Raw genomic sequence first — 72,089 nt, forward strand, 5'->3', positions numbered from 1 at the left:
AAACTGCATACAAGGTGATCACAGTTATATAATCAAAAATCTGAATAGATAGATGAAACATCTGTTGTTTTTGAGTGTTTATATTGTTAAATCAAGAAAGCAGAATTATCACAAATGGCAGGAAGCCACAAATAACATCGCCAACACAAATGCCAGGAATGACGGAATGTAAATTGTGCCATTATGTGCTATGCTATTATGTTAAAGTAAAGTTTTCAGTGGTTGAAGCTGAAAGAAAATAGAGCTATTTACATCAAGAATCTATTCTTCTATATTGTGATGTTCATCCAAGTATTCAAATTAACAACAGACTGTGTACACATTTCAAAAGAGGTTTCTTGTCTAAATAGGCTAATTGCATTGAGTTCTGTCCTTCTCATTTTTTTTTTGTGCATTTACATTGCAGTACTAGACTGCGCTCGGCAAACAGAATGACCCTTTAATGAGTGGTTGAAAAAATATTAAATACTTCATTATCCAGAATGAGCTTTTGAAATCTCCTTAAGTACCTAAATGTAGACTCTTATATATTTTAATTTTGTCATTCATTTGTACCCAAAATGTGACTGCTTGCTCTTGAAACACAAGAACATCATCTATCCTTTAACTCCTTATTGACGCATGAAAACTCATTGGAGATTATAGACAGTCATAATGATGGCTCATCTTTAACTCAAGGGATCTATTTAAACAGCCATTATTCTTTTCAAATTATCAACCTGTTAAATGCCTTTAAATATCCTCTCCATTTACAAAGAAACTCTATATGGGGGGGGGGGGGTGATCTTTTGCCTATGAAGAACAACATCAAATAACGTTTTCTTGTCTATCTGTTCTAGGCTGCAAGTTTAAAAATAAAAACTATGTATACAGATTGGTGTCATCTGGCTGTATTCACTGCTCTGGGATGGGGAAGATATGGACCAGAATTGATATTTTGAGGAACTGAAAATAGGCAAATATTAAAATTACAGGATTAGAATGCAAAAGAATATTATTGTGTAGGCTACATAAATATAAAATTGCCTTCATGTCAAGTGGATAGTCATCGGATGTATCAGAATTGTTTGCAAAATTTTGTCAAAATACCTTTAATATGACCACACCTTTATTGAGCATATTTGATTTCCCAAGTTTTTATCGCAAATAATGTTTTGATTGCATTCTTTCCAAATTTCCTTCTAGGTGACAATATGTACACTGAACATTATAGCTAGGGTTTTTATATTTATTTTAAAGGACAAGTTTGATGATTTTCAACCAGCTTTGTATTGTTACAGTGTCATAGTATATGGAAATGACCTTTTGTATTTTTTCTCCATGTTACCTGTACCCAAATCCTCTGCCCGTGGTTGTCATCAAAAGCCCACCAGATGATGCAAAGCATCAAGGCTGTCACAAGTGTTTAACATCATCTCATGGACTTTTGCTGGAAGATAAACTGGGAGATCTGGGTGCAGATAACATGGAGAAAGACAATATAAAGATGGTTAAAAATCAGCAAACTTATCCTTTAAGCTTTTAACAACATGTAGGGTCACAGTAGGTGCAAACCCTGGAGTGTTCACACATCTGCAGGAGGCTTAACAGTTTTTCCTGCTACTGTGACAGACGCCGATTCACACCCAAGCTCCATCTTCTGCCCACAAGTGTTTTTTTTTTTTTTTAATCTTAAAAATAAAATTAATGTTTTGGCTGTTTGGTGCCCAGATTACAGAAGCGGGTGAAGTGGTTAAAGTTCAAGCTCCATCCAGTCCTTAAAGGTCACTAATGGATGTAAAGGATTTCCAAGAAATAGCCTTGTTATTTTCCAGCCACTTGCATCTAAAGCTTAATAGTGTTTTTTAGATGTATTGTCAGGGCTTTTCACCCTGGAGCTAAGGGCAAAATGGTATTTCTGCAATACTTTCCCTGAACCTGCTGTCAGCTCTGATATTTAAGCACAGTTTATGTTGTTTAAGCCTTAATTATCAAATGGTACATGTGCAGCCATCACTCTAAATTAATGAATTAATGCCTTTTTAAAGGGAATAGTTAACCCAAAAAGGATATTTTGCTGTAAAAGTACTCACTCTCAGGCCATTAAAGATGTAATTAGGCTTGTTTCTGGATCATAACAGATGTTGAGAATTTTAGTGTTATATCACTTGCTCACCAGTGGGGGCCGTACGAATGGGAGTTTAAACTGCTGATAAAAACATCACAATGATCCACACCCACACAACAGCTCATATTTTACAAATTTAAAGTCAGCTTTCATTTCACAAGACAGCTATCGATAGACTGGAGTCATGTGAATTACTTGTGAATTGTTGTTTTAATCATTCTGATGGCACCCATTCACTGCAGAGGATCCACTGGTGTGCAAATGATAGAATGCTACATTTCTTCAAATCTGTTCAGATGAAGAAACAAAATAATTTACACCTTGGAGGCAAATTTTAATTTGTGGGTGGAATTTATCATTAACTTCTGCTTTCAGTTTTTTCTCCTGTTTTTCAGATGGGCATCCTGATCAGTGCCAGCTTTATTGAGTCTTGGGCGCCCTACGTATTCATCAGTCCCTGGACAGTGTTTCACTCTGATGGCTATTGTCAGCTTGCTACCTTGCCTTTTTGCAAAATGCTCAATGGTGTACAACCCTTTTATTTACCATGTTTTCCACAAATAACTCCTCAGAGAGCTTCGGCAGATCCGTATCTGCTGTTGCAGGCACGCTGTGAGCAAAATAACACTCTGCAGAGGAGCAGAACGCACAGAGAAAACTAGCAGGGCACAAGAGACAGCAGAAGAGTGAACGCACACTAAATAAAAAGGAAAAGGTTGCTAGAGGGTTTGCAACCTAGAAACGCTTGGACTTGGTATGCAATGGTATGCAAGAGCTTTAAGTCTGTGTCTGCAGCCCAAAGTAGTGCATTTCTGCATGAACATAGGACATGAAATACAATAAGTGGCAGAGGAAATTTTAAGTACAGATTAAATATAAAATATGACTACAAACACATTCCCTTGTGTTCTTTGTTCAGTGGCAAACTCATGTTTATCTGCCTGAACAATATCTTATTCTTTTCATTTTTATTGCTGCCTTACCTTTTCATTTTCAGTTGATTTTTGTGAGATCAGAGCTGTTGTAATCTTTATAAATGATAAATACATTATAAGAAGAGACAATTGTTGATCGATTTATCAATCTTAATTAAATTGTTGTTGTTGTTTTTTGGCAAAACTTTGTCACAATAATTTTGTCTTTCCTTACAGTTTTCTATTGAACCTGTTTTTCATTAATAATTGTCTTGTATTTTCCTCCTGTATACTTCATACTACACTATTGTTGTGAATCTTTCTTTTATCAGTACCACATATGCACATCTATTGCATCCAAAGCTGTAATTACTGGTGAAAGGGGCTGAACATCAGGTGATGTACACAGATTGAAAGGATCCTGTTAATGGCAGTTTGCAGGACTCCTTCAAGACAAACACCCCATTGAGACCTCAATTAAAAAAGTCATGCTCACCATGTCAAATTATAGAGAACAGATGCTACCTTGCTGTTGGACAGAGTTCTTTGAAACCTAATAAAGCCACATTGTTTTCCTTTTTTGGTGTTTCCTTCAGTTGTGATCACTTTTTATCAGCACATTAATACAACTTGAAAACATTTAAACATTAAATTAGTTGTGCTACACTGCAAATGCCTTTTATGTATGTTACTGTTTTCAACTTGTCCCACACAATCACAAATATTTAAAACAAGATTAAATTGAAAAATATGAAATACAAAATAATTGTAAAATCTAAAAGAGTGCAATAACATGTATCATTTAAATATATATATATATATATATATATATATATTTTTTTTTTTCACAGTACTAATCATATTTACTTATATATTAAATAAAAAAAATTATCATATGTAGTCATCAAAATTATATATCTTAATTTTTGGAAATTAACATATACAATTTGGTCATTGGCTTAGGTCATTGGCTTCCCAGCCATCATTTTTCATAAGACCACTACTGAGTTTTCACTCTTTGTGGGATTTCTGAGTTGTCAGCAGGAGTGACTTTAGAATTAGAGAGCAGTAATGACCAGTTAACATAGGAAACTCATCCCTGTGTTGTGCCAAATTCTGCACCCCTGCCAGATTATAACCCCCTGGTATTGGTAGGTTTAGGAGTAGACGTGGAGTTAGGATTAGGCAATCAGGTAGTGACTTCAGTGAAGGGAGAAGTAATCTGGCAGAGGTGCAGAATTCAGCACAACACCAGCAGCTTTCCATTCCCATCTTAACTATCATCAGAGAAGCACTAGCATCTGACACTGACACTATAGCGTCATCACCAGCATCATCAAACAGAATCGCAGAAATAATTGTGTCTAAAAACCTCAACCCACATCAGCCATTGATTGAGCCATTTATCTTAAGTGTAACAATTATACTGTAGCACATCTTCCCATTGAGATTGAAGTGAAGTGCTACATACAGCATAGCCAATTTGCATTGGCCATAACACTAATACAATTAAAGCTGAGCTCTGTGAAACTTTCAGAGCTTTAAATCACTTTCATAGAGGAAAGGTTGACAGATCCATGATCTGATAAGATTTTCCCAGAGATCTTAATCACAAGGAAAGACACTGTCTAGCCACTTGGTAATTTCAGTGCTTTTCACATGATCTGATTACTCAAACCACATTTGGGAGCAATCTAGCATATTAAGTGATTAGTCCAATATAGTCTAGGGTATTCATTTCTATTACATCCTGAAGCCTGATAAAAATTTTAAAGTAATCCCAAACCTGTAAGCAATGACAGAATATCACTTTCCCATTATGACATTAGTCCCTTTAAAGATAAGCTCACCCAAAAATGAAAAATTCTCTCATCATTTACTCACTCTTAAGTGGTTCCAAACCTGCATGAGTTTCTTTCTTCTGCACAACTCAAAAGATTATATTTTGTTGTGTTGGTAACCAAGCAGTTATCAGTGGCCATTAACTTTCATAGAATTTATTTTTTCCCATACTACATTACTAACGATCCATTTAAAATGGAGCATTTATTATCAATATGATTATTACCTGTTTTTTATTACCTTTATAGACCTTATTTGTGAGAGAAACAAATGCACAGCCATCTTTAGATTTCTGACTTTGAACTTTTGTGGTAGCTGTGTAGTATCACTGTTGAAGAGTAATTAACTGAAGTGGATTTACTTATTGTAGAGTTAATGGAAGTTATCATGAGCATTATAACATTCAAAGCAGATGTCATAACAAATGTCAGTAGACCGGGACCCTTTTAAACAGAGTGGTTCATAATTCATACAACCTTACCTTCACATTGTCGGTGAACACACAGTGCTGAAAGGGGGCAGAGCTACAGAAGGTCTATAGGTGCCACTTTTCTAAACTTTATTAATGTATGCACCTCCTTTAATGTCAATTCTTGAATGTATTTAATAAATGCAACCACACACTATAAAACTGATTAAAATGACATCTGGAATTCAACATTTGGCTAAAACTATTTTGTAGTTTTCTGAAGGCTCATGATTAGTGTTTCAAAAATCAAATTGCATACTTGCATAACACCAGATGTAAGATGGTAAATCCAGTTAATTAGTATAGATACTGTTTTAAGTTACACATGATTTCAGAGATGAGAGTTATGAATAATCCAAACTCTGATTGAGTTACGCAAATGTGTCATGAGAAAGGACAAAACAAAAATCATATGCAAAGGAGGAATAGGACTGCATATTGGAGAACAAAGAAAGGTTGAAACACATCCTACCACAGGTAGAGAAATCGGAGATGTGACGGCACCCATTCACTGAAGAGGATCCCCTGGTAAGAAAGTGATATAATGCTAAATTTCTCCAAATCTGTTCCAATGAACAAACAAACTCATCTACATCTTTGATGGCCTGAGGGTGAGTACTTTTCCAGCACTTTTTAATTTTTCAGTGAACTGTTTCAATGCTGCAGAAGAACCAGCTGAAGAAATAAAGGTGAGATTCAGATGAAAAACACAGCTTTAATTATGAATTTCCTCAGAGCATTTGTTTAATTTCTGCTGTGCACACGTGCAGAATAGATCCTCTGCTGATCTTTATGGATCTTTATGGCTGTTGTACAGTGACAATAATCCACAAGTATTCCACATGACTCCAGCCCATCAGTTAATGTCTTGTGAAGCAAAAATATTTGTGTTTGTAATAACAATAAAAAAAAAGATCCACCATTAAAATGTTTCTAACTCTAAACTTTCTAAACTCTTACCTCAGGTTTAAGACTCCTCACAATCTCATTTGATTTAAACAGACATTTTAAACTGTATATGTATATACACGTCTATCTATCTATCTATCTATCTATCTATCTATCTATCTATCTATCTATCTATCTATCTATCTATCTATCTATCTATCTATCTATCTATCTATCTATCTATCTATCTGTCTGTCTGTCTGTGTGTCTTTCTGTCTGTCTGTCTGTCTGTCGGCGGGCTGAAGTCATCACAAAGCCCCTCCTGTTGATGAATTCTCTGGAGCGCACTCTTGTAGAGATGTTCTATTAGAGGCAGGGTTGAGGGCGTCCAGCGCGCACCGGTAACCTCTCATGGGGAGTTCTTGTGTTTTACTCGTTATTGAGCGCAGAAAACGCCACAGCTTCATCCTGTCGGTCTGTTATTGAGGTGCGGACTTCATTTAATCGCGTTCTTTTCTCTCTCTTGGACGCTAGATGTTTCTGACAGCTGACAGCGGTGTGGATCATCTATAGCTTCTTGTTCCAGCGGAATTTCGCGGCGCGTATATTTTCGGTAACTTATTTCCGAAGCGCAACGATCCATGTCGAGCGCGTTTATCTCGGTGAATTAACAACTTCTTGTCCTGTCGAAGATCTCACTTGTCCTCATGGATATTTATTCCTCCAAACTATCACCCGCTGTGGATTATGTAGTTGGTGCGTTCCTGCTGCTCATTGGTAAGATTGAGTTACTAGATCCTCCAACTTTTCCCCCCCTTACCGATTCTAGTGAGTAAAATTGAGTTCGTCTCTTTCCAAATGGATAGGCTACTGAAACTCTCCTCCAAACTACACTGAAAAAGGGGGTAAGATCTAAATAAAATACTTTTTAAAGAAAAAGAAAATCTTATCATCATTGAACCTACGTTTATTTATACTAACAAAAAAACAGGTAGGTTAGCCTACAATTGCAGATTGCCACTTTTTACAGTGTAAACCTTCTATATCACACTTTTTAGGTATACAAGCAAAAAAATAAAAAAAGTAAAATACATCATGAAGGTGGACTTATCATGGTATTCCTTCATTAATGTAAATTTGAGCCAAGTTGTCACATTCATTTTAAGTTCTAATCCAAGTTTATGCAATGTCTTAAATCAAATGTTTATTGTCCAGAACAATCACATTATATTTTTGTGCGTTAACTTGAACTTCTGAACTTATCTTAAAAAAAAAATATGCATCCTCTTATTCTCCCTATCATTCATTTAATTCACTAATTGATCTGGAAATCAAGTTATTGTTTATATTTTAATGGTAGTTTCCTCTGTGACCACATGCTCTACTATAGATTATGGTGTGTTCAGTGAACTTTCTTTTTTCGGGGCAACAATTGTTTTTCATTTGCTGCCTTTTTGTATTTTTAATTTTTTTTGCCCTGGCCTCCCCTATACCATAAATAGTGTTAGCAGCTCTTTAAGACACCTGATAACAAGTAGAGAATAATAAGTAATAAATAAATAGATAAAAGAAACATAAACATTATAAACAGCATAAACATTCTAAACCTAAACAGTAGAACAGCGACTGTATAGTGTAATAAAGTGAGATTAGTACAGTACTCGTAATATTGCACATAGAAAAGTTATTTAAAAACAACATATACATAGTGAGCAGTATAAATGGTACTGATAGCAGCAATGTACTATTATAAAGTTGGAAGTGCAAGATGTTCCTGAATTGTCAGCAGTGTTCACTGTTATATATACTAGACTGTATGTAAACAGTAGTACATGTTGGCAGATAGTGTGGATATTGAGAGTTCAGGTTTGATAGAGAGCATTCGTAGATCTGGGGGAAAACTGTTAAATCGGGTAGTTCGAGCATAAATTGCTTTATGATGCCTGCCTGATGACAGCAGTTCAGAGAGGTCATGGCCAGGATGTATGAAGTCCTTACAGATGTTTGTTGCCTTCCTGAGACACCGTGTTCTGTCCTCCAGCACTGGGAGTTGAGTCCCAATGATCCTTTGTGAGCTGGAGTAAACATGCTGAAGCACTCTCCTGTCCGCTGCAGTGCAGCTGAGATAGCACGCTAAGATACAGTTTTGATGCTCTCTATAGAGCAGCGGTAAAAGGTTGCCAGCAGTTCTTGTGCCAGTCTGTCTTTTTTCACTGTTCTCAGGAAATACTTGCAGAGGTGTTAGTGGTCCGTTTAGGTCTTCTGTGATCTGAACGCATAAAAAATAAATGCTGGGAGCCCTCTCCACCCTCTCTCCACTGATGAAGCATAACCGGAGCATAATTCTGATTCCGGGAATTCCTGAAGTCAATGATGAGCTCCTTGGTCTTCCCAGTATTCACACACAGACAGGTTATTCCTCAAACACCAGTCCTCTAGGTTCTTTATCTTGTGATCAGCCCCACTAAAGTCATGTCATCTGCAAACTTTAATATGGTATTAGTGTCAAATGTAGGAACACAGTCGCGGGTGAAGAGGGAGTACTGGACAGAGCACATACCCCTGTGGTGTACCTGTGCTCAGAGTGATGGTGGACAATCTGTAGGGGCCCAATCTTTTGGAGTTTTCTGAGCAGTTTGCAGTGGATGACAGTGTTGAATAAATGTAGGCATCCTCTCATTCTCTCCCATTCTTTGTCATCAACAGTATTCATTAATTTCAATCATTCATTTAGTATTTATATTGAGAATTTAAGAGTTGTGTCATGGATTTCAAGGTACAGTAATCTGAGTATAACGAGTTGTAAAGAGACCAAGGTTATTTTAGCTGATCAGTAGATAGGTTTAACTGTGAAAGATGCAGTTGTGCCTGAGGCAAGAGAAAATCATGTTTGTCTGAGGATAGAGTAATCATTATTATTCCAAGGATGAAGAGACTGATACTGGGTCTCTATTTTCTTTGCACAACCACTGTTGACATACTCTTTTCAAAAACAAGCCATATCCTTCGAGACCTCCAGGTCACCAGAGCAGATAGCATGTGCCACTCAAGTCTTTTCCAATTTTCTATGGTTCAGAGTCCAATTTTACTTTACAAAATCGTGTTGTAAATGGCACAGGGAGACATGGAATTTACATAGAAATCCTTCTTCAAAGTGCTTTCACACTGATGTAGCGTTTCATTTGGTTGCTTTGAGAAAAGGTCTTTGCAACTGCTTGATAAACCTTTGATGCAGCTGGCAGAAGGAGCATGGAAGTTAATAATTTTAGAGGAGCAGATATTGGTATTGTTTAATTTAGAGACAAATGCCTCTGTTTTCAGCTGCAGGGAGATCATGTATATTCACTTGTAATGCTTTCAAACATAAGACTACAGATGGCTTGTATTAAATGTAATCCACATAATCTAGCAGATAACCTGGATGAAGGATTTTCAGTGCAGCACAGATCAAACCTGATAATGCTAGTAAAATGTAACATTCAACAACTTTAAATAGTTTCTCTTTCATTTCATGTCATGTTAGATGATACAGCATGTGGGTTTGGAATTGAAACCAACCTAAAACTTGATACGACTCATTTCTAATGAGATTGTTAAGGTTGTGGGTCTTGCATTTAAGATTCTCAGTTGGAACTGTAAAATGCAGTAATAGATTTCAATTTATTTAAATAAGCATGAAAATACTACAATGATTTACAAATGATAAATCTTTTTTTGTGTCGTCATGAAAATTTAATTTTATTACACTACAGAAATGAGAATCAATCAGGAAATGCAAAAAAAATAAAAAAAAATAAATCTAAAATATGAAAGAAAATATTAATGATAAAAATGTCAATAGGCTATTTGTTTCTTTAAGCATAATATAAATTATTTTCTTTTATTTTTGGTGTGAAATATGTTCCTGACATGTTATGCATCATTTACTCCATTAGATCTTGATTGATTGTTGTGTATAGCATATTCTAATTTGTCTTTATAGCTTCAACTGTAGTGAAGCTAGTAACCTCAAGGTCATGGGGTTAATTCCCATGGGTTAGATTCCTTAACGATTCATATAAAGTGTCTGCCAAAAGCTTACAATAAATGTAAGTCTTAAAGCTATTATATACTGCAAAAAATGCAGTCTAAAGCTCCATGGTTTATGAATGGACTATCGTGAATTGTAGAAGAAGCATCTTGACAACTCTTTGTGAAACAGCATATTGCTGAAGGACAAACTAGAAGGTTACGGAGGAGGCAATATTACAGATTACGTAGATAAAAGTGAGGCAGAGACACAAAGAAAGGAAAGCAGAGACTGTTTGAAACATGGGGTTAAGACTACTGGAAGAATTTGTCTTTAGGATTTGATCTCAACATTTTCTCAAAAACACTAAATAATATGACCTGCTGATTAAAAGGAGACTAATAAAGCCAAAAACACAGGGTTTGGACTAGAAAAAAAAATATATATTTTTTTTTATGCAATCCATACCACTCTGGATAAAACCATCTGGCAAATGCATGCAATGGAAACTATACATTTATATAAACATTAAAAAATATAAATAAAATGAATGTAAACATATTTTACACTGATTTTCTATAGGGGGTAGTGTTAGCCAGTCATTATCTCAAAATCAAAAACAGTAAATAAAATGTTTATTTAATATATGGATTAAATTTATATGACCTTTTTTATTATATGTGAGAATGATGAGATCATAAGACTTGACAACAGCTTCATATTCACAAAATATTTGAGCACACAATGCAGCAGGTGACTAATTGAGAATTACAAATGTAATTATTTAGTTACACGAAACGGCATGGGTCATAGCTTCACAGACATTATCATTCAAAAGTTCAGGGTCAGTAATTAGTGTGTTTTTTTTAATTAACACTTTTACTCTGTTAAAAAAAATTCAACACAACAGTTTTCAACATTAATAATAAGATTAAATGTTTATTGAGCACCTCACCTCAATGATTTCTGGAGGATCGATTGACACTAAAGATTGAAGTAATGATGCTGAAAAACATCACAGGAATAAACACCTAATTCTTTGTATGTCTTCTTTTTATCTTTCGCATGCAGCAATTCTTTCCATTGCGGGGAATTTGATGGTTCTTGTGATGGCATACAAGCGGTCGAACCACATGAAGCCTCCTGAGATTCTGAGTGTGAATCTTGCTGTGACAGATATGGGAGCCGCTGTCACCATGTACCCGCTGGCTGTAGCCTCAGCGTGGAACCACCATTGGATAGGGGGAGACATCACCTGTGTGTACTACGGCCTGATGGGATTTTTCTTTGGAGCAGCTAGCATTATGACCCTAACAATTATGGCTATTGTTCGCTTCATCGTGTCTTTAACGCTCCAGTCACCCAGTGAGTTCCTCTTGGCTCTATCCTTGAACCTATTTCTATTCTGACTCCTGCATGGATTTCTAATGAGTGGTACAACCTCAATGCTCCTGAGATAACATGGAACTGCCTTTTCTTACCATATTAATAATCTGTTTAGAATGACAATGATGAATGTTTCAGAATAGCAGTAGTTAACAATTTTTAAATATGTTCGGTAATCAGATTCAGTTTACATATATTATTGAAGCCTTTTCCCTCTGTTGTGACAAAAAGTAGGCAAGCTGTTTGGGGTCACTTTGACCCTAGCAAAACACATCGCAGGTCTCCAAAACAGGACCCCAAACATATAACTTTCCAAAATGTAATTGAACACAGTTGTTGCATGTTATCTTTTGACTTTTCAAATCTGTTCTTATAAGATGAAGAGAATCCTGTAAATATCTTTAAGTAATAAATGAATATTCCAGTACAATTTAAGCTTAATCATACGTATTTTTGATTATACTGATAACAACAAAACAAATATTTCCAATTAAAATCTGTGTTTACAGTGGAAGTAATTGTTAAAACTATATGACTCTTTCAATAGTGTAGCCATGACACGCAAACAATAGGGGTGTAAACATAGTTCCTCTTCGGGAACTCGAGCTGCGTCGAGCGCTTTTGGGGAACGCCTTTGGCAAGAACAACTCTGAATATCGTGTGCAATCAGTCCAATGGAAGAGCGTGGCGTCACGGGCGGGGTGACGCAGCGACCAGGAAGCTATAAAGGCACCTGCCACACAGCTGACTTCAGCTTCGCGTCTTTCAGCAAGCGCTCTGTGTGTGCATGTCTAAAGTCTGTCTTGTGAGTCTTATTTATTGTTGTCTGTCCCAATAAACAACATAATGCCTAAGAGCAAAGCAAAGACACGACAATTGGAGGGCGATTCCAGATTGCGCTATGGATTGTTTGTTCCTCCCTGCCCACGTACATCACGAGTGGGGATACAAACAGTCTATGCGTGGTTTGCCTGGGATCGAAGCACGCTGAGTCGGCTCTCGAGGGAGCCGACTGCCCGGCCGTTGTGTACGCTTCGATCCCGGAGGGCTCTCTTCGAGGAGAGAGCCTTCGCCAGCGTTCCTCGCGATACCGGTCCCGTTTTCGCCGAGGCGGAACGGCGCCGGCATTCGTTGGGTTCGCAGATCGATCTGTTGGAGGGAATGGAGACGGGCACGTCCTTATCTCCTACCTTACCCATCAGATCTGCCTGATTCCGGGATTCGGAAGCCCGAGCTTCGGTTCTTCCCCCCCGAGCATCGGGCTTGACGCTCCACCTTTCTTTCTCCGAGGAGATTGATACGGAGGGCGTCGGCGAGCTTTTAGTTGCACAAACATAAAGTTGCATAAGCATATACAATAAACTGTGTTATGCCTAACATTATACAAGCAGCTATTTAAGTCTCCGAGGGGATTAATATTGTTTGTGTGACTAATTATTCGCGCGCTGTCGAGGCAACGCGTGTATTACATCATTTTCAGTTTTGATGTGAATTTTCCATACCCGACCGCTTGTCTGGTTGTTTAAACTCCATTTAAAAAAAGTAGGAGTTAGTTCTATCACTTCAATGTGTACTTTGTCACAATCTAGACCGTGTTCACTTGTCTGATTGTTTTGATTTCATTAAATTCTACGAAATTTAATAACTGAAAAGTTAATATATCACTTCAATGTGTATTGTATCACAATCCAGACCGTGTTTACTTGTCTGATTGTTTAAAAATTCTAAGAAATATAATGACTTTGAGAAGTCAGCACTTCAATGTGTACCTTATCCCAATCTAGACCGTGTTTACTTGTCTGATTGTTTAAAATATAATGACTTTGAGAAGTCAGCACTTCAATGTGTACTTTATCTCAATCTAGACCGTGTTTACTTGTCTGATTGTTGAATTTCATTTGATTCTGAGGAATCTAATGACCGTTATCTAACTTCAAGAAGTTCAATATATCACTTCAATGTGAATTGTATCACAATCCAGACCGTGTTTACTTGTCTGATTGTTTGATTGCATTAAATTCTGAGGAATATAATGACAGTTATTGAACATGTGAAGTTAGATGTACTGGAGGGACTGCTGGGCGGGAGCTGCCCCTCCATGTACAGACAGAGCAAAGCTCTGGGCCGACGACTTCTCAGCCTAATCTAAGATGTCAGGCTGGGAGGTCCACGGCCAAGAAGTCATGACGCATTTCAGTCACGACTACAGAGGGCGGCCCCTACTGGGGTAGAGCGGTGTCCACCTCATTATACGGTGCCTGTCTCACCTCAGTGCCCTCGGGAGGTGGGTCTGCCAACCCTGCCAGAGTTTCAGGGTGCAGCCGCTTCCAGCGAGCACTGCTCTCAGTTATTTCCGCTCGTGAGCGTAGCGGAGCTGAGACGCTCGCCGCCCCTTCGGGGGCCTCTTACACCAGAGGTCAGTCTCGAGGGACTGATTCCCTTAGTACATCAGTTAGCAGCGTGAAAACTACTGCCAAATGTATCTCAATGGGTCCTGCACACGGTAGAAAGAGGCTATCGCATTCAGTTCGGCCATCCACCGCCGACATTCAATGGGGTTACATCGACAGTAGTCGGCCCCCAGCAGGCTCTGGTGATGGAACAAGAAGTGAATACCCTAATAAGGAAGGCGGCCATCGAGGTGGTCCCTCCTCTAGACAGGGAATCCGGGTTTTACAACCGGTATTTCATAGTTCCAAAGAAGGATGGGGGGTTGCGTCCGATCTTAGACTTATGTCATCTAAACCTCTCAGTTATGTCACTGAAGTTCAAAATGCTCACTGTCAAACAGGATGTAGCTCAAATCAGATCCGAGGACTGGTTTGTCACAATAGATCTCAAAGACGCATACTTCCACATATCCATCCTTCCACAACACAGGAAGTCTCTGAGGTTCGCTTTCAGGGGCAAAGCCTACCAATATCGAGTACTTCCCTTTGGCCTTGCACTTTCACCCCGCACGTTCACGTAATGTGTAGATGCGGCTCTGGTATCCCTCCGTATGCAGGGCATCCGCATTCTAAATTATATCGACGATTGGTTGATTCTAGCTCAATCAGAGCAGATGGCGGTTCGACATCGAGGTGTCGTTCTCGCCCATATGGGGGAGCTGGGTTTGAGACTGAATGCCAAGAAGAGTGTACTTTCTCCACTTTAGAGAACCACCTATCTAGGCGTAGTATGGGATTCGACCACGATGCAGGCACGTATGTCTCCTGCTCGGATCGAGTCGATCCTCACATCAGTCAAGAGAGTCAAAGAAGGCCAGTCACTCACTGTGAAGCAGTTTCAGAGACTGTTAGGGCTCATGGCAGCTGCGTCCAACGTGATACCTTTTGGTCTCCTGCACATGAGGCCCCTTCAGTGGTGGCTCAAGACCAAGGGGTTTTCCCCGAGGGGAAATCCTTTCCGAACTATTCAGGTCACGCGGCGATGCCTTCGTGCCTTAGACATATGGAAGAAACCTTGGTTCTTGAATCAGGGCCCGGTGTTGGGAGCTCTTGGTCGCCGTGTAACGCTAGCGACAGACGCGTCCCTCACCGGTTGGGGTGCGGTCATGAGTGGCCACCCTGCCCGCGGTCTGTGGAGCGGTCGCCATCTGACATGGCATACCAGTTGTCTAAAGATGCTACCTGTGCATCGATCATTGAAATATTTCCTCCCAGACCTGAGAGGTCACCATGTGTTGGTGCGCACCGACAACACATTGGCGATCTCTTATATCAGTCACCAGAGAGATCGGCATCCGTGCCCCTTGTACAAGCTGGCACACCAGATCCTTCTGTGGTCCCAGGACAAACTCCTCTCGTTCGGAGTAGTGTATATTCCTGGGAGATTGACTGTGGGAGCAGACATACTGTCGAGACAGGGGTCGAGACCCGGGGGCTTCACCCTAAGGTGAAGTAGATATGGAGAGTTTTTGGACCTCTTTGCGACTCAAGAGATATCGCAATGTCCCCTCTGTTTCTCTCTAGTTCATCCAGCTCCTTTGGGACTGGACGCTATGGTACAGACCTGGCCGAGGCTTCGTCCGTACGCTTTTCCCCCTATCGCTCTGCTCCCGGGAGTTCTGGCGAGAGTACGCCGGGACGGGGTCCGTCTGTTGTTAGTAGCCCCGTTCTGGCCGAGCCCAGTATGGCTCGCAGATCTAATCTCTCCTCGACGGCTCTCCATGGGTGATTCCGATCAGGACAGATCTGCTCTCTCAGGCGTAGGGCAAAATATTCACCCTCGCCCGGAGTTGTGGAAGTTGTCTGTGTAGCCCCTGAGGGGGCACAGCTCACAGTTTCCAGTCTCCCAACCGAGGTTGTTGAGACCCCCACACTCCAATCCAGAGCTCCCTCTACGAGGAAACTGTACGCCCTGAGGTTGAAACCCTTCTCCTCATGGTGCAGAGACCGCCAGCTTGACCCTGCTAACTGCCCAGTTGGTACAGTTCTGGAGTTTCTCCAAGCTAGGCTCTCTGCGGGGTTAACTCACTCCACCTTAAAGGTGTACGTGGCGGTCATAGCTGCTTACCACGTCCCTTTCAATGGTCAGTCAGTGGGTAGACACCCCCCTAGTTACACGTTTCCTCCACGGTGCGCTGAGGCTGAGACCTCCAGTACGGTCCCGTGTTCCCCCTGGGACTTGGTTGTGGTGTTAGAGGCTCTTTGTAAAGCTCCATTTGAGCCGATTCATGAATATTACTGTCAGGCCCCCTCGGTGGCCCCTACCTACTTAGACTTTGCCCCTGGTATGGCCAAAGCATTTTTATACCCTCGAGCGGGTTACATTCCTAAAGTTCCCTCTGTTACGCCACAACCCATAGTACTGCAGGCCTTCTGTCCTCCTCCCTTTCGGGAGCCAGACCAGGTGAAGCTAAACTGTATGAGTCCAGTTCGAGGACTGGACACATACGTCCACAGAGCTGCTGTGGAGAAAACCTGACCAATTGCTTGTTTGCTACGGTCCTCCTAAAAAGGGTTCCCCTGCCTCTAAGCAGACCCTTAGTCGTTGGATAGTCGAGGCTATCAACGAGTCCTATGAGTCCTCTGGTCTTCCCCTTTCTTTGGGAGCCAAGGCTCACTCTACACGGAGTATGGCTGCCTCTAAGGCCTTTCTAGCAGGTGTGTCCCTCTTGGACATCTGCAACGCTGCGGGGTGGTCCACGCCCTCTACATTCGCCAGATTTTACAATCTTGATATGCAGGCCGCTCCTGGCTCTTCTGTCCTCTCGCCTTAGCTGTGCTCTTCGGATACACACTAGGCAGGGGTTTGGTAGTCTGGCAGCGTTGGCACATCGTTCCCCAAAAGCGCTCGACGCAGCTCGAGTTCCCAAAGAGGAACGTCCCTAGGTTACGTATGTAACCCTAGTTCCTCGAGGGAACGAGACGCTGCGTCGCAGAGCCATACTCCCGGCACCCTGCCTGCGCTTGCTTCCCTACTCGAAGCTGAAGTCAGCTGTGTGGCAGGTGCCTTTATAGCTTCCTGGTCGCTGCGTCACCCCGCCCGTGACGCCACGCTCTTCCATTGGACTGATTGCACACGATATTCAGAGTTGTTCTTGCCAAAGGCGTTCCCCAAAAGCGCTCGACGCAGCGTCTCGTTCCCTCGAGGAACTAGGGTTACATACGTAACCTAGGGACGTTTTATATGTTACTATTTTAGTGTAGTTATATGCAGTTTTACAATGCAACACCATAAACTCTAAAACAAATATGATTATTTATACAGTTTTCAGCTCAAATAACACATTTTAAGGCAAATTAAGGCAAGTGCTTTTATGTAATTATAAACCTTCTATTTCTGCTTTTAAATCTTCCAAACATTGGCCACATTCACTTCCATGAGTTGAAATATTTATTGTGATACTCAACATTATGCCACAAATTGTTGCAAAGGGCAACAGGGACGGCAATTCAGTATGCCTGTACAAACTAAAAAAAAAAAATATTTAAGTCAGAAAACTATAGGGCTTATAGAAAAGCTAAGATCGACTTTTTAATCAATTTAATTTGTTTTAAAAATGTTCATATCTAAATAATTAACATTTATTTCAACGAAGATAATTGTAGCAGCACTTATAAACACAAATGTACTGTATGTTTTCTCCTGCTGTTTCAACACCCCAGCAATGAAAGCAAATGAGCGTTCATAAGTATATCACATCTGATATCTTCTGAATAGGTTATGTAAACAGCCAAATCACTTCTAATTTATTTAACTATATTACAGGCAAAGCAAGGTTTCGGTATCCTTGAATGGTGAGTGGTCTGGTTTCATCTCTGTAAGAGGTCATGTTCTTGCTGAGAGCTGATGGGGAGCTCTGTTACAGCAGATAGTTGTCATTTGCATACAAACTCAACATGACAGTTCAGTAAAGCTAACTTAATAGAGATTTTTGGCTGACTCATGCCGGGAGACAAACACTGAATTATTGAAATGAAACTTAGCATGGGAATAACTACTCCGTAGGGAAATAACCCAGATTTTTTTTTTTTTTGTTTGTGTTCATTTAGTGTCAGACGTTTGTTTGTGCATCTATAATCTGGAAAAGCACACAATCCCTGGTTTTCTGGGAAAAGACCACCTACAGTATATATGTGCTACAGAGGAAGTTTTAAGCTTTAATCAAGTTTTGCAATTATTCCATTAGAAAGGTAAATGTCAGAGCATCTAATGTACAATTAAATTATCTAGAGTACCTATGAAAATTTATACATTTAAATTAATACATTAAATAAAAAATAAAAAAATGGGGAAATACTGAATCACAGAAAACAATGTGGGTCATATGGCCAAATGTAATCAAATAAAAAAATATATACTCATCACAAAAAATATTGTTAAATTACTCATGGCCTAACATTTGATATACTTTGGTAAAATATACATTTGAATAAAATTAGAAATATTGATTTAATTATTTACATTGTTTGACACTGTAGCCTCAACCAACCCAAATGGGTTCATTCACTTGCTCCTTTATTGGAGACAAACACAAAAATATGGCTCTTTGTGAGCAGACTGAATGTTTATCAGGCAATTTGAACTCAAAAAGCAGCTCATAAATAAGAAAGAGGGAGACAAACTGTCATATAAAACCAGATTATTTTTATTTATTCTTAAAGGTGCCATAGACTGCATTGATACAATATTTTAAATTGTTCTCTGATGTCCCCAGATTGTGTATATGAAGTTTTATCTCAAAATATCCCACAGATTATTTTTAATAGCTTGTTGAAATTGCCACTTTTAAGGTATGAGCCAAAACTTGCTTTCATTTGTGTTTACATTTACATTTACATTTAATCATTTAGCAGACACTTTTATCCAAAGCGACTTACAAATGAGAACAATAGAAGCAGTCAGGTCAACAAGAGAACAACAACAGTATACAAGTGCCATGACAAGTCTCAGTTAGTCTAGTATAGACTAGGGATAGACTGTTTGTCCCCTTTAAATGAAAATGAGCTGTTGCTCCCACCTCCCTTTTCAGACGAGTGCAGAGCAGACTTCAAAAGCTCATGCTCGCAGGCATACCGGTGTTATGGTTTAACTGGTGGTGACTGTGTTACTGACCTCACATTCCTTCCAAATGCAATTTTTAACTACCACATTCCTATTTACAATCATTCTGGTAGCACATTAAGGCAGCATTAGTAAACACACAGAGACAATGGTAGCTTTAGCAACATTAGCCTTACAGAGAACCAAGAAGCTTTTTTGGAAAACAAAATATAATGCGTGATGCTTATTTTGTCCGTAGTCTGTTTGTTTGCACACAAAACATTACTATCGATCACTCTTTTCAGAAGCAATTGTTGCACAACTCCAGCGCTGAACTGACCCTCATTTGTGAGGCAGTCCAGTTTAAAATGTTAGCACAAATGTATAGGACTTTTCCATTTTTTTCCCAGACATTTCTGCGGTCTATGGAGACTCCTATGTTAGTTGGTGCATCCCAACACACGACACTTCTAATGTTTCTTTGGCGCTGACCTTGTACCTCCAGCAGCTACAGCAAGAGAACAGTAATGGCAGACCGCAGCTTCTCACTCAAGGCTGCATATATGTTAATATGACACAGAGCATCACAAGTGGGCGGGACTTTCACCAGCTATGTCGTCATAGTATTGAGAAATCTGGAACTTCTAGTGTGGAGAGACTGTTTATGATTTATTGGGATTATAAAACAATGAGTGGGTGGACTTTTACCATTATAGGCTGGTTGTTTTCACACACTGCGGCCACACAACTTTGTTCAAACACCTTATAAAAATTATTTAGCATTCTATGGCACCTTTAAGTAAATAAAATACAAAAAAAAAATGTAAAAAGTGCTTTTGTATTTAAATTCTCTTTACATACCTTTAACTGTTTCTGTCCACAGAAGAGAAAATCAGCAAAAGGAACGCTAAGATCCTTGTGGCGACCACTTGGCTGTACGCGCTGCTCTGGGCTCTTTTTCCATTGATTGGCTGGGGAAAATACGGCCCGGAGTCCTTTGGCCTGTCTTGTACTCTGGCCTGGAGAGACATGAAGGAACATAGCCAGTCTTTTGTCATTACCATCTTCCTTATGAACCTCATCCTCCCAGCCATCATCATCATCTTATGCTACTCTGCTATAGTTGTGAAACTATACATCACCTACAAGTCTATGGACGACACCAACCGCATACCTAACATGATAAAGATGCAGCGGCGACTCATGGTGGTGAGTCTGTTGTACATTTTGAATTCATCTAAATGTGATATGAAACCCAAGAGCATTGAAGCTTTCTAGCTGATACTAGCTATCCTCAATAACTCACACAAGATGTGTACAAAACAGCAATACAGATGCAGATGCATTTATCTGAGTTATTTTAACTAGTTATGGTTAGGTCATTGCGGCCAATCATCAATTTTACACTTCTTTAAATATTTCTTTACATATTAAAATATATATTTTAATTTTAAATAAAAAAGGCACAGACAGACAAGAATCCATATTGACCAACCTGTATAGGTTATATAAGGAATAAAGTTAACTGAAAAATCTAAATTCTGTCATTTTTTTACTCGCCCTCTTTATGTTCCAAATCTATATGAATTTGTTTCCTCTGTGGAACACAATAGATGTTTTGCACAGGATAGTTTCCAGGGTTTAGTGCATTCAAACTTGCTGCCTCAAGATGCATTCATATCAGAAACAGCTACATTTCCAACCTAATCCTAAATTACATTTTGTAGAAAATCAGAGCATTGCAAAGAAAGAAGCAATTCTATTCCATGTTTTCAAGAAAATCTAAATCATCACTTGAATCTTGCACAGACAAAGAAGCAAAAGTTTTGGAAAGAAATAGCCAATCAACTGAGCAAATTATTTAGTCACATGATTTGCTGAGACGCATGCCTGTTTTCTATACATTTATGTGTTTCCAAAGTAGTTTACACACATCTTCCAACAGAATACAAAATTTTACAAGTGCAAGTTTTCTTGTGCAAAACTGTATTGTTTCCATATAATATATACAAAATACATGATTGAAACCTTGGTTATTGATGTCACACACTGCGTATTGCCTTTTAAGGTGATAAGATTGAATGTAGATACTAGGCATATTTTTGTTAACTACAATTATCCATTCAAGAAAAGACAATGGATGTAATTGCTCTCTCAAAATCTGAACTACAGTAGATAGAAATGGTTTAGTCTTAGCTAACACATGTAGGTAAAAAAAAAATATCTCACCACAGTGTTAATTTGTCTGTCCAACTTTAAATCACTATCCAGAACAAATCCCAAATGTTTTACATTGGAATTAACAAATCCAGTCAAAGAAGTTGCATTCAAGCATTGCAGCACATCATGCTTTCTAGGGCCAAACACAATAACATCGGTTTTATTTTCGTTAAACTTAAAAAAATTAGCAGCCATCCAGTCCTTAACATTGTTCAAGCATGGTAATAAAGTGTCAAGTGGATTTGAATTTAACTCACTTACGGGAAATAAATCTGCATATCATCAGCATAACAATGGAATGACAATCCAACAAATTAGCACCCAACGGTAGGGAGAAAATAATTGGATCAAGATTTGAACCTTGTGGGACTCCCCAAGGAAGATGTAATCTTGAAAAATTACAGCCCCCAATATTAACATTAAAAATCTGTTTAATAAAATTAAATGAAAACAGAAAATATAAAAAATAAAATCTAATTGAAAATTACAAAAACTATAATAATATATGAATAATATTAGTTGTATGCTGTTGATATGTGAAAAAGAGAAGCCTGACATGGAAAAACGCTTGTTTGTGTTCCACAGAAGAAAGAAAATAATAGATGTTGTACAAACAAACCAACAATCTTTCAGTTACTAATGCTTACATCCCACCCCACTCAAACGCTGCTTCTTTCAGAAATCCCATCATGAACATTTTTTTTTATTTCTAGATTTATAACGCTGAGGAAAATGTCTCCCAGTAGTAAGAATCTGATTTTCATAACAGGTGAACATAACACATTCAAAACCGAGCTCTATTCATCCCTAATGTGCTTGAGCTTTCGCAAAGCAACAACCAAGAGCTGTAAATGATTCAATACCCACATCATTTCTTTTCCAATGTTCTTATCTGTGAATATTCCTCCTACGTGAGACCACTTCACTGGTGCTGTAGGCAGAAGCTTCACGTCATATATGAAGGTTGTTCATTCATATTTCACATTGAGAATGTATTCACAAAGACATTGCATAACACAAAATAGGCCATGTTGTTTATGATGGTCAGTGTGTTCCACTGAGATCTTCTCTTGCTTGCTTCCTAATCTAATTGTCAAATAAAAAAATTATAATACTGTATATGTAATGTTATAAGAACTGGTAAGTTCCCTTATCCGATGATCTAATGGGATATTTTATGTAATTTTACAGTAAAATATTGTCAGGCCAACATTTGTTTCTTCATGGGAACAGATTAGGAGGAATTCAGTATTACATCCATCTGCAGTGAATGGGTGCCGTCCGAGTGAGAGTCCAAACAGCTGATAAAAACATCACTATAATCCTCAAGTAATCCACTCCAGTCCATCAATTAACATCTTGTGAATCGAAAAGCTGCATATTTGTACTTTTACATGTGTATAGAACGTACATCAAACAGATCAAGAGCATAGACCAAAACAGATCTGAATGTGTTATTCTTTGCTTTTGCAGATCGCTGTATTGATCAGCATTGGGTTTGTTGGCTGCTGGGCACCATATGGCATCATCAGCCTGTGGTCCATCTACCGGCCCAGTGACTCAATCCCTCCTGAGGTCAGCATGCTACCTTGTCTGTTCGCCAAGTCGTCCACTGTGTACAACCCGTTCATCTACTATATCTTCAGCAAGGCCTTTAAACAAGAAGTCAACCAGTTGGGCCACCTCTGTGGGAGATCCAACATCTGCTGTACTTCTGATGCTAGAAACAGCCCAGAGAATACCATCTACCTCGTGTGTGACATGAACAAGTCCAAATCTGGAGCAGAAGAACAAACAATCGAGAACAACAGGGAGAATGAGAATCAAACTGATGCCAAATCAGTAGGATCTGGGATGTACACTCTTAAGAGTGAATCTGTACAGAACTCTGATTAGTGGAAACTTTTGAGTTATTTTTGCCTGGTTAAAGGCACACAGAGTGGTCCGTGGACACTTGAATGAACATTTGTTTCTTTTTTTCATTCCACCAGCTGCAATACCACTCCATATCATTGTATGGCATAGTGCATGGCTGTGTGATATTAGAAATGAGGCGTTTAGATGTTGTCTAATGGATTTCATGATAAAAAGTGTCATTTTGTTGACACATTGAATACATTCCAAGAGAAATTATCTTTATTCAAATGGTTCGGCATGAAAATTCTGTCATGATTTACTTACACTCATGTCATTCCAAACCTGTAAGAACCCATATTTTAGGTTCATTGACATTGTGCATAAGCTTATGCTTTTATTAGTTGCATGGTGATTTATACTGCCAGACTCCTTAACGGCCAAAAAGCACATTAAAGTATCATAAAACTAGTCCATATGATCCATGCAATATATTCCAAGTCTCCTTACGTTATATAATGGCGTTGCATCACAGTGAAATTTAAGTTGTTAAGCTGTCAAATATTTTCTGTGTTTTTATTCAGTTTATGAAGGCACTGTAAATGTAATTGTGTGTGTGTGTGTGTGTGTGTGTGTGTGTGTGTGTGTGTGTGTGTGTGTGTGTGTATGTGTGTGTGTGTGTGTGTGTGTGTGTGTGATTTTACAGTACTACTGTATTTAGTAATTGCTAGTTTTATTGTAAATATGTACTAAATTTAATACAGACTTGCTTTCTGCTCCCTGATATCTTTATATAGATTATACATATTACACATAACATCTATAGATCTTTGTTACCGTAGTGTGTCAAATCAACATACCAATTCAAACAGCACAATTAGCGCAACACTTTGCAGTAGGATATACAGGTTGTTTTCCACCATTAATGAGAATGTTTGCGGTGGTTCACCCTGCAGGCTCTGTCTGTCTGTGAAGCACATGATATCCTTTTATGAAAAGGACTTTTTATTCTGCATATTACCTGGGGAGGAACATAAAAATACAGCTCTGGAGAAAAATTTTGAGAGCATTACAAAATAATCAGTTTCTCTGGTTTTACTATTTTTATCATAGGTATGTGTTTGAGTAAAACAATTTTCAATAAACATTATTCTATAAACTATTGACAACATTTCTCCCAATTTCCAAATAAGATTTGTCATTTAGTATATTCATTTGCAGAAAATTACAACTGGTCAAAATAACGGACCTCGAATAATGCAAACAAAACAACTTCATATTAATTCGGCCACATTCCAGAGGTTTTCAGTGAGGTTCAGGTCTTGAGAATGGGCTGGCCATGACAGGGTCTCGATCTGGTGGTCCTCCATCCACACCTTGAATGTCCTGCTGGAAAAACCAATCCTCAAGCAGGAGGAAGCTAGTTTTCTTCCAGGACAACCTTGTACATGGCTTGATTCATGTACCCTTCACAAAGATGAATGTGCCCCATTCCAGCCTTGCTGAAGCACCCCCCAGATCATTACTGATCCTCCAATTTCACAGTGGGTGCGAGACACGGTGGCTTGTAGGCCTCTCCAGGTCTCCATCAAACCATTAGACGTCCAGGTGTTGGGTAAAGCTGAAAATTGGACTCATCAGAGACGGTTCAATCCTTACTGCCTCAGATTCCAGATGAACACATATAATCAATAAAGTTGTTTAACGCAGTGAAACGTCCCAGTTGGAGCAATGCTTGTCCTATCAGATAAAGTTTTACTATGGAAATATACTCACTGCACTGAAAAATGTTCACCAAATTCTTTTCCAATAAACATTACATCATGGAATATTGTTGTTGTTGTTTTTCCTGATATAAAAACAATTAATTGGCACTTAAAAAAGAAGAGCAATGCTGTCTGGTTTATTTAGACTGGATTTCAGCTAATTTCAGCAGTTAATACTATGTTTGTGTTCAGTGGAAACATGTGAAGTCTACAAGACAGACTTCTGTTAGAGTTCCTCAAAACAGAGCTTACAGAGAAAACAGCATGAATTTAGACACTTTTTGACAGCAAGAAGAAATTATAAAGTCTTTAAGCTCAAAGCTTACAAGTGACAATATATATGTTCTAGGTCTATTGAAAGAAATTGTTAAATAAACCAAGTTGTTATTAATATCACTAAATATCAAACATTACCAATGTTGTGACTGTTTTCATGCCAAAAATGTTACTTCCTATAGAAAAAATAAACTATAATGAACTGTTTTTGCTAGGATTTTACAGAAGACTTACAGGATGGAAAGTAATAGAAGCCCCTAAATTGGGTTACAAAACTGATTATTTATTTTTTCTTCACTAATGCACTTCATTTATTTGGTTTGAGGCATTTAAGTTTGCACACAATCTAGGCTCATTATATTTTACTGTGTGAACAAATGCAGACAGTGTACATGAAAATATTCTTCTGTCGAAACTAAGCTACACAAACGTTATTTACAAGTATTTTTGGCTAATGCTGGTGATACAGGTGTAAGAAAATCAGTTTATTTTATAACACACACACACACAAACACACACACACACACACGCACACACACACACACACACACACACACACATATATATATATATATATATATATATATTAAATAAAAAAAACATATTTGAATAAAAAGTGTTCATAAGCTTTAGCTGCCTGTAGGGGAACATGTTTTAATAATTTTTTGGCATTAATGCAGAAGACTGTGCTTTGAGGGCTGCAGCAAGCCTTCAGTCACATCTATAATTTCAGTCACAGCAGGTAAGAGGAAATAGGACAAAAAACCATGACTAATAGGAATTTTCACTTTTTAGTGACCTGGATCTGCCATGACAGAGTTCACACACATACACGTAACACATCATACATCACACATCATAACACTTGGTTCTAAATGTTTATCAAATGGGCACAGGGATGCTGGGAAATGTCAACGAATGGACACATGACACACGCTCACAAAAAAAGGTAATGAAGGTAACATTAGGTAAAAAGGTAATGAATCATTAAGCATCATGAAGATATATATATATACACACATTCATGTAGATTTACATGGAAACATCAAGGTCAGCACTTCCCTCACTGTACATCAGAAAATCTATTGAAATGTTACAGCTTAGAAAAGAGTGGTGACCCATAATAAAGAACAGCATCAAACCAATATCTCATCACCCAGCCCCATACTGTAAGATCAAACTTTCAATAAGATCTGCATGGGTAATTTGAATGATTAATCTCTCTGCAGAATCCATAGCCCCAGGATCTGTACATACCATGACAATCAGAGCTCACGCCGGTGAAGATGACCCTCACTCACGTGTGCTCACCTCAAGCCATCGCTCTTCCACAGATAACAGCATTATCCAGCTAAAATGACTCACCACTGGGGACTCGACTAATGGCCGGTCCTGAGAGCTCTCATAATCCCCTCTGAAAGCCTTTCAAAGGCTTGATTCTTAGAACTGCGGTTTTCTTGAAGATGAATTTTAACACTGGGTTGGCTTAACATCCTTTAGGTTGGATGTTATAAGTTGCACTGAGTAAATACAGCTGGATAACATAAATTTGTGCAAATGAAAATCTCATATTTATGCAATTTTTTTTTTTTTATGTGGATAAATGCTAAAAATAGAAGTCTAAAAATAAGATTAAAATCAAAGCCTAAAAATAAGGTTTATACAAAAACACACATTGAAAAAAGGCACAAAAACATTTGCTAAATGTTATTCGGTAACACTTTAGTATAGGGTCCAATTCTCACTAATAACTAGTTGCTTATTAGCATGCCTATTATTAACATATTGGTTGTTTATTAGTGCTTATAAAGTACATATAATGCATGACATCCATAATCCTACACAATATCCTAAACTTAACAACTACCTTATAAACTATTAATAAGCAGCAAATTACAAAATCAATAGAGGCAATAGTCATAGTAAATGGTTTATTAATAATGAGAATTGGACCTTAAAATAAAGTGTGACCTGTTATTCTAATGTCAGACATTTTATCAGCATATTCACACAACTGAATAGATGAAAATATTTGAAAATATTTTTAAACTGTTGCATAAACCTGTCAACAACATAAACAGGCCCACAGCAGGAGTGACTATCCTAGCTGCTTCTGCAAAGCTCACAGCTCATGTGACATGGACAAAATGTCAGACCGAATCATACTTCCTGTCATACTTGTTTGCTCTTGTTTGGAAATGTCAAGTTAGAGGCATGGTTTTTTGAAGGGGACACACATGGGGCTAAACATGCTGGCAGGTGCTCATTAGTGCCTGCTGAGATTCGCTCTCGTTTAGGATGATGGACACCAAAGTGTGAACTTCCTTTCAAAAAAAGAAATTAGTGAAATTGCCAGCATAAAACCACTTGTTTTCAAAAGGAATCGTTCACCCAAAAATTTAAATTTTTGCTGAAGATTTACTCACCCTCAGGCCATCCAGGATGTTGTTGAGTTTGTTTCTTCATCTGAAAAGATTTTGAGAAATTAAGCATATCACTTGCCCATCAATGGATGCTCTGAAGTGAATGGGTGCCGTCAGAAAAAAAGAGTTAATTGGTGAGCAAGTAATGAATTCATAAATTTCTCCAAATCTGTTCCGATGAATTAACAAACTAATCTAAATCTTGGATGACCACAAGAGACTTATACATTTTCAGCAGATTTTCATTTTTGGGTGAATTAACCCTTTAACTGAGAATCCTTCACGTGAACATTGTTATACTCAAAGCATGGTTTAGGAGTGCATCACAAAACATCATAAAATCAGGTAAAAGGCAGTCACAGGAAGCATCAACAAGGCTTTACAGTTTCATATGGACCTAGGCCAGAATAGACATAGACACACTAACCAACATCTACATGCTCATTTCTACTGAAAGCTGAAGCGGATGGTGCTCAATAAGATCATGCACAACATATTGCACAATAATTCCATAAGAACACATCAAGCCAAGAATTAAAGCTTCTATTACTTTTCTATATAACATACATTATCCAAGTTAAGTTACTGTACTTATGGTGTTTTATATTGTGGAATAAAACTACAAAACAGCTTAACTCTGATGAGAACATTTTTGAAAGCAAAAGATGATGTAAGAAAAGGGCTGGTGACCACATTACATTTTAATGTTGATTTTAATGCATCATGTCAAACTATACACATTTTAGACAAAATCAAAAACTGCTTTTACACGTTTTCATACAAACGTTCAATCCACTCAGAGGGCCGATATCACACTGATTACACCTTGCTGTGATATTTATTGGAACTTCAAACGTTTTCCACTTTTTCTCAGTCAATATACTCCTGAATTGCTGTCTTGCTGTGGGCTTAAGTGCATTTTGAGATGTTAGTGTGACTGGTCTGTGGTTACAAGGCCTGTCGGTTCTTCTCCAGGCTTTCTTCAATGTAGTCAAGAATATCCACCGCTGCTCGAGGAATTCTGCATTTTAATATTCATGTTCATCATGGCTCAGTATTTGGCTCATGACCCACCTTGAGAACTGCTGATTAAAACCCTGCCTTGTACGGCAAATCACATCCCAGAAGAAGCTGACTGGCATGCCAAACACTACAGCGAATCTACCTGAGAGATCTGATACAGTACAAACAAACGGTTTGCATGCACTAAAAGGATTTCATGTCTGCTTCAATAACCACAGCTTCACCCATCACCGGCTCACACTCATTACATGTTAACACTCAATAATCAATTAATAGCACTCAGGCAAGAAGTCAAAGGAACTAAAAACACCTCCAGACCTCAAGCAAACTAACATAAGCTGAAACAGAATCTATTCATGCATTCATGGACAAGTACAAAGAAGACACAGTATTTCCACCCTCACTGCATCAAGGTTATTGTATGCATATAGGCTGCTACGCACCATCCCATGTTCATACACACTAGCTAAGAGATTATTACATGGGAAATAATCTGCACGACTGACCTATACAGGTCCTAATTACACCCTACTTTGAAGGAGTTAACCGCCTGGATGCAGATTTATCTTCATTATGTTGGAAGAGCAAATGGCCTTTGGTTGAAGGTTTGGATTTCAAATTTAGTTAGGAAGGATTTAGTTAGTTATTTGATCTGAGCCTAAAACAGCGGGGTGATGTTAATAATAAGGCAATATTGAAAATAGCGGCGTAACTAGATGTTAGTGTTTAAAAGTATGGGGTAAGCACGTTTATTTTTTGTTATTATTATTATTCAGCAAGTATGCATTAAACTGATATTAAAGTACTGTCATTTATAATAAAAAAAGATTTCCTTTCCAAATAAATGCTGTACTACTGAAATGTATGCATCAAAGAATCCTGAAAAAAAATATCACATTTTTCACAAGAGTATTAAGCAGCAAAACTGTTTTCAACATTGATAATAATAAGAAGAAATGTTTCTTAAGCAGCAAATCATCATATTTGAATGGTTTCTGAAGGGTCATGTGACAGCGAAGATTGGAATAATGTTGCTGAAAATTCAGCTTTGCATCACAGGAATAAATTATACTGTAAAATAAATGAAAACAGAAAGAATTTAAAATTTGCAATAATATTTCAGTTTACCGTAATTCTGATATTTTTTTAAAATGCATCCTTGATGAGCTTATGAGAAAAAAATCTTACTGACCACAAACTTTTGAACAGAAGAGTAGTTAAATTTTACACTTAGCAGCTGCATTAACATTCCAGTTTTACATTTTTATTAGTTAAAGCATTCTGCAGGAATCAAATCCTTGAACTTCTTGTTGCTATCGCTGCACTCAGAGCTATAATAATCTCTTATATACTGTGCAATAATGAGTATAGAACTCAATAAACAACTGCAGAATACCAAAAGCTGTCGAAAACAAGTATTAAATGACCATTAAAAGATCTTGTTGCTACAATAAAATAGTCAAAATACTATACATCCACCTGCTAATCATCAGTGAGCTCACATGAATAGAATTCAATATAAATATGGCAAAGGTCAGACTGCTTATTTAATCGACTCTGGATCGTCATGTTACTCTGCAGCAGAAATGAACAGTAACGAAGTAAATTTACTTAATTACTGTACTTAAGTACTCCTCGAAGTAGAAAGTCGTTGCTATGTAGCAGCTTTAAAATTCAGTGGGTATTTTGAATTTTTTTCTCTAAAATGTGATTTGTTTATTTTTTTATTTTTTTTTATTTTTTAGACAGCCTATCAGATAGTGTAATGTATTTACATCCATTACACTATCCACTCAGTTCAAATGTGGATGAATGGCTACACGTGGATGTGTGCACACACTGCCAGATCTGTGTCAGTAGGTGTAAAGTTATTGCAGGTTTTGCATACAACAATAATAAAACAATAATAAAACAGTGCATTAACATTAAAAAGGTACTTTTAAAAGTGTGTACTGCCATACTTTTACCTTTACAACTTTCACTTGTAATGGAGTAATATTTGACCGGTATTATCTCTTATTTCACTAAGGTAGAATAAGAATTGTGTAATTGTGTAGTTTTAATCATGCTAAAATCAATGGAATATGTGGCCTTGAATGTCTTACTGCTTTATTAATCAAAACAATAAGGTAATCTGACCTTTTGAATTGAGATTCAAAGATTTAACAAATAATAGAAGAAAAAACCTTGACATTCCTGCTTCTAAAATAGGTGTTTCTTATCTTTTCCTTACACATTGTAATCTGATTAATATTGTTCGAGTTCAATCGGGTCTAATCTACATCACTGTCAAGCCAGAATGATCAGATTCTGAACAGACTGCTTAAAAAAAATATTGTCCATGTAAAAACAAAGATAACATCATGGCTATCTAATGTCTAGATGTATAAAGGCCCAGATAAACATCAAGTGAAATAGAAGAATTAATTGTCGTGATGTCATTTCGAACAAAATCAGTCCAAAATGTAAATGTGGATTTTGTTTCGGGAGTTTGAAACAGCTTGCCATTGCCAAAGCAAACTTTCCAGAAAAGTTCACTCCGGCTGGTAAACACCTGCAAACTACATTAACACACAAAGAGAGCTGCTTTATAGTAGAAATGGAAGTTGTAAACACATATTTACATATTCATCTAAACGCCGCTCTCAGCAGTGTGGACAGCATTAGGGTGTTCAGAAACAGTAAATCGCTGCTTGCATATATATAAAACCTCTTTTTTAATCCCAAGCAAAGAACTCTGAATTAGGATTTTTGGGTGAACTATCCATTAAGGTAAATTATCTACACAATCTACTAACTGAAAAACTGGATTTAAAGTTTTTGACCGATTTGACACGAGTGATTTTCTGCCTTCTGACTGTGTAGATAAGTTGTAAGGTAGTAATTCAACTCATTGAATTAATTCATGTGCCTCTGCTCATATGTCCAGGTGTCTATCAGGGGGCAGGTGTTACCTGTGGCGGTATGACCCATCCGCAGATCACCGTGATATCAGGCAGGCTGAGGTTACACAGCTCTTTGATGAGTTCAGGCACGAGGGTCTTGTGTCCAGCTGCCTGGTGTGCTAATGCCAACACAATGCACATCTGCATCTACAGCCTGCTGGGCGACCTCCAGCGGGGTCTGTCGTCATGGAAACAGACAAAATCCAAGGGAAATGATAAGCATGGGTGATTCCTATGATACTGTTCCTCTGTCCTGTTATCATTATAGTTGTGGTATGGACTCTTTTACATTTAGAAACATTTTTAAAATTCTATTTTTTTTACCATTATCATAATATTTCTATTCAGCTAAGATGCAAAGTGACAGTGTAAAACAGCGTATAAGAATGATTTCTGAAGGATCATGTGACACTGGAGTAATGATGCTGAAAATTCAGCTTTGCCATTATAATAAACTATATTTTTGTTAATATTTTCAAACAGAAAAGTTATTTTAAATTGGAATCATTTTTCACAATATTACTATTTTTACTGTATGCAGCCTTTGTTAGGATAAGAGACTTCTTTAAAACACACAAAAAAAAATCTATTTAAAAAATGTTCACCTTTCCAACATTTTAAATAGTAGCGTATATTAACCATCACATCATGTTTTGGGTCTGAGAGACACTTTTTTTTAATTCATACCAGATAATCTGAACTGGAAGCAGTTTTGTTCAGCATTCATGGAGCACAAACGAGAGAACCGGATTAATCTTATTTTGAAAACTGTGGAGAAGCAAGAGCTTAACTCTGAGGTATGCATTTGATCTGCTCAGTCATGGATTCAATGTTTTGATCTCTATGGCTCAGAAAGGATTTCTTAATTGATGATAAACTCTGCTCTTTAAGGAACATTTGATGCTAAAATGTGTGTGATAAATACAATTGAGAAAAGCTGAGTTCCCATGAGCTGATTTCTTGAGCATCTTTAACACATGGATGACTTCCAGAGAAGAAAAAATATATTTTTAACCAAACTTGAGAAATGCAGACAAAGTACATATGCACCATCACAATCATACCTGAAAAAGCCGATGTGTTCCTAGGTCAACATATTTTGTTGACCCTGGATCAACATTTTACTCCAAAAATATATTCTTAACCATATCCCTACACCTAAACCTAACCTTAACCGTGAGTAATCCCTAAAATCAGAGGAAATGATAGATGAATGACACTGATGTACAAGCACCAAACACTGATTTTAAGCGTAAACTTCCCAAAATCTATAAACTGGTTCTTCAAATCTGATTGGTTAATCACAATTTTGTTCCAGGGTCAACAACGATGTTGTCCCAGGAACATGTCTCACTTGGTAAAATCAGGTTGTGCTTATGCGATGGTGTAATCTCCTCACGCTTGCTGAATTCACTGCGGTACGCTCCGCTCACCATGCTCGTGCTGGCCTTGTGCTCCCTGAAAACAGATTTCATGGCATCTGTGATCTCTCCCACCGAGCACCTACAGAATCCAACAGAATCCTTTAATCCACTTATAATCACATTATATCACACAACACAATTCCTGCATTGTTGTTTGGATTGTTGTATGATTGAATTTGTGTTTGCAGTCCAGTAAAGAGTCAGAAGTCACATTCCATATGTTCAAAGCGTGTGATCCTCCAATCTGCCGCTGAGAAACACCAGCTTTGTATCAAGCTTTCAAAACACAGACACACGGCACTAACTCCAGCTCCTCTAGCCGGACTTCCAACAGCAGCAGTGTTTATAACTTGGGCAAATCAAAGTGAAAAAATGTCTTGACAGGATCTTCTGTACTGAAAGCCCATGGGTTTGCAATGCATGATGACAACTATGGAAGCCCATTTCCAACACGGAATAAAATAATTATTAAAAAGGTAATTGCAACTTTTTCTCTCACAATTCGGATGTTGTTTCTCACAATTCTATGAAATAAAAGCAGAATTGTGGGATAAAACTCAGTACTGAGGCTGTTTTTCTCACAATTCTAAGTTTACTTCTCACAATTCTGTTAAATTTTTTTCACCATGGAATAAAAAAATGAAAAAGGTAATTCTGAGTTTGTGTCTCTTGTGAGAAAAAACTCTGAAAAGTGAGATAAAGTTGTAATTTACCTTTTTTCCATGGCAGTAAAAGTCTTCCATTAATATAACAGACCGTATAGCATGTGTACTGATGGATTTAATTAATAATTTATTATTCATTATAAGAATCTGTTATAACAAAGATTACATTAATTTTTGCATCATCAAACAAAAAAAAAACAAAAAAAAAGATTTACTGAACAAAGTGAGAGCGCTGCTTGCTTGTGTAAAAATCACACACAAGAGTCAAAAGTTGTTGGTGATTTCCAGGATTTTGCTATATGGTTGCTAGGGGGTTTTGGGTGGATGCTAAGAAGTTTTCACTTAGAAAAGTAATCTCACTGTTCATTTCCTCAACAAGCCATGATGCTAGACAGGTTACACACCAATACTTTACGCTATAGTAACATTATTTAAGGTTCAGGTTTCAAATAAAGCTTTTGTAAATGTGTTTGATTTTTGGCTTCATCAGGACTTGATGAAGCCAGACCCACGGGCTCTCACAGCCTCCACGGCGAGCTCCAGCAGGTTTCCATCTCTGCTACGTGCACACTGTTCAATCGCAGCCAAACACCTGTTCGCCGCCTCTGCATCCCTGCTCTCTCTGACCTGCAATGCAAACACCCTGGATGAGCCAAACAAACATACGAAAGCCTGGAATCAGCTCAGTGTATAAATAATCATGTGGATGGAGACGTAAGAAAATATATGTACACTGTGGGGGAAAACCATCTCAGAAAACACAGCATATAGTGCAGATGAGACTAAGTGGACTGCTTCACTTGCTATTTGTGAAGACGGAACACGGAGGAACTATGATTCTTCTTATCCTCTAGCTTGTGCTAATAAAGTGCAAAAAATGTAAGCAATTCACAGGATCAGCCGATCATCTGCATAGTCTTTATTACATAAAAAATGTCAACTTACAAAACATAGACGAAAATTAAACTACAACCAAAATTCCTAAAACTTAAACTAAAATAAAAATAACAATTCAAAAATATCTTCATGGAACATGATCTTTGCTTAATATAAAAGAAAAATCAATAATTTTGACCCATACAATGTATTTTTGGCTCTAGCTACAAACCCCATTGACTTAAGACGGGTTTTTGGATCCAGGGTCACATATATAATCTTAAAACCCCCTTCTTATAACACTGATTCCTTTGCAGACTAAAAAAAGGTAATACGATATATTTAATATTCCCTAAGAGCTACTTCTAACATTAGTTAGTATACATTAAAGGCGGATCTACCGTGGCAAATGCCACCCTAAAAGAAAGCCTTGCCACCCCTGCTGCCACCCCAGTTGGCAGCAACCAATTAAAGGTTATTGAAGATTTACAAGCGCGAATCTTTCATGATTCGTGATCCCGCTCCGAACTCACGAACTGATTCAAATGATTTGCGATCCCCAAACTGACTCAAATGATTCGCGAACCCGCTTTGAACTCCCGAACTGACTCAAATGATTCGCGAACCCGCTACGAACTCCCGAACTGATTCAAATGATTCGCGATCCCGCTCCGAACTTCCAAACTAACTCAAATGATTCGCGAACCCGCTCTGTACTCTCGAATTGATTCAAATGATCCGCGAAGCCGCTCCGAACTCTCGGACTGATTCAAATGATTCGCGATCCCGCTCCGAACTCCCAAACTGACTCAAATGATTCGCGATCCCCATAACTGACTCAAATGATTCGCCATCCCGCTCCGAACTCCCAAACTGACTCAAATGATTCGCGATCCCCATAACTGACTCAAATGATTCGCCATCCCGCTCGGTACTCCCAAACTGACTCAAATGATGTGTGATCCCGCTACGAACTATTTAATTGATACAAATGACTCGTGATCCCGCTCCGAACTCTCAAACTGACTCAAATGATTCGCGATCCCCATAACTGACTCAAATGATTCGCGATCCCACTACGAACTCCCGAACTGATTCAAATGATTTGCAATTCCCAAACTGACTCAAATGATTCGCGAATCCGCTTTGAACTCCCGAACTGACTCAAATGATTCTTGATCCCGCTACGAACTCCCGAACTGACTCAAATGATTCTCAAATGAACTCTATATTCAGATATTTTATTATCCTTTTGTAGTGTGCACATATAGGGTAATTACTGGTAAAGTGGGACACTTTCTGATAATTTATATTCTGCATACTTTTTTATTATGATCCAAATGTCTTAGCCACTCATATGATACTATTCTAAATATCTTAGGAGCTGTACTATACTGTATAGACAATAAAAAAGAAAGAAACATTAAACACAGGATGGATGACTCTTCCTCAAACACACAATGACCCCAAACCACATTTTTCAAGGCGCTACTGTCAAACTGGGACACCTTTATTGGAATACTAGGACACTTAAAACACATTCAGTTGTTATTCAAGTGTAGGCCTTATAAATTAAATACACAATAACAATATAAACAACAATATAAACAACAAAAACAATAATATAAACATCACTTTTTTTAAGAAGGGGTGCAGATACAGCAAATTCAACCCACCCCCTCCCTCGCCAACCCACAAAATTTTATTTTGGGTTAAATTTATTTCATACAAAAAAAAAAAAGAATAACCTTCATTAACAGAGAGAGCTGAGATTTGTTTTCTATCTTAAGTAACCCACTCTGTATAGTCTGTCGGTCTCCGTGTCCTCTTTGCTTCTCAATTTTTCTGTGCGTGAGAAAATGGATGTGTGGCGTGAGAGCGTGTGAAAAGTGTTAATTGCGTGTTTCTCACGGTGAATGCGTGATAGCTGGCGTAGTTTAAGTCAGTCTTTGTTGAAATAACTAGCTAACTAACTAAATGTATGAGGGACATATAAAAAGGTAACTCTATTCCTCCATTAGAATGGCTTGAATGGCTGTCCCAGTTTGCCAGTAATACCCTGTCCCAATTTAACAATATGCTATTTGCAAACTAGGACAGTGTCAAAATCGCATAAAAAACCCCCCAAGAAGATTAATATGAATGTGATTTTTAAAAATACTGATTCACCATTACATCCTATAACAAAATATGTAACAATTACAAATGATCCATGAATTGTTTTATTTTTATAACCTTAACATTATTTACCCCAGAATGCTATGTCATTTTACTTACCGTCACAGTTCACTACAAGGTTGTTAAATATGATGTGCCACACCCCGGAAGTGATGTCATAGCCACAGAATTTTTTTAACATTTTTATCACATACTTGCTACTGATGAGCTCAGTGTTGATTTTTAGTAAAAGAAACATATCCATGTAAAGATATAGATTCTTAAGCTTAACTGTCCCACTTTACCCATTGTCCCACTTTACCAGTATTCACCCAATTTATCATCAAACTGTGATAACTGTGACTAAATTCAGTAAATATACGTCTGCCATATGTTTCCACCCCTCAAAAATTCCTGCCCCCTTCTCGCCACCCCACCAATATTTTTCTAGATCCACCCATGCATGTTGGTAAAGTCATGTTAGTGGGTTTTGATTCATTCAGAAGGATGATAATTCTTTTCAGGCAGTAACATTTATCTGACCTCTCTGCCCTCTCTGTCCGATCAGCTGGACAATGTAGAGAAATTGTTAAGTGACATTAGAATCAAAGCCAAGGACACCAGTGTGCCGTGACTCAGGGCATGACAAAAACACAAGGACATTGTTGTGGCCAACCAATTGTAAAAAAAAATAAAAATCTGTGGCCAGAAACACAGATAATGATTATATTACAATCTGTTTTGGCAGTGCAATGGGGGAGGGAAATATTGTTAAATGTAAAAAAAAAAATATTTAATTTAGGAAATAATTTAAACTTTAAAGATATTTACTATTCTTTTTTACAACATGAGAGAGTCTAAAGGATTTTCCAAGGTACCCAACATCACTCCACAGATACTTACACTTCATGAACTAAAGATGTTTTGGGTAACCGTGAAGAGATGAAGCGTGAACAGATACCAAATGATTCCAGATCAAACACACAACCTTCAAATCTTTGATCTGAAAGAAACTGGGTGGCTGGCACTTCAGATTTTACATCATACATTTTCAACATCAATATACGGACGGTTACTGTATGGAAATTCCCTTTCCACGTGCTGTCAAACTGATTTTAACATCAAACTGAAATTTATTTCTTAATGTGACAACACTTAAAATGACTTTATAAGTCAATAAGTTTTCACGCAGAGAAATGTCTAAAAGCCCATGAAGTGGATAAAATACATGATTTGAACATGTGCTTATCACTTCAAACTGCTCTATGGTCCACACATAAAACATGCAGCACAAACATCTGCCTTATTTTACAATTTTACAATGTCTATACAAAACTATTTTCTGTAAATGTGAAATTCTGAATAAACTGATTCAGTCAATGTTTGGAATAGCAAGCTACTACAATACCCTTCCTACTGCTTCAGTATAGAGTGTGCTCACTATATGTACAGTGCAATGAGGTCATGTGACAACACTGTATCCCGCATCATCCTGTCAGAATTTATTTTGCAATGGCCAGTCGACTCTACGCTGTACTGTACGTGTTCATTACTGAAAGCTCATGAGGTATACTGAATAATCCTTTGAGGGTCAAGATCAATGCAATCCAACATCAAAGCATTCCATTTGATTTGATGAGGAGATCAACTGATGACCAAATGAAATGCATTTCAGTGCATCCACTATATTAACAAAACTGTCTTTTAATATTTCTCAGCTGATCGGAGTTGCTGTGTTGCTTGTTGTATGCAAAAAAGAAATGATTTTTACATGGCTCACACAAAAAGGACAAACAGAAATTTACTGCGTATGGATCAAAGACGTTAAGATGTCCACATCAAAAGACATTTACGAAAGTGATTTTAAGTCCATAAAAAGCACATTAAATGCAAGTTAAATGTCAACATTTAAGGCTTCAAATAAGTTTTAGAAGACCAAAGTCAAAATTTGGTTGAATTAATGTTCCATTTTCATTCAGTGTAACACTTATAGTTATGTAAAAATTCAAACAACATGCTTATTCAGACTTTTACTGGGTTTTAAATGAGTAAAACATTCTTACTGACAAATGGGCAAAACCTAGGATCGTGGCAAATAAAAAAAAGAACAATAAAATAACAACTGAATGTAATTAGTTTTTTAATTTCATAAACTGATTTTTGTTGCAAATATGCCTGATTGTTACATTGTCTTCTGTAAATCAGGGGAAAATGCCTGATATTTATTTTTTTGCTAAAAAAAAACAAAATAAAAAATTCAATTACATGGAATAGAACATTTTTTACATGTGTTATTATTATTACTTTGTAAAAACACCAACAATTTAAAGCAATATTGTATTCATGCTTAAACCCTTTTTCGTCAATTTTGTTTTTGAAAAGTCTTTAATCCTCACCAAGGCTGCATTTATTTTTATCAAAAATAAAGAAAATATTGTAATAATGATTATAATTTAGAATAGCTGTTTTCTATTTGAACTCATTAAAAAAAAAAAGTTCATTCCTCGGATGCAATGCTGAATTGTCACATGATCTTTCAGAAATCATTCTCATATGCTGATTTGAAATATTTTGTATTAAAATATTTTGTTACCTCTTTTATCCAAAAATTTATTTTCTATCGCAATTGAAATTTATCCTTGCTGAATAAAAGTATTAATAAAAAATTATATCATAAAAAAATCATACCCCAAACAACTAGCTGAAACTAGATGAAAAATGACTTTTGTGCATACTATACACAATTATACAATTATTTTTAGATCTATAAATTGCTTCTGCTAAATGGATAATAAAAAAACTATATTCAGTATATATAAAAAGTCACTTTCATATCCAATAAATTTGGCTCAAAATCCTCCTCCTGTCCTTTAAATCAGCAAACAGACACGGTGTTGATTGTTCTTGTCTGCATGAAATAACATTGGTCTTTTTCATCTGGAGCCAATTTAGCTAGGTAGAGAAATGGTAATTACTTTATAAAGATTCATCTTCTCATGTTCTCTCTTCTTCCATTATTCCTACATCACTGAATACAATTCTATAAAGTTCTGAGTAAAAGGGATGTGTTTTTCTTTAATGTTCATAAATCTGTATTGCAATGATGAATCCAATGATGACAGTTTCTCTGAACAAAATCAAAAACAATGCCAATTTCTATGGAGCACTTGAAGTTCTCGACTGAATTAAAGCCCATGTTTGTGATTAGGTAACTTCACAGAGAGCTCTACTGAGAAGGGATTATATGTGACTATCTCAGATCGCATCAACACGGATGAAGGAGCTTGACATCAAAATCCGTGCAGTGAATCATCGTCGGACGGAACTAACCTTGTGCAGCTTTTCAGTCTGTCGATAGCGAGCATGTCGACAGTTTCTTCCTTCTCCAGGCGGTACTTGTTGACCCCCATGATGACCTCGGAGCCTACAGTGAGACATCAGCAGAAAAGTCTAAATAATGAAGGGCAGTGCTAGAAACCTGGAGCTGAAATAAACCATCTCAGATTTGTAGATCTTGGTTCATGACCATGTAGGTCCAGGTCGGACAGAGCTTTAATGGGCTCCTTTACATTTTTATTTCAGTTTTACCTATTTTAGTATGTCACGTTAAATTAGATGTTGAAATGAGAAATGCTGCCTCGACAACTAGATCAAGTATTAAATATGTTATTCATGAACGTTAAACATCTGCTGTGAAGTGGGTGAGTTTCTGTTCGAAAAAACAATGTTCATCGTATCTTCTGGGCAACTTCAGAGAGAATGTGACATTCACCGATTACCACAGCCTGAGAGAAACACTTTAAAGGTCAAAGAGAAATGCTGGAAAATTAACTGTGAGTTTAGAGATCTTGGATTTGAAATCTATTTTAAACCTGTTAATATAGTTTAAGGATTCTAAAAATGTAAAACCAAGAACTGATGGCATGAGATGAATTAGAAATATTTCAGGAAGGTTTGTTCAAGTGCTGTTGTCATTAAAGCAAAGGGAAAATGTTGTCGTTTTCCATTCAAGTTTGAACTCAAATTGTTATGGCTGATTATATAAAGTAATAAGCTAGAAAACAAATGCAAAATAGAAGTCTCAGGCTTTGAACCACACTTCTTTTTAATTATTCATTCACTTCCTGAGTGCAGTGCGATACTAGGCTCTTATAAGATGAATGTGCAGTTCGTAGCAAGTGTAGCTAATGCATTCATCACTTTATTAATGTGGACTATTTTTATTGTGGCCTATTAATGTTGGACTTTCTGTCCCCCTAAGCTTCATAAAGACACATAAGAGTGGTTTCTGAAGTCTTGAGTGATAACTGTGAGGTGGTTCACCGTGAAGGAATATCACTTGCACAACGGCCGCTGAAATATCCAGCTGTGCGGCATCTGGACATTTAAATTATGCCTAATTCCTTGGAAAACGAGCCACTTTCAAACCATTACTCGATTAGAGACATCAGACTTCAGGCCTCAGGATTGGAAATATATGCATGCATGCGAAAAATGAAAATCTTATGTTTCAGTTTTAACATTCAAGCATTTGGCATGATGATTGTTGAATGAAGGTGCATGATAAAGACTGCCCTCTAGTGGAACTGTATTTATCAGTCATTTAAAGCATTAAAGAGGGATGCGTTTCAGTGAATGCATCACAGAAGTTCTGCAAACATCATGTCAGTCTCTGAGATCTGGGACTCCCTCTACACAGACATCATGATCAATTAAAACCAATCAACATTATTATCCCTGCAGCAGCGGGGTTGGCTGACATGCCGAACAATGTGTGATGATCAGAGTAATACACACATATGTGTACAATAAAGGATTGTCAGCGATTAAAATTAAAATTAATTACATGATGTGGTGATGAATTAATATATTTAATCATTTAATATTAAAAAAATTAAATTAAATCATTTAGTCAGTCATTTATGTTAGTAAAACAAATCTTCCTGTCAGTCATTATACTCCTAGAACGTGCTCTTCAAAAAATAAATCCGAAGGCGCACTCTGTAGCCTATATCATTTCATATTAAAGCATACAAGAAAATACAAGCATACAAAGTTGTTTATATGTATATATGTTAAGTATATTAATCGTGATTAATCATGATTAATTTCAGAACAAAACATGCAATTAATTAATTATTTTTTTTTAAATCGAGTGACAGAACTAATATGTATATATGTGTGTGTTTGTGTGTGTGTGTGTGTGTGTGTGTTTTAAGTTTAGTTTCCATCACTTCTTTTCAATTTTACATTTCCCTGCTATTTGGTATTTGGTATTTTGATGTTGGTGCCTCACTTGACAGGTTGACAAGCTGAATTCTTTTCAGGCAATTGTGTTCCAAAGCATTTTCAGAAATCTAATTTCCGAGCCTATCAGAGTGACGAGACTGATAACAAGTTACATTACATTCGAGACTCCAGAATGAACAGATGCCACCCCAAAACACACCCTACATTCAAAATCTCCAAAGGTTGCTGGTCAGTGCTTCTATCAAACAAAGTACAGCGGACATGTGGTCAGGTTCAGAAAAGCCACAGTTTCGCTTGACTGATTGATTGATTGATGTCTTCACAACAGGTGAGAGGACTGTTATGTGAAATCTACCTCAACTTTCACTCACCCGAGAACAGCTTCTTATTTATTTATACCTAAAGAAGAGAAGTCACCTCAACGACCTCTCTGTAAGTCCCAGAACCCTTACAGTTTGAGTACCTCCATTCAGATTCAATCATCAGATGCATCAGTCACTCCATGTAACTGCTAACCTAGCTTACTGTAGGGATGGTACTTTGTTCAAGCAGAGACAGTATTAGGAAAGATCTGCCTCTTCAATTGTATTTTTGACAGAGGCTGCATTTGTTTATTTACTCTAGAATGCACGTCATGAAAGTTTTAGGCCAAGGCTTTTCCCATTCAAGTAGACTGAAGCATAAGCACAACTTGTATGTCAAATCCCTATTCAAGCAAACGCAACCCTCTCATGTAAGTTTATACATGTGCTTTTAATGCATGTGATTAGTTGAGAACACTTCCATTAGTCATGGGGGATACTGAAGTAGCACTTTTTATTTAAATGGGACATTAGTCACATGTCCTTGGCTGTAATCATGTCAGTCATGTGTATATGAGTGTTTTGCTATGGTACCTTAATCAATGCGCTTGTCTGCGAGCAGCACATTCCTCGATGTGCAGTTTGGGAATTCCCTCTGCCACAGCGTGAGCCATTCCTACCATTTCCTCAATCTCAGTGATGAAATAAACAAGTCGCAAAGAGAACAGAACTCAGGTAAACACACACATATATCACAGATATTTCTAACCACTAAGAAACAGATCAGAATGCATTGGAGTATCAAGGCTTATTTTAAGCAACTACTTATTTTTATAATTCCAATAATTATTTTTATTTTATGACAGATAACTGATATGGCCATCATTCAATAAAGAATAAGAATAATATTAAATAGCATTAATTTATAAATTAGCATTAAGCAATACATTATTTGAATTTATGCAACATTTATACAATTTACTTTTAATTTTTATTAATACAATTTATTAATAATTTGTATTAATACAATTTATTAATAATTTGTATTAATACAATTTATTAATAATTTGTATTAATACAATTTATTAATATTTTTTATAAATACAATTTATTAAGTCAAGTCACATTTATTCAGAATACAATGCAGATTGTTTTAAAGCAGCATCAGGGTAATAAACAGAAAAATTATCAATGTTAAGGTTGCAAAATTCACCAATTACGAAACGAAATTCAATTTTAACAATTAAACTGTATTAATAAAACAATAACAAATCTGAATTTTTCATATGTACTTCATCTTCATATTGTACTTCATTATCATATTATAATTAAAAGTATCAATTATTTCATTATCATTATTATTTAATGTGTATTATGTAATATTTAACATGTATGAATAACAATTATAGCATGTATAATAATAATTTTACTCTATATTGGCAATATCAGCCATCCACCAAATGTATTATTTATTTTTATTATTTAACATTATTAATTATATCGATTATATAGTATTATTGGAATTATTGGAACAGTATAGATTGGCTTTATCAGATATCAGCCATAACAAAAGTTAGTATCATCCAAAATTTCCACTGTCTGTGTGTTGTCATTAATCATTTCATTATGTGCTTTTAAGACATATCAAGTGTTTAATTATAGATCTAAAATCAAGCGTTATGTAGAAATGTAAGGGGGGCCACAGGGCAGATGAGGTAGATTTAATCAGAACATCATTTGTTTAAAATACAGAAGCATTTTAGACAAATGATATGATAAAATGTCAAAAATGGGATGTAACACTATTATACTTTATTGCACCACAGCGTGTTTAATGTGACAAAAAGCAGGCCACAGTTAGAGCAGAGTTCTGTAGGTGGTTCTGGAGCTGTGAATGTACTGTGTATGAAACCTGCAGAAAACCAAATACATCAATTGTTATTCTAAATTATTATTACATTTATAATGTATTATTAATATTAAATTAATTTTAAATCATTAAAAAAAATGTATTCATTCAGAAAAAGAGCTTTCATTGCTCATCAGGCTGGAGAAGGTTACAAAACCATCTCTAAAAAGTTTAGACTCCACAAGTCCTCAGTCAGATGGTTTGTGTACCATTGGAGGAAATTCAAAACCACTGTTACCCTCCCCAGGAGGGATCGACCAACAAAGATCCCTCCGAAAGCAAGGCGTTTATTAGTCTGTGAGTCTGCAAAGGACCCCAGGGTAAGTTCCAAGCAACTGAAGGCCTTTCTCACAGTGGCTGATGTTAATGTTCATGAGTCCATCATCAGGAGAACAATGAACAACCATGGTGTGCATGGCAAAGTTGCAAGAAGAAAGCCACAGCTCTCTAAAAAGAACATTGCTGCCCATCTGCAGTTTGGTAAAGATCATGTGGACAAGCCAGAGGGCTACTGGAGAAATGTTTTGTTGACAGATGAGACCACAATAGAACTTTTTGGTTTAAATGGGCTGTGTTATATTTGAAAAAAACAACACACTGAATTGTAGCATTAGAACCTTATACCATCTGTGAAACATTTGATTTGGGCATGTTTTGCTGCATCTGGGCCAGTATGGCTTTCCATCATTGATGGAACAATAAAATCTGAATTATACCAGCAAATTCTAAAAGGAAATATCAGGACATCTGTCTGAGAACTAAATCTTGAGAGAAAGTGGGTCATGCATCAAGACAACAACCCCAAGCACTCAAGCCATTCTACCAAAGAATGGTTAAAGAAGAGCAAAGTTAATGTTTTAAATTATTTATTTTAAATGATAAAAATATACTTATATAAAAGTTTATAAAATAATATTAATAAATGTTGAAAAATAACTTTTTAGATATATTTGAAGATATTTTAAATATATTCAGTATTCAGTTGTTGTCATTTTATATATATATATATATATATATATATATATATATATATATATATATATATATATATGGAATTGTCTGGGGTGACGCTGGGGGTCAGGGGTCGAGGATACAGAAGTCGTCTGGATGTCAAAGACACACAGGCTTTCCGTGCAGTCAACATCATGTATGCATTGAGTAAAGGAGAGCAGGTTTAGTTTTTCATGGATATCTAATAATAAAAAATAAAATTAAAATAAGAAAGAAAAACAGGTTTTCACTAAGAAAAATGTTTCAAAATGAATAAATAAAAATAAGAAATGAAATGCAAAATATTTCTCGAGAAGCAAATCAGCATATTACTATGATTTCTGAAGGATCATGTAATATTGAAGACTGTATATCTATGTTTGTACTGTACACACACACACAGAGCGAGAGAGAGAGCATTATTACTACAGTTATATTACCATTAATCAAAGCATATTACTAAATGTCCCATTTATGTATCCATTAAAGTTTGCTAACTTAAAGGCATGTTTAGATTATACAGTTTAGAGCCTTTGCAACTAACAATAATTGATCATCTAGGACGATGTACGTCACTTACATACACGCGGCGACATCATGATATTTTAAAACAAAATGTTTAATCAAAGAATCAAAATGAATGAATCAAATCTTCCGTTTAATGTTTTTAAAATATTCGGATGTTATTTGTGGCTAAGAGCCGCCATGAAATGACAGTTATAGTTATAGTTACCGATTACTATTTTGAGGGTCTCAAAATCGCTGTCAAATTAATTTCAGCAGGTGGCGACATATCCCACTATAAATCTATCTATCTATCTATCTATCTATCTATCTATCTATCTATCTATCTATCTATCTATCTATCTATCTATCTATCTATCTATCTATCTATCTATCTATCTATCTGTGTTTTAGAACTTCATAAAAATGCAATGAGAAGTCATTTTTAAAACCTGCCATGTCTCTGCATAAATAATGTTTTATACAAATGCATATTAATTTTGGTTAATGGGAAATATAATGTCTTGCCTCTCAGTTATGAAACACTGAATATTCTTACTGCCTGCTCTCTCTTATCTTATGCACAGAACAGATAATAATCAGAAATAAAACTGATCAGTTCCAGTTCCAACAGCACAAAGATTTCAAAGAGTTAAATTATCTTTATTAAGAGCAAGTTGATAAAATGTTAATTAAAGCCAAAGCACTCCACGGTGCATACTGAGTTTGTTCCACGTCTCATTTTTATACATTTGAATGAGACTTACAACAAATGTTTATAAGGGATAGATTGATATATAAAATATATTTTAAAAACAGTAACATGATCGTTCTATCATATGCATTCAGCAGGATATGCTTTTATCAAAAGTGGCAATGCAGATAGTGGTTGTTAATGCCCCTCAGAATACAGAATTATCACCCATTACACCCTCCTGTAATATACTAACCCTACTAAACTCATCAAGGCAGTGGAGCCAGTCTAGTACAAATTAAAACACTGACTTAATAATTCTATTGTATTCATATAGTTCCATGAAAGTGCAGTATGAAAAAAAAAAAAAAAAACACTTGCATGTATCAAAATGAAACTGAGATGCTAAAATAGCATTAAGGTCATGTGTAGAAAGATACACCCATTTATTGGCAAAAAAAGAAAAAGAAAAAGAAAAGTTGAGAAGGTTTTATTGGTGGGGCGGGGACTCATGTTTCTCCTCCATTTGAGGACTTCAACCCTGCAAAAGCTAGTGTTTCACTCCAGTTTCAGCAGTTCCACGTCAAATATAAGAGTGGCATTGGGAGGAATGACACCAGGGTGTCCTGTGGCTCCATAAGCCATATCTGGGGTGCAGGTGATCTTCGCCCTCTGACCCAAACTCATCTGAAATTAGATGCAAACACTTTAAAGCGAGTGGAATGTGATAGAAATATTCAAGAATACATGCAGCACAGCATCAGACTCAATAACCTGTGCAACTCCTTCCTCCCAGCCCTTGATGACTTCCTGTCGGCCGATCTTGAATTTGAAGGGCTTGTTTCTGTCTCGTGACGAGTCAAACTTCTTTCCATTCTGCAGCATCCCTGCAATAATAATAATTTAAAAAAGTTAAATACACAATTATCATCATCATTACAATGATGAACAGTGTGACTCTGGATTACATAATCAAATTCCAAACATAAGGTACTCACACTACAATTACATTTTTATTAAATGTTTACTGATTACATTATTCACACAATAGCAATAAAATATTCACAACCCTTTATGAATTAAACAGGGAGCCGACAAGGGTGTTGAAGGAGGTTCCCTACAAAGTTTACTCTTCATAGTGTAAAAATCTAACCCTAAAATTAAGGAGAAAATGGAACAGCACAAGCTGCTAACACATGTAAACAGACCAGCAGCTGATGAAGAAACTGCACAGTTGTGGTTCCCAGGCTTACAGGAGACAGTAATTGCAGCATTGGACCAAGAATTGAAGAGATATCACCAGCACAGCATTCTTAATCATTTATTTAACAGCAGATACACACTGCAACATAGTGGACAAAACAACAGTGCCCTAAAACAGCAGCTGATCAAACAGAGTCCACATCCACAATATCAGACCCAATGATCTTTCAAAATTAATTTTGAAATTGAATTTATCAGCAAATCGACTGGATTTCCTGACTAAAACAGCAGACCACACTAGAAGATTCTCTGTTTGACTCCTTCAGGGGTCTGCGGGGGTGCCTACAATCAGACAGGTGTGGTCCAGTAACACACAGCTGACCCACTGGAGGGAGCACATCTGTGCTTATCTAAATCTCCTGTGGAATCTGAGCTCTTGTGATCCAAATGAACAAAAAGAATCAAATATGAAACATTGGCCTAATTCACCAGATTATTCAGCCAGTTTAAGTAGGTCACCGCTTGCCTCCATCTTTATGACAGGAAGGAAAAGAGAAAGAGAGAGGAAGATATAATCAATAACACTCTGGTCTTTCATGATTACAGTACAATTATTCATAAGATAAAATATGTCTTGTGCCAAAGTGCCAAATGTAAAGTAAAGCATGTTAAACGTTTGTAAGATTAAGCAACAAAAGCTCAGTTTTGCCAGATGTACTTAAATACAAATGTAAAAATAAATAAATAAAAACAATGACGCTTTTTAATGTCTCATATTTTTTTAAATAGGGCTGTTAATCAAAATGTAAAATTGAACTCAACTAAAATATTAAATAGGTTTAATTGTATATGACGGTTAAAATTAATCAGCACAATTTTATCTTTTACTGTACTTTATTTGTAACCACTTTTTTATATTTAATTAATCACATCAAATTACCATTTTTACCACTTGTTTAATTTGAAAAAATATATAACAATAATTAATCATTAATCTAAATGTAAAAATCTTTGCCCTAGAAAGTACAAGCTTTCCTGGGCCTACAATTTATATTGTAGATGAGATATTGTGTTGCACAGAATTCAATATCACAAGCCCACATTTCACTATCAACACTAATTGTGTGAATAACCATCGAAATGTGAGGACAAATGTGTCTGTGCTTTGTTTAAATCAGAGTCTGACACACCATTAGAAGCATTTTATTCCTTAGTTTCATCCATGCCGAGGGAGATATGAAAGATCCCTCACGCTGAGCGATGGTCCTTGTACAGCTCAGTATTAACTTTCACTCCCCCCTGGACTTACATGAAACTGAGACTCCCAGAAAGGACCCTGCGCCAAGATATCTGCAGAGTGGGCTTCATTCCAAAACCAGACAGTATATTATAATAGCAGCTTGTTCTATAACAAGGGTGAACTAAAGCTTATTTATGAATGATCTAAACTGACTGAATATATCCAGTGATGCTATAAACCTTAGTGGTTGTTAGAGCCAAAACCAGGCTCAGTACAAGTCACAGAATACCTTGCAGCTTCAATTATCAGCTCTCCTGCGATCATGATTATAATCAGAGGTCATGTTGGGTGGGAGCTTTTCTTTTGCTCATGAATATAGTGGGCGCAAGCCTGATCTGCTGACTGGCTTCACTGGAAAAAAACATGAAGTTGTTCTCTGTTGTTGAGCCTGTGCATGAGAGGTCGGTGGGAAAGAGTGCGAACCAGTACGGCAGGAAGCTATTTTTATCACGGCTTACAGTATCCATCTACAAGAGCTGGCAGCTCGTTTCTCTCAGTCAGCGTCAAATGTAATCAGATGCACACACTACCTGAATGCAACTGCTTCTTTTAGATTTGTTGGCACATTTCCACTAAAAAACGACACTGGTTCATGTATCATGTATCAAGTGCAAAGAGAGAAAGCTTAAATGTCATTTTAATTAATAAAAACTACTTTGCTCTCAAATACAATATTGGTAGTAACTAATATTAATTACCTTTAATATTACCTAATATTGCTTCTTTTTTATCCTTATATGTTGCAATTAAAAATACAATGCATATACAATATAATATATTCTTATTATGCAAGGCTTTTCTGCATCATTATTCCAATCTTCAGTGTCACATGATCCTTCAGAAATTTTACTAATATGCTGATTTGATGCTCAAGAAGCATTTCTTCTTATTATTATTAATATTTTTGTGTAAACTTACGTTTTTTTTTTTTTTTCAGGATTCTTTGATGAAAGGGTAGTTCCAAAGAACAGCATGCATTTGAAATGTTTTTTGCAACAATGTAAAACCTTTACTGTCACTTCTGATCAATTGAATGCATATTGCTGAATGCACCAAGTCCTACTAACCCCTAACATCTGAAAGGTATGTACGTTTTCATGCTAAACTCAATCTCATATTACAGACTGCTGTGTGGTGACCTGCATGACTCATTCCCAGAACCTGAAACCCTTGCTGCATCCCAACTTTCAGACTATCCATACTATATAGTATGCCAGAAGATTAGAGCATCAGGAATCATACTTAAAGGGGTCATATGATGCTTTTTTAAAGATCATTATTTTGTGTATTTGGTGTAACAGAATATGTTGACATGCTTTAATGTTCAAAAAACACATTACTTTTTAAATACTGTACATTATTGTAGATCCTCTATGCCCTGTCTCTCTCAAACACATTTTCTACAAAGTCCCTCCTTCCAACAAGTGCAGTCTGCTCTGATTGGCCAACTGACCCAGTGCATTGTGATTGGCAGAACACCGCAAGCACTCGTAGGTAATGTAACGACCTCTCTCTCTCTCTCTCTCTCGCTCTATCACTCTCACATGCGCGTGTGCACAAAACTCCATTTGAACATTCAGTATTCTATTTTCGGTGGGGTTTCAATGCCTGTTTTTCAACAAATCTTATTACCTACAAGCCCCTGCACTATGAACGAAAAGCAATTTACTGCGATTGAGAACAAAAAACGTCATTTGTATTGTTATACCGTGAGAAGCTTGGACAACATAACATATCCAAAACATCTAAAAATGGATAATAAAAAGAAATGTTTTTTGAGCAGCAAATCAGCATATTAGAATGATTTCTGAAGGATCATGTGACACTGAAGACTGGGGTAATGATGCTGAAAATTCAGCGTTGTGTCATAGGAATAAATTACATTCTAAATTATATTCAAATATATATGGATGAGAATCAATTCCAGACTTAAGCAGCTTGGCCAACAAAATATCTGCAAAATGTCCTCTTTTTTATACAGTTTGGTAAGAATAAATGAGAGACAATTTAGAGTCAATTACTCCATTAGAAAAAGTTAAAAAAAAATCAAACATTGTGCAATGAACTATAGCTCTCATATAGGGTTTCTAGAATGAAGAGAAGGAAACATACCCATAACTGCACATGATGTCACTACTTTAAATGCCTCTGAATGCCTGGTCAGGGTTCAGGAAACTGGACACCTATAGTGGGTTTCTCCTCATTGCCATTACAGTGGCCTAATCCTGGAGCCCCCACCAATCACATGGGTGTCTCTTCAGAGCATATTTATACATAGTGTAGTTGCCATTGTTATTAATAGAGCCACCAGTCACGGGAGGCCTGACGGCTTCCTGTGCTCTAATAATAAACCCCAAGGGTTCCAATGGGGCTGGGCTAATTGATTTGTTCTGCCTGCTGGGTCAGAGAAGGGTAGATGTGCGACGGAGTGGGGGTCTCTGCTAATTCAGACAGGAACCTGAGATAAAATCCATCCTGTTTCAATTGGCATGCAATCATGAGTACTGATAACATATAAACCTGAACATTATCTTACATTATAATATTAAAAAAAGGAATGACAGGTTCCACTTCTTTCAAAGCAGCATCTATCATTTACAGCCTTTCCATTCATAATTCAGTCAAGTGAAAGATCAGTTTTCCATCAAAAAATAATAAAATAGATGCAACCAGTCAACAGTCACCCAGTGCCAGTGTGATTCAGAACTGGGTTCAGAAATTGAACCAAATTAAACAATTACCAAAAACTACTGTTCAAAGATCATAAAAAAATAAATACTTTTTTTTTTATCAAGGATGCATTAAATAGATCAAAAGTGACAGTAAATATGCAAAAAAGTTGTTCCTTTGAACATTCATCAACGAATACTGAAAAATATATCACTGTTTCCACAAAAAAAATAAAATAAATAAAAATAAAAAAATTAAGCAGCACAACTGTTTTCAACTGTAACAACAGGAAATGTTTCTTGCAGCAAATCAGCATATAAGAATGATTTCTGAAAGATCATGTGACTCTGAAGACTGGAGTAATGATGCTGAAAATTCAGCTTTTCATCACAGTAACAAATTCGGTATTAAAATGTATTCAAACAGACAAACAGTTATTTTAAATTGTAAAAATCGTTTACATTATTACTGTTTTTACTTTATTTTTGATCAAATAAATGCAGTCTTGGTAAGTGTACAGTAAGAGACTTCTTTAAAAAAATACCATAAATGAAATGTGATTGAAATACCACTAATCATATCAATTGATACTACACAGGTAGTATTCTGATTTTATTCAGACTTTCATGAAAATAAGCATTTATGGTCTGTCACTTTATTGTGTCGCATGAGGATACATGTGACAGTCTTGGAGCTTTTCTTTTAGTTGATCATTTGCATTTCTTTGATTAATTCTCTGATGTGAGCTAAACAAAAATATGGAAATTTTTTTGCTCATTTTTAATCTGGACACTGCAGACAGATTTTACATGAAGAATCTTCAGACTGCGATCATAGCTAAATGACCATATGTGTATGTGCACAAATTTCCTTCCTGTTCCAGAAACCAAACATTTGCTCTATTGATATAATTTTTTTTTTTTTTTGCTGTATTGACGTCTGCAGTGAGTCTGACCCTGTTACCAGCTCTGAGGGCTAATGACTGCCAGAAGCGCATCTCATAGTCAGTGTTACCGGACTCATAAGCTGTTTTCCTTTCTCCTGATACAGATACAGATACAGATAATTCTGCCAAGACAGAAAAAAAATACTTTCACTTTTATTTTATTGTGTTTTTAGCTTTTTTGTCAGTATTAAACAATACTCTTGATCATAATGCTAAAAACACTATAAAAATAACTGAATAGGAATATTCAGTAATAAATAAAAATTTGTCCTATATCAAAATATAATATACTAATGAAAAGTTTGATCACAGTTAGATTTTTATTTTTTTAATTCATAAAAAAAATTATATATTCTTTTTTATTCAGCAATGACACATTCAATTGATCAGAAGTGACAGTAAAATTATTTTCAACATTGATAATAATAAAAAATGTTTGTTGAGCAGCAAATCAATACATTAGAATGATTTCTGAAGTATCACGTGACACTGAAGACTGGAAGAATGATTCTGAAAATTCAGCTTTGCATCACAGGAATAAATTACATTGTAAAATATATTCAAACACAAAAGTCATTTTAAACTGTAAAAATGATTCACAATTTTACTGTTTTTACTGTATTTATGATCAAATAAATGCAGTCTTGGTGAGTATAAGAGTATACCAACGCCATACGTTTCAACAAGTAGTGTATAACTTAAAGGAATTATTTCACAATCTGCACAATTTCTAAGTGATTCATCTTGGTGACACTGATCATTCGACTGAAGCACCTGGAGCTCTTTAGAACATCTCTCATCATGCTGGAGAACATCATCACTAGGGCTGAAAGACTTTCTGAATTTCATGTCAATTTATCAAATTAAATTTATTTTTTATGCTGATATCATAATTAGTAAAGAAGAAATGTTTGGTAAATTATAAAAGAATACAAGCAAGCGCTCTCAGACTTTTTGACTCCATCAATGTTTTTGGTAACTCTGAATATAATGAGTGGAAAAGACATACATTTTCTGATCTGGGTGGCAACATCCTGTACGTCAAGCACAATATAAAAGTCCAAAGTTCAAGCACTAATTATTATAAGGGCTTATTATGTAGTTGAGGACCAAGCAATTCAGCATAGAGAAAGAAATGCAACATTCATCAAGTTCTACCTCCGTTTTCAAAAAGAAGCACTGGGATATTGAAAGGAAAGAAAACATTCAACAAGGGGAGACAGAATGTTGTTATCGACATCTCATTTCCTGTCTGTCTGAGCTGTTCGTCTGCAGGGCGCACCAGTCGCCTGAGCGAAGCGTCCAACAAACAACATATGAGAACCATTAGAGCAGATTGTTTACCTATGTAATGCACAACGCATGTCTGTCCTTTCTTCGGAAAGGTTCTTCCTGTAAGGAAATAGGAGAACAGAACAGTTAGTGGAAAGGTGTTTCATATCATGTGAACCTTATATTGTAATATCCCCTGGCAATATCACAGTCTGGTGATGAAAGAGGCTTTTCCAACTTGTAGTTCAGCATTGACCGTCCACTGAACGTCTGATATGTATTACACATACATGGCATGAACTGACTCAATTGACCAGGTCCAATCTAATTGGCTTGCTGACATGGTCATCATCAGGTTGTATAGCATAGAAAACAAATCCCATCTTCAGGATGCACTAACAAAACTTTAATGCACTGAAAGATTGTTTTATTGGTAGCTTGCCACTCTAATTTAATCCACAAACCCCAAAGGGATCAATAAAATCACTTGGAAATCCAAAAAGCAGCTTCTACAGTCATGAGACCTGGGTTTGGTCTTAGACCTCATATGCAATCCTGATCTGAAGAAAGCATGTGTGTGTGTGTGTTGGAGGTGGTGTCTGGTTAATGTGTGGGAGCTGGACAGGAATGTGAGCCACATGACAGCAGGGGGTCAGATAGGATGTCAGTGGAGAGCAGCCCACAGACACAAGAGACCTGAGCAGAGTGAGAAAAGTGAAGGCGTCATTACATGGCACTCATTCCTGACACTGGTGACCCCAGAAGGCAGTTCTTGAGTTTGATGACTTGTGCCAAGAATTGTACGTCTGAAAGGTGTCAAAATCATATGAGATCATGGTCACTCTAGCACTTATTTACAGCTTCTAATGATCATGTAAAGACAATGTTTAAAGACCGAAAGGCCAAATAAAAAGTCTATGAATAAAAATTACTTATGAGCTACCTTTGATGTTTTTTATAAAATATTAATAAATTACAAAATAAATGATATACAGCATCATATTAATACATATGAATATTAGCCGATATATTATATATATATATATATATATATATATATATATATATATATATATATATATATATATATATATATATATATATATATATATACACACATGTATAACATTTTTTTTTAGAAATTAATAGTTTTATCCATCAGCAACTGACCAAATTAAATTGATATGAATCATGGTTTTCACAAAAATATTAAACATCACAATTGTTTTCAACATTTTGCTTGTTTGTTGGTTTGTTTTTCTGAAGGATCATGTGACTGAAGCCTGAAGTAATGGATGTTTTAAAATATATTAAAACAGAAAATAGGGGTTTATATAATATTTCACAATATTTCCATAATATTTGACAATAGGACTGTTTTTACTGCATTTTGATCAAATTATTGCAGCCTTGCAGAGACTTTCAAAAAGCATAAAAAAAACTCACAGACCTCAATGTAAACCACGTCGTCCAAATGCTAGAATTCTCTAAATCAGTTTGGCCAATCAGATTTGAGGACTAGAACTAAACATACTACTAGAACTAGACATAGTCTGCATCCATGTAAAAATAATGCTAAATTGTGTCAATGAAAGTGTCTTCGTGTCCAAACGGTCAGTTGGGTTTCACCAGTAAAGAAGCAAAGCAACAAATGGCACACATAACAGCGTCTATACTGTGCCATTAGACCAGATCAGGTCTCAGAAACCCAGTGACTCTTCCAACTGTGCCAAATTACCCTGCAAAGCCCCCCTCAAATTAACATCAAAGCTCAGGTCTAGCCAGGGCAAGAGTGCTGCCAACTGAGACATACATGATCAAAAATATCAACCTGTATTTCAGAAGCAAAATCAAACTACTGCACGCTGAAGATGATATCTGACAGCTGCAGCGAGGAAACATAATGAGAAGAGAGCTTGAGTTGGCACACATGGCACATATTATCCGCTGGGCACAGACACACGTTAAATCCCTGACTGGAAACATCCTCATAGCCATGGGATATAGCAATCATTGTATTTTCGTTAGAAATCTTAGTTTTCAAAGCTTTACGCAAATAATATGCAGTGAAAATTCTACTTATTCTATGTAGTTAGAGCGTAAGAATGTTTCCGCTTTTGTTGCAACAATGTAACAACATTCGAATCCGCAAGAATTTTTAGAACGTTCGTGAATTTGATATTCAGTTTATTAGATGATAGCGTCTTACCGTCTCCTGGAGATATTGTTTCAACCTCAACACCCATTCTGTAAGCGCGTGTAGATCCTACAGTAGTAAGACAGAGAGAGAGAAAGAAGACAGAGCGGAGACGGCAGCAGTAATGCACTCCGCCCACTGTCACATCACTCTGACTGAACGCGCCCTGCGATGGTCAAGCCGTGTTCAACTTTTAGACAAAACTACTCTCTGATTGCCCGACAAGATTTATTTTATTGTATTTTTTTTATTTATTTTTTTATCGAGGTTCCTGCACGCTGCAGTAGTGTAGCCTACTGTTTAAAATCTACTGAACAGCACATGTTGTGCATATTTATATATATATATGTATGTATTTATGTATATATACACATTTTACGTGCGTTTTTTGTCATAACTGAATAATAATAAACGTCTTTGTTTTAACATTTCAGGCTATTATTTTTTATGATTCATCATAAACAATAGCTCCCATATTATGACTCTTAGTTGCAGTCATGAAACAGTGACTACATGGGAGGGTAAGATTAATTTGCAGAAATATTAACAATTAAAACTTGATTGTATTTCTATCATTAAAACATGCTAACTTTGCTAACTATAAGTAATTGGTTTGTTTATTGTAATTGCAAAGAATTAGCGTAAAAATCATTTGCTTTACTAAATCATGGCTCCAACAACAAACACCAATTAATTTGACCAAACTATAATAAAACATATGTATATTGTTAGTTAACTGTATTATTGGCCTAATGTAAGGAATAGTGAATGAAGGTGTAGGGGGCCATTTCGGATTCAGCCTCCGACTTCCCTGCACTAGTTTGAAAGTGTGTGACGTGAACTACAGTTCCCAGAATGCACGAGACATTCTCTTTCCGGTTGTCCATGACTTCAAAGGTCTCCGCCGGGAAATGCCGACACATGTTTACATGTTTTTCTACACGCGGAGTTGTTATAGTTACCGCAGTCTGTCACCGGGCTAATGGTATGTATGTAATATTGTCTTCGAAAAATGCTCGTGTGCGGTGACTTACATGTTCCGTTCATAATTTCAGGAATGTTCTAGATCTAGATTGCCTGCTTCACACATGTGAAACTTTCACATGACCGGGAACCAGTTATTTTTTGCTAGTCACTAACGTTACAGTTGTTGTTACTACTGTCAACTTAAAACTCACTTAACATTACCAAAATTAGTAACCACGGTTTTTATATATCATGTTTAATACAGTTCGTTTTGCTCTTATACAATCACAATACAAAACAGCATTCCCTTCTAAAGGCTTTTTAAAAATCTTTCTATCATTGTCTTTAAGATGGCTTCATCTGGAAATCATCTGCTGTGTACAAACATCTGATAGATATCTTTAAGATGTCAGTTTTACATACATTCTAGTTAAATCATTTACATCTCAAAGAAATTTTCTAAACGCCTATTACGTCCTATAGATGTATTGCAGATGAGCAAACATAAAAAATACATCTTTCAGATGTAAATGCAGACGTCTGTGATGTACCTGTGCTTTCAGGGAAGGAACAGTAGACTTTTTATTTTGGCTGCAGAATTTCGCTGAAATACACTAATGTGACTGCAACTTAATAGACTCAACAAATATATATATATATATATATATATATATATATATATATATATATATATATATATATATATATATATATATATATATATGTGTGTCTTACATATATTTTTGTGCATTTCAGGCCTGGGACAGAGAAAAAGACAAAGTCAAAAGACGTAGCATCCCATCCTCAGAGGGTTTTATGACGTTGGGGGTCGTGTCAGCCTAATCTGGTCATCCTTGAGTGGAGCCTCACTCTGGCCAATAGGATTAGAGAGTGAGGGAAGAGGCTTTGTCTATTCTTGGAGTACGTGATGGCAGTCTTCTCCTACTGAAGCACAGAGTTGCATCTATCTCTCAACTCTGACTTCAAACTCTTTTTTTTCTGTATGACCAGGAACATTATTTTCCTTCCCATCGGAGAAACTGAACCAAGCATGGAGCTAGGAAAAGCCAAGCTTCTGAGAACAGGGTTAAACACCTTGCACCAAGCCATTCACCCGGTGCACGGAATAGCCTGGACGGACGGTAAGCAGGTTTGTCTCACGTCGTTGTATTCTGTCGATGGTGAGCCCAAATTTGGTGACACCAATGTTATTGGACAGTTTGAACATGTCTTGGGACTCTTCTGGGGACCATTGTGCTGCTCTGGATCCCCGGCGTTGCTTGCTGTCCAGCACAAAAAGCATATCACAGTTTGGCAACTTCAGCTGAGCACTACAGAGCAGAACAAACTCCTGTGCACGCAGACCTGCGAAATGAGTGAGCCATTCCCGCTGCTCTCCCAGGGATGCGTCTGGCATCCCAAAATGGACATCTTAGCCATTTTGACCAAACGAGATGCCTCGGTCTTGTTTTGCGTTCGGGTTGATAATCGTCGTGTGAAGGCTGACATCAAGGGCAGCGGTTTGATCCATTGTGCCTGCTGGACTAAAGACGGAACCCGCCTGGTGGTCGCCATTGGTAGTGCTTTGCACTCGTATATTTGGAACGACATCCAAAAAAGCCTGGCGGCATGTTCCTTCTGCCCTATTTTCGATGTAGGTGGGTATATCTGTGCAATCGAGTCCACCGACGAAGCTCAAGTGGCTGTAGCCACTGAACTTCCCCTTGATAAAATTTGTGGGCTCAATGCAGGTATCACATTTGACCTGCCCAATGAGTCAGAAGCTTCGACGTGCCGCCCTTCTTCTGTTTTGACAGTGGATACAGACCATTATTTGGACAGACGGAGATCATGTGATTCTGAGCGCTTGGGACACGGTTCTTCATCTGGACCCATAGATCTAACGCACATTCTCGCCAAACACCGAAAATCAGACCCAAGTCCACTCATTCACTTGAGGCGGCGGGATAATGTGACTGGAACAGGTCAGGACTCGTCACATCTGATTCTGGTGACATATGAACGTAAGGTCACCACTACGAGGAAGGTCAGCATCCCTGGCATCTTGGTCCCTGATATTATCGCCTTCGATCAGAGCGGTAGCACGGTGGCTGTGGCATCAAACACGTGCAGCATGATCCTAGTATACTGCATCACAGATTCTTCCATGCCCAACGTGCAGCAGATCCAGCTGCAAAAAAATGAGAGGGCCAAAGGAGTGTGCTTTTTCACCAACAAAATGTTGCTCTTCATGATTGGCCGACAGAAGTCCAATGATCCTGCTTTCCTGCCCTCCTCCAACACGGACAAGTACATCTTGAGGCTAATAGCCAAGGAGCTTGTATTTGATGAGGAAGGTGCCACCCTGGTGGTTCCCAAATCCGAGTCGGCGAGCCAACATCATGGGATTAGACGTCATTCGGAGAACTTTTCTAAAGAGGACCGTCTATCAATTAAGGATCTAATACTTCCCGGAGGCTCGGTAATTGTTTCGCCATCCAGTCGGAGGAAACTAATCGAGGAGGTACGCAGCTCAGATTTGAGCCCCGTGGCAAGCTCCGTCGACTTCTCAGATAGAGCATCCAGTTCCTCCTCTATAACTCTGGAAACCTACGACATGGATCACATCAGCCGCATGGCCACGCTCGCCGTAGCCGGTCAGGCCAGCCGTGATTCCAGTCGACCCTGTTCGCCCATATACGAGGCCTCGGAAAAATTATACTCCGATGCCACTCCGCCAAAGAACAGCTGCCAGTCCAAAGAGAAGAACCTGGAGCAGCTGACGCAGAATATGGAGAGGATTTTCACCCGATTTGCTGACGTCCAGCAGTGCCTTGCAGAAATCAGAGATGTCACCCAGAATGGCAAGAAGATTGCATGCAGTTATCCGTCTGCTTATGAACCTCAATATGTGCACATTACATGTCAGGTATGAAATGATCCGCCGATCCACCACTTTTAAATAGTGCGGGGAAAGTCTTCAGTCTTCTGTAGTAGAAAAATAAAAGAGTCCTTATTTGTAAATTTATTTATTTGAATTATTGCATAAAGGATTTGATTTCCAGCATTGTTTTGAAAAAACATTCTCTCGAAGGGTCAAGCCACATACTGTGTGATTAATTTTTTATAATGTTAAATTATTTGTATTACAATAATTTAAATGTTATGTTATATATTATGAAATATATTAATAACCATAATAATTACTATTCAATTTAAACCACCATAATTTATAAGTAACCTAAATTATAATTCATATAAATATATTTTTATTATTAATTACATAATTGTAATTTATAATGTAAATGTGAGCATACCATATAAGAGCACAGACCCTTATTATTTATGTCATTTGTTTATAAATAATCAAAATTATTATTATTATAATTTATAATAATTGACATGACAATAATTTATAACACAATTTGTTGTCAACCATTTTTATGTTTTTTGACTATATGCATTAATCGAATTGTAGAGTTTCTTCATATTCCAAACGACTCCGCCGGGTTAAATACCCTCCACAATTAGTAAATCTTCATAGAGGTTTTTTTTATAATTTTTTTTTTATTTTTATTTGTATTTGAATGTTAAATTTCATATTAACAAATGATTACTTGATTAAATGATTTACTTCTGCAGCTAAGTCCTAATCCAAACCAAGACTCTCCAAAGCCCATTTTACTCTTAGTCAGACCAACTCGTAATTCCTCTCACTGTTGTCAATAAAACCCTTTGTCAGCAGATGCCAGATTGAAGTGATTCTGTTGACCCTGGCATAACTTGTTTTATGAGAATCATCAGACTTAATCCATGAGCACATGACCAGGTCTTTTGTCAATGATGCTTCCTTAAAGTGACTCATAGTGTTGCACTTTGTATTTGTCTTTCCTTTAGAAACAGTTGTCTGACAACGTGTATACAGACGAGAGAAGGCCGTTGTTGCTGTGTGGGGGGCGGATCTGTCTGCGGGTGGTGCAGGAACTCTTCAGCCTGACAGTCGTGGAGATGATGCATGGTACGTCTGAAAAAACTTGTCTCCATAACATGTAAATATGGAGGCTTTTTTCAAAATGCCAGTGCCACCGCCTTGATGAATGCATATGTAATAATATGAGACACTGTCCTTGTAGATCCAGCTACGTATGTACAATCCCTGTATGCTAGTGGTCAAACTTTCAGTTTGTGTGAAAACAAAGCCCAAACTAGACATTTTAGGCAATTAAAAAATGTTGGCCAAGACGTATCCAGGTCAAAAAGTGATATTTTGAATAATTAAAAAAAAAAAAAAAAAAAAAAAAAAAAAAAATATATATATATATATATATATATATATATATACATTTCAGCCAGATTTGCTGTTTTGCAATGAGCAGATCTATGAATCCTATTTTATTTTGTTGAAGACGGATTGTTTGGTGTGCTTTGGCTAGATTTAATTGTCAATGACTAAAATAGGAAGCGATTAGGTGGAGTAATTGGATTTGAGGGTTTAAGTTTGAATCCGCTTACAGCCTTTTGTGCTGTGCATCTCTACAGCTGATGTATTCTTGAACCATAGTCACTTATGCTAAGACCGCGTTACTGCGCAGACATTTCTCATAGATTTAAAGAAATAGTTCACCCAAAAATTAAAACTTGCTGTAAATTTACTCTGATAAATTACCCTCAGACCATCCAAAATGTAGATGGGTTTGTTTCTTCAGAAGAGTTTTGTGAAATTTAGCATTCCATCACTTGCTCATCAATGGATCCTCTGCAGTGAATGGGTGCCGTCAGAATGAGAGTCCAAACATCTGATAAAAACATCACAATAATCCACAAGTAATCCACACCCCTCCAGTCCATCAGTATCTTGTGAAGAAACAAATTCATAATTAAAAAGTCCATAATAACGCTTCCTCCAGTAAATAAAGTCCATTCCATGTTGTCTGAACATATTCTTTGACTGTTTTCACTAGTAAACAGTAATTGATCTGTGCATATTTCTCTCCTGATTCAGACTAGATGTCTCTTTTTCACTGGAGAAAGCAAAATAAAGGATAGAGGAATTGTATTTTGAAGTTTAAAACGTTTGATGGATTTGTTTCTCACAAACGTGCAGCTCTTCACTTCGCAAGATGAGTGGTGTGAATTACTTGTGGATTATTGTGATGTTTTTATCAGCTTTTTGAACTCTTATTCTGACGGCACCCATGCAGAGGATCCATTGATGAAAAGCTCAATTTCTTCAAATCTGTTCAGATGAATAAACAAACTCATCTACATCTTGGATGAGCTGGGGCTGAGTACATTTTCAGCAAACTTTTATATTTGGGTGAACTATTCCTTTAAATACATTTCTCTTCTTCTCATAGGTCCCATGTGGATCGTCTTGGTGGCTGATGCAGATGGTTTCGTTCCGCTCACATTTAAACACAAAGATGAGCTCACAATAAGGAGTGCAAGAAGGAAATCTCCTATAAGACCCCCGAGCTGCGCTGATGTATTTCCGCCAGAAAGTCCAGTGTCTCCTAATGCAGAAAAATAAAGCCTGTATCATCATAACAGGAATCATTAGAAATATTTGTATGATATTTGTCATGTGTTAGCTGGATATGTGTATCTAACACAGGGATATTCCAAACTCTTAGTTTGGAACTCAGGGAAAACTTCTTGCTGTCATATTCACCACTGTGATATTTATTGGATGTTGATAGATTTGTGTAATGTGACAGACAGCTGTCAAGGGATGAACAGTTTTTAAATTTTCAGAAGAAATATTGAGTGCCTGCTTGGTTATTTTTTGCTTAAATAGTTTCTATTTGGTCCCACACAACAAAATGAAGGTACGTGTAATGTGAAATTAAAGACGATTCATAGTGATTGTATTCTTTTATGTTACATAATTGATTTGATTTTTAAGCTGTATGACATGTCATACCACATTTTGGTTCCGTATTAACAACCCACATTTAAAGAACTACATAGTTAAACTGAAACGTTTAAGTGGAAAAACTGAAAAAGTATTTTCTTGTAAAACAATAATCTTTAAAAAAAATCTCAATCCACCTTTGCACATTTTGCACTGCCTGATTATTATTTATATTCAATTTAAAGAATCCTTACGGTTCAAACACATACAGATAGATATATCAGTATATTTTACCTCAGGAAATCCTGATATATAACGATATATAGTCTGTCATTTTTTTATTATTATTTTTTTTTTATGTTTCTGAAAGAAATCCTTATGCTCACCAAGGCTACATTCATTTGATTGAAAATACAGTCAAAACGGTAAAAATGCGAAATATTATAACAAATTCAAATAACTGCTGCCTATTTGAATATTTTGTAATAAGCAATTTATTCATGTGATGCAAAGCTGCATTTTCAGCATCTTTACTCCAGTCTTCAGTGTCACATAATCTACCAAATATGCCGATTTGCTGCTCAATAAACATTCATTATTTATCAATGTTAAAAAGTTGTGCTGCTTACTATTTTTGTGATTTGATTAATTTAATTAATCCTTGCCGAATGATTATTTTATGTAAAACTGACATCAAGGTCTTCACCTGAGCTCCTCCAGGGCGAGTTTGTTTCGTAATCTGACGTCTTCACTGATGGGGTACATCATGAGGCCTGTGGTGATTGATACAGGCCACCGGGGCGGCACCGACGAGCAGCTTGAGCGTGTAGACCACTGGAGGGGGCTGTCTGCACGCTCCTGTGTCATAACCAACAAACCTATGGAAACCATGGACAACACATTTCAAATGTTTACGCCACTGTCTGTCATTATCATCTCCAGCCGTGAATACTGAAAGAGTGATCTCACTGTAGACGGAGCGTTGACATTCCAAGAGAAATGCCTGCAGCAAACTTTGTGAAGAAAGCATATAGGGAGTAGAAGATCGCCTCGTGTCCTCTTGAGCTGCGTAACATTGACCTGAGCAACAGGAAACACAAGTGGAGACCTCAGTCATCCCTTATTAAACATGGACATTGGTACCGTAAAGCCATATCCTCTTTGTAGTAGGCACATAAAATCTGCTATTTACTCATTTTGGGCTTTTCCAATCAACCCAAGTGTGTCTTTAAAAACCAAAAAAATAGCATGAACAGCCATGAAACCTGTTATTTGGATACTGCTGGGTTATTAAACCTATGTATCCGAGTGGTAAGATCAAAGCTTGGGATGTTTAAATAAACACAATATGCTTTTATGGAACACAACACATGCAACTGAGGTACAAGAACTATTGACATCCAAAAGTCATTGAAATCATTTAAAAATCACATCGACAGGTTAAAAGAAAAGCCTCAGGTCAAATATTAATTTATCACAAATTAACTGTTTGACAAACACTTCCTGCTCCGAAATGCCGATCTGAATCAACCGAGTCGCGAACACGCTCCGAAGTGCCGATCTGAATCAACAGAGTCGCGAACAGGGTCCGAAGTGCCGATCTGAATCAACAGAGTCGCGAACAGGCTCCGAAGTGCCGATCTAAAACAACCGAGTCGCGAAAAGGCTCCGAAGTGCCGATCTGAATCAACAGAGTCGCGAACCGGCTCCGAAGTGCCGATCTGAATCAACCGAGTGGCGAACATGCTCCGAAGTGCCGATCTGAATCAACCGAGTCGCGAACATGCTCCGAAGTGCCGATCTGAATCAACCGAGTCGCGAACAGTCTCCGAAGTGCCGATCTGAATCAACCGAGTCGCGAACAGGCTCCGAAGTGCCGATCTGAATCAACCGAGTCGCGAACAGGCTCCGAAGTGCCGATCTGAATCAATCGAGTCGCGAACATGCTCCGAAGTGCCGATCTGAATCAACCGAGTCGCGAACAGGCTCCGAAGTCCCGATCTGAAAACTTCGACCAAAGAATGTAAAAAAGAACTCTATTTCTCTAATAACTCTAATAACTCTACAACTCTAAAGACTCAGATCACGTTTCTAAAAATAAATCACTATAGAGGTCGGGATCGTTGCGTCACGTCGCAATGCATTGTGGGAATCGCGGTACAGAAGTAGATGTACTGTATAGTAGGCATTAGGTAACGTTGGTCATTTGGTCATTAATTTTGATTATTTTTTGGAAAATGGTTCAGTATTGCTGTATTGTGAACTGCTGTAATCGGTTTCATGATCGACAGGGCAAACGCCTCGTGAATCATATTAGTTTTCAACATTTTCCTACTTGGAAAAAAAACACAAGGTGTCTGAAATCACCAAGAGGCGTCAGATGGCTTGGGTCGCCACTGTACGGAGGGAAACCATCACCTTCGATAATATTATAATACATAGTTATGGTGAGACATGTTGTGTATGGTCTCTCTCTCTCTCTCTCACATACACACACACACAAACTCAGACACAAACACATTACGTTTTCTCTAGTTTTTGGCCAGTAAGGGAGTCAGTTTAGTGTCTGTATTTTTTGTTTAAACATTTTCTTTTGACCCAATCCTGAACTTAATTTGCTTTTTGATATTTTTGTGCTGACTGTATTTAACAAATTTGAACAACTTGTTTAAAAAAAAAAAAAAACTGGAACGAACTTCAAAATAGGAAGTTAAGCGTCTTTGTTTTGGTGAATGGTGGGTTGTGTCTGAGGTGAATGTTCGTCAATATTATACCGGATTACAGAACTACCGGAGGAAAACAGTGGATTTTTGCAAGTATGATAGGTGAGTAATTACTCCTGAAGTGTAACAAACCCGCATAGACAAGCTTCATAGCTCGCAGAATCTGATAAGTGTGTGTGTGTGTGTGTGTGTGTGTGTGTGTGTCACCACTGATGCTTGGTTAATGTTAACATTTCCTTAGTGAAAAAGATTGTTTTCTCCACGTTTAATTTGCAGATCCATTTATGATCTGCAGGTGAGCCTCCAGTGACTTTTTAAAAAGTGAAAGTGACATTTTTAAATTGATCGGAGGTGTAAGCGCTCACTCCACAGACCCGGTAGGATAAATTATCAGGGAAACTGAGGCTTGGTAAACTTTCATGTGTTCATAGGGATCGATTCCGCCTACAACCTCTTTTTTTTTTTAAGTAGCGTTGTTTGGCTTCATTATTAAGTTTGTCCGTATAGGTATAGGCAACTTTTTTTGTCACGTTCTATAACTTTTTCTGGAGACTGGCTATTATCTTATTACAAACCATAGTTACAAACCTGCTTTGCGATGCCTCAAAAATGGCCGCCGTTACCCACAATGCACCATTCCATGACGTCTACGCCCGAGCTCTATAGTAAAAGAAAAATAAGAGGAGTGAAGTTTCCTACCATTCTGCTGTGTTTGGTCCTCACGCGCGTCTGACGCTCTGAGGCGCGTCTCCGCCCTTCACACGCGTGTTTACAGCGCTAAATTAATCATCTTTGCTAATTATTATACATTTACTTCATTGTCAGCTTCAGGTACTTCATTTATTATTGTTCAATAAACTGTATGAAACAAAAAAGTGTATATTTCAGTAATATTTCAAAATTATCAAAATAAAATATATAAAAAAATGGTTTATATTTTAATATCCTTTAAAATATAATTTATTTCTGTGATGTGCAGCTGTATTTTCAGCATCATTCCTCCAGTCTTCAGTGTCACATTATCTTTAGAAATCATGAAAATATGATGATTTATTATTAGAACTATTAATAGTTGTGCTACCAAATATTATTTTGGAATCTGCGATACTTTTTTCAGGATTCTCCGATGTATAAATTTTTTTAAAGAACACCGTTTATTCAAAATATGAATCTCTTATAACAATATTAATCTTTGATATCACTTCTTATCAATTTAACACATCCTGAATAAAAGATTCTAAAATCTAATAAAGAATACAAATTCTTACATAAAAAAAGAAAGGATAAAAATTTACTGACCCCAAACTATTGAACTGTAGTGAATATTGTTAGAAAATATTTATATTTTAAATAAATGCTCTGCTTTTTAACTTTTTATTTATCAAAGAATCCTGAAAAAAAGTAGCACAGATTCCAAAATAATATTTATCAGCAAAACTGTTGATAATTCTAATAATAAATCATCATCTTATTCTGATTTTTGAAGATCATGTGACACTGAAGACTGGAGGAATGATGCTGAAAATACAGCTGCACATCACATGAATAAATTACACCTTCATGTATATTAAAATAGAAAAATGTTAATAATATTTCACAATATTACATGTTTTCCAGTATTTGTGATCAAATAAATGCTGTCTTGATGAGTAAAATAAATTCCTGTACAAAAAAACATTAAAAATCATACTGATCCCAAACTCTGACCTGTAGTGTGTGTATATGTGTGTGTTTCTATATATATATATATATATATATATATATATATATATATATATATATATATATATATATATATATATATAATCCGACTAACACACTAGGCAAGGCAAGTTTATTTATATAGCACATTTCATACACGATGGTAATTCAAAGTGCGTTACGTAAAAGAAAGTAAATTAATCATAAAGAAAAATTATAACAAAGATAAAACAAGCAATTTTAAAACTTTTAAAATGATTAAAAAATTAATTAATTAAAATGAATTTAAAAACAGTTAAAAATTATTTTACATTAAAAATAAAACATTGAAAATACAGTGCAATCAGTTCGGACATTGCACAGTGCTCATTCAATAAATGCACAGCTAAACAGATGAGTTTTAAGTCTAGATTTAAATGTGACTGGTGTTTTAGCACATCTGATCTCTTCTGGAAGCTGATTCCAACTGCGAGCGGCATAGAAACTAAAAGCAGTTTCCCCTTGTTCTGTGTGAACCCTTGGTATTTCTAACTGACTCGATCCTAATGATCTGAGTGCTCTGTTAGGTTTATATTCAGTGAGCATATCTGCAACTGCAGTTTTTAAGGAGTTTAGAAATGTCCCAGAAAGAACATGATCCGAAGTGCCGATCTGAATCAACCGAGTCACAAACACGCTCCGAAGTGCCGATCTAAATCAACCGAGTCCCAAACACGCTCCGAAGTGCCGATCTGAATCAACCGAGTTGCAAACAGGCTCCGAAGTGCCGATCTGAATCAACCAAGTCGCGAACATGCTCCGAAGTGCCGATCTGAATCAACCGATTCGCGAAAAGGCTCCGAAGTGCCGATCTGAATCAACAGAGTCGCGAACAGGCTCCGAAGTGCCGATCTGAATCAACCAAGTCGCGAACATGCTCCGAAGTGCCGATCTGAATCAACAGAGTCGCGAACTGGCTCCGAAGTGCCGATCTGAAAACTTCGACCAAAGAATGTAAAAAAGAACTCTATTTCTCTAATAACTCTAATAACTCTACAACTCTATGAAAGACTCAGATCACGTTTCTAAAAATAAATCGCTATAGTAAAAGAAAAATAATAAGAGGAGTGAAGTTTCCTACCATTCTGCTGTGTTTGGTCCTCAGGCGCGTCTGACGCTCTGCGGCGCGTCTCCGCCCCTCACACGCGTGTTTATAGCGCTAAATTAATCATCTTTGCTAATTATTATACATTTACTTCATTGTCAGCTTCAGGTACTTCATTTATTATTGTTCAATAAACTGTATGAAACAAAAAAGTTTATATTTCAGTAATAATTCAAAATTATCAAAATAAAATATATAAAATAATGGTTTATATTTAAATATCCTTTAAAATATAATTTATTTCTGTTATGTGCAGCTGTATTTTCAGCATCATTCCTCCAGTCTTCAGTGTCACATTATCTTTAGAAATCATGAAAATAAGATGATTTATTATTAGAACTATTAATAGTTGTGCTACCAAATATTATTTTGGAATCTGCGATACTTTTTTCAGGATTCTTCGATGTATAAATTTTTTTAAAGAACACCGTTTATTCAAAATATAAATGTCTTATAACAATATTAATCTTTGATATCACTTCTTATCAATTTAACACATCCTGAATAAAAGATTATAAAATCTAATTAAGAATACAAATTCTTAAATAAAAAAAGAAAGGCTAAAAATTTACTGACCCCAAACTATTGAACTGTAGTGAATATTGTTAGAAAATATTTATATTTTAAATAAATGCTCTGCTTTTTAACTTTTTATTTATCAAAGAATCCTGAAAAATAGTAGCACAGATTCCAAAATAATATTTATCAGCAAAACTGTTGATAATTCTAATAATAAATCATCATCTTATTCTGATTTTTGAAGATCATGTGACACTGAAGACTGGAGGAATGATGCTGAAAATACAGCTGCACATCACATGAATAAATTACACCTTCATGTATATTAAAATAGAAAAATGTTAATAATATTTCACAATATTACATGTTTTCCAGTATTTGTGATCAAATAAATGCTGTCTTGATGAGTAAAATAAATTCCTGTACAAAAAAACATTAAAAATCATACTGATCCCAAACTCTGACCGGTAGTGTTTGTATATGTGTGTGTTTATATATATATATATAATCAGACTAACACACTAGGCAAGGCAAGTTTATTTATATAGCACATTTCATACACGATGGTAATTCAAAGTGCTTTACATAAAAGAAAGTAAATTAATCATAAAGAAAAATTATAACAAAGATAAAACAAGCAATTTTAAAACTTTTAAAATGATTAAAAAATTTTATTAATTAAAATGAATTTAAAAACAGTTAAAAATTATTTTACATTAAAAATAAAACATTGAAAATACAGTGCAATCAGTTCGGACATTGCACAGTGCTCATTCAATAAATGCACAGCTAAACAGATGAGTTTTAAGTCTAGATTTAAATGTGACTGGTGTTTTAGCACATCTGATCTCTTCTGGAAGCTGATTCCAACTGCGAGCGGCATAGAAACTAAAAGCAGTTTCCCCTTGTTCTGTGTGAACCCTTGGTATTTCTAACTGACTCGATCCTAATGATCTGAGTGCTCTGTTAGGTTTATATTCAGTGAGCATATCTGCAACTGCAGTTTTTAAGGAGTTTAGAAATGTCCCAGAAAGAACATGCTCCAAAGTGCCGATCTGAATCAATCGAGTCACAAACACACTCCGAAGTGCCGATCTAAATCAACCGAGTCCCAAACACGCTCCGAAGTGCCGATCTGAATCAACCGAGTCGCAAACAGGCTCCGAAGTGCCGATCTGAATCAACCAAGTCGCGAACATGCTCCGAAGTGCCGATCTGAATCAACCGAGTCGCGAACACGCTCCGAAGTGCCGATCTGAATCAACCGAGTCGCGAACAGGCTCCGAAGTGCCGATCTGAATCAACCGAGTCGCGAACAGGCTCCGAAGTGCCGATCTGAATCAACCGAGTCGCGAACAGGCTCCGAAGTGCCGATCTGAATCAACCGAGTCGCGAACATGCTCCGAAGTACCGATCTGAATCAACCGAGTCGCGAACAGGCTCCGAAGTGCCGATCTGAATCAACCGAGTCGCGAACAGGCTCCGAAGTGCCGATCTGAATCAACCGAGTCGCGAACATGCTCCGAAGTGCCGATCTGAATCAACCAAGTCGCGAACATGCTCCGAAGTGCCGATCTGAATCAACCGAGTCGCGAACAGGCTCCGAAGTCCAGATCTGAAAACTTCGACCAAAGAATGTAAAAAAGAACTCTATTTCTCTAATAACTCTAATAACTCTACAACTCTATGAAAGACTCAGATCACGTTTCTAAAAATATATCGCTATAGTAAAAGAAAAATAATAAGAGGAGTGAAGTTTCCTACCATTCTGCTGTGTTTGGTCCTCAGGCGCGTCTGACGCTCTGCGGCGCGTCTCCGCCCCTCACACGCGTGTTTACAGCGCTAAATTAATCATCTTTGCTAATTATTATACATTTACTTCATTGTCAGCTTCAGGTACTTCATTTATTATTGTTCAATAAACTGTATGAAACAAAAAAGTGTATATTTCAGTAATAATTCAAAATTATCAAAATAAAATATATAAAATAATGGTTTATATTTTAATATCCTTTAAAATATAATTTATTTCTGTGATGTGCAGCTGTATTTTCAGCATCATTCCTCCAGTCTTCAGTGTCACATTATCTTTAGAAATCATGAAAATATGATGATTTATTATTAGAACTATTAATAGTTGTGCTACCAAATATTATTTTGGAATCTGCGATACTTTTTTCAGGATTCTCCGATGTATAAATTTTTTTAAAGAACACCGTTTATTCAAAATATGAATCTCTTATAACAATATTAATCTTTGATATCACTTCTTATCAATTTAACACATCCTGAATAAAAGATTCTAAAATCTAATAAAGAATACAAATTCTTACATAAAAAAAGAAAGGATAAAAATTTACTGACCCCAAACTATTGAACTGTAGTGAATATTGTTAGAAAATATTTATATTTTAAATAAATGCTCTGCTTTTTAACTTTTTATTTATCAAAGAATCCTGAAAAAAAGTAGCACAGATTCCAAAATAATATTTATCAGCAAAACTGTTGATAATTCTAAAAATAAATCATCATCTTATTCTGATTTTTGAAGATCATGTGACACTGAAGACTGGAGGAATGATGCTGAAAATACAGCTGCACATCACATGAATAAATTACACCTTCATGTATATTAAAATAGAAAAATGTTAATAATATTTCACAATATTACATGTTTTCCAGTATTTGTGATCAAATAAATGCTGTCTTGATGAGTAAAATAAATTCCTGTACAAAAAAACATTAAAAATCATACTGATCCCAAACTCTGACCGGTAGTGTGTGTATATATGTGTGTGTTTATATATATATATATATATATATATATATATATATATATATATATATATATATATATATATATATATATATAATCAGACTAACACACTAGGCAAGGCAAGTTTATTTATATAGCACATTTCATACACGATGGTAATTCAAAGTGCTTTACATAAAAGAAAGTAAATTAATCATAAAGAAAAATTATAACAAAGATAAAACAAGCAATTTTAAAACTTTTAAAATGATTAAAAAATTTAATTAATTAAAATGAATTTAAAAACAGTTAAAAATTATTTTACATTAAAAATAAAACATTGAAAATACAGTGCAATCATTTCGGACATTGCACAGTGCTCATTCAATAAATGCACAGCTAAACAGATGAGTTTTAAGTCTAGATTTAAATGTGACTGGTGTTTTAGCACATCT

At 36.6% G+C, this 72,089-nt stretch overlaps 4 protein-coding genes across 6 annotated transcripts; 2 read left to right on the forward strand and 2 right to left on the reverse strand.

Annotated features, from left to right (window-relative positions):
- The first annotated feature begins 6,597 nt into the window (after nucleotides 1-6,597).
- On the forward strand, nucleotides 6,598-25,001 carry LOC113092592 (opsin-5-like). The gene is made up of 4 exons (XM_026258240.1): nucleotides 6,598-6,997; nucleotides 11,301-11,594; nucleotides 19,990-20,315; nucleotides 22,800-25,001. Exons 1-4 carry the CDS (start codon nucleotides 6,928-6,930, stop codon nucleotides 23,220-23,222), a joined length of 1,113 nt encoding a protein of 370 aa, XP_026114025.1. The 5' UTR covers nucleotides 6,598-6,927; the 3' UTR covers nucleotides 23,223-25,001.
- A 6,201-nt stretch (nucleotides 25,002-31,202) lies between these two features.
- On the reverse strand, nucleotides 31,203-44,603 carry LOC113092575 (methylmalonyl-CoA mutase, mitochondrial-like). The gene is made up of 8 exons (XM_026258200.1): nucleotides 44,549-44,603; nucleotides 42,892-43,017; nucleotides 40,062-40,171; nucleotides 39,711-39,740; nucleotides 34,211-34,329; nucleotides 32,968-33,116; nucleotides 31,623-31,732; nucleotides 31,203-31,229 (listed from the first exon to the last, which is right to left on the reverse strand). The coding sequence occupies exons 1-8, from the start codon at nucleotides 44,601-44,603 to the stop codon at nucleotides 31,203-31,205; spliced, it is 726 nt and encodes a 241-aa protein (XP_026113985.1).
- A 1,729-nt stretch (nucleotides 44,604-46,332) lies between these two features.
- Nucleotides 46,333-56,135, reverse strand: LOC113092573 (peptidyl-prolyl cis-trans isomerase FKBP1B). Its single transcript, XM_026258197.1, has 4 exons — nucleotides 55,985-56,135; nucleotides 53,848-53,895; nucleotides 47,159-47,271; nucleotides 46,333-47,071 (listed from the first exon to the last, which is right to left on the reverse strand). Exons 1-4 carry the CDS (start codon nucleotides 56,019-56,021, stop codon nucleotides 46,943-46,945), a joined length of 327 nt encoding a protein of 108 aa, XP_026113982.1. The 5' UTR covers nucleotides 56,022-56,135; the 3' UTR covers nucleotides 46,333-46,942.
- Nucleotides 56,136-56,841: 706 nt separating this feature from the next.
- On the forward strand, nucleotides 56,842-62,679 carry LOC113092567 (WD repeat and coiled-coil-containing protein). Of its 3 annotated transcripts, XM_026258189.1 has the most exons (5): nucleotides 56,842-56,957; nucleotides 57,695-57,859; nucleotides 57,950-59,867; nucleotides 60,836-60,956; nucleotides 62,296-62,679. In XM_026258189.1, the coding sequence occupies exons 3-5, from the start codon at nucleotides 57,990-57,992 to the stop codon at nucleotides 62,466-62,468; spliced, it is 2,172 nt and encodes a 723-aa protein (XP_026113974.1). In that variant the 5' UTR covers nucleotides 56,842-56,957; nucleotides 57,695-57,859; nucleotides 57,950-57,989; the 3' UTR covers nucleotides 62,469-62,679. The 3 variants fall into 3 exon arrangements, with proteins under 3 accessions (XP_026113974.1, XP_026113973.1, XP_026113975.1); XM_026258188.1 differs by having other exon boundaries at nucleotides 57,695-59,867; XM_026258190.1 differs by lacking the exon at nucleotides 57,695-57,859 and having other exon boundaries at nucleotides 56,862-56,957.
- Nucleotides 62,680-72,089: the final 9,410 nt, after the last annotated feature.

Source organism: Carassius auratus, unplaced genomic scaffold (genome assembly GCF_003368295.1).
Source record: "Carassius auratus strain Wakin unplaced genomic scaffold, ASM336829v1 scaf_tig00214657, whole genome shotgun sequence".
In the NCBI taxonomy this organism is placed as follows: Eukaryota; Metazoa; Chordata; class Actinopteri; order Cypriniformes; family Cyprinidae; genus Carassius; species Carassius auratus.

Excerpts from the sequence above, each read along its gene's own strand:
- LOC113092592 (XM_026258240.1), top strand. The coding sequence starts at position 6,928 with ATGGATATTTATTCCTCCAAACTATCACCCGCTGTGGATTATGTAGTT. Across the intron at positions 11,595-19,989 it reads TTTAACGCTCCAGTCACCCA|AAGAGAAAATCAGCAAAAGG; the intron begins GTGAGTTCCTCT and ends TTCTGTCCACAG. Across the intron at positions 20,316-22,799 it reads TGCAGCGGCGACTCATGGTG|ATCGCTGTATTGATCAGCAT; the intron begins GTGAGTCTGTTG and ends TTGCTTTTGCAG.
- LOC113092575 (XM_026258200.1), bottom strand. The coding sequence starts at position 44,603 with ATGGTTGTTCATTGTTCTCCTGATGATGGACTCATGAACATTAACATC. Across the intron at positions 39,741-40,061 it reads TGAAAAGCTGCACAAGGTTA|AGAGAACATGAGAAGATGAA; the intron begins GTTCCGTCCGAC and ends TAATGGAAGAAG. Across the intron at positions 31,230-31,622 it reads GATGGGTCATACCGCCACAG|TTTGCAGGTGTTTACCAGCC; the intron begins GTAACACCTGCC and ends GTGTTAATGTAG.
- LOC113092573 (XM_026258197.1), bottom strand. The coding sequence starts at position 56,021 with ATGGGTGTTGAGGTTGAAACAATATCTCCAGGAGACG. Across the intron at positions 53,896-55,984 it reads AACAATATCTCCAGGAGACG|GAAGAACCTTTCCGAAGAAA; the intron begins GTAAGACGCTAT and ends ATTTCCTTACAG. Across the intron at positions 47,272-53,847 it reads ATGCGTTGTGCATTACATAG|GGATGCTGCAGAATGGAAAG; the intron begins GTAAACAATCTG and ends TTATTATTGCAG.
- LOC113092567 (XM_026258188.1), top strand. The coding sequence starts at position 57,942 with ATGACCAGGAACATTATTTTCCTTCCCATCGGAGAAACTGAACCAAGC. Across the intron at positions 59,868-60,835 it reads ATGTGCACATTACATGTCAG|AAACAGTTGTCTGACAACGT; the intron begins GTATGAAATGAT and ends TCTTTCCTTTAG. Across the intron at positions 60,957-62,295 it reads AGTCGTGGAGATGATGCATG|GTCCCATGTGGATCGTCTTG; the intron begins GTACGTCTGAAA and ends TTCTTCTCATAG.